Below are 72,089 nucleotides of genomic sequence, written 5' to 3' on the forward strand. Positions count from 1 at the left end.
AATATTGGCTGTTTTCCAGACAGTAAGGAAAGTTCCGTTTGGTAAAGAGTAGTTCAGTATGTGTGTCAGTATAGTTAGAACAGCACCCACAATGTTACAATATGTACAAAAAGATAGGAATATCACCTACACCTGTAGCCTTTGATTTAATCGAGTGCAAAGCCTTTCTGACATGATTATCTGTGACACTGTGAAATGTGACTGGTGGAATGGATGGAGAGGAAGGCGTTGGGTCGGTGCAGTTGATTGGGGTATGTTGAATATTTATTCTACTAAAGTAATCATTCAGTTCGTCAAGTGGAATGTCAGGAGCTGTCGGTCTCTGTTGAAGTTTTCCTATTCCTAGAATTCTAAGTTGGACCCATGCGCGATTAGAAATTTTGTCGTTAGCCAATTCCGGAAATATGTACATATTTTATTTCTGATGAACTGCTTTGTGCGATTTCTTGAGATGCGGAAAGATCCGAAGTCTGTGTCATCTAGGGTTTCTTTATAATGTTGAAATAACGAGTCACGGTGGGCCATCATTCTCTTGGTTTCATCATCTAGCCATGGACAAGCAGGGCGAGAAACCTATATTCGACGTGTGTGTATGTTTCTTTGCCGCATTCTTTGTATAAAATGTCACTACTGTATTTCTTATCACATGACCATTATTACCATATTTATTCTAAACCAGAATATTGCATCCTTACTCAAACTGTTTATTCTTGCATTGATTTCACTTGTTCTCGGAATCTATGAAATGCTGCAGTTATGTTGGTATTGGAGTAACAGTGGTTGGCGTTTCTGGGGTGGCAGTTGTCGTCCAAACGGTCCAGACACCCCAGGAGTTTTAACGGATGTTCTTGTATTAAACATTTTATATATAATATATATTACTATTAGCTTCCAGAGTCCGACTCATTGGCTGAATGATCAGTGTTGACGCCTTCGGTTCAGAGGGTCACGCGTTCGATTCCCGGCCGGGTCGGGGATTTAATCGCGTCTGATTAATTCTTCTGGCTAGTTGACTGGGTATTTGTCCCAACACTTTCCTCTTCACATTCAAGCAACATACTACACTACCAACCAGCAAGAAAACACACGACAGTGATTGCATCCGTCCATATAGGTTTAGCGTCGGGAAGGGCATCCGGCCTTAAAAAAGACCAAATACACATGTGCTACACAGTTCGCACCCGCGACGCCACAGATGTGGGAAAAACGAAGGAAGAAGTAGAAGATGATTACTATAACCTTCCGAAATTCGCACGAATTCACCACTCTTACTTTGATCCAAAGACACTGACTTCCTTTACATGTATTCTATAGCACACAAACTTTGTAAGTTTGGACACCTATCAAAATAAAATTATTTGAGGAAGGACTACCATAATGCCACCCCTCCCCCCAAACTTAAATACTGGCTACGCTACTGCTGGGAGCCATACGTGTAAGAATATTGTGTGTACGCTATTTGTAAGAACTGATTGGTTGAGGTAATGCTCAGAAGTGTGGGAAACTCCAAGTAATGAATATTGATAAAATTGTATTTTGATGTAGATTTTACATTCCATATATGACCCACTCAGTATATTATTTAATCGCTTCACGCAGTATGTCAAATTGAAAATATAAATAGCTTATGCGGATAACAATACTGAAATACAATCGGTACTTACCATATGCGATCATTTCGTTCCCTATCTTATTCCCAATATCATTTTTGAAACCACTGTCCTTGTACTTCGGTTGTGATTAATCATAAAGAACAGGACGATTGCGAACCAGTTCAATAAGTTGTTCGTCGTTCATTTTATATTCTCAAGCGCGTACAAACTTCACAGCAGAATACGTCGGTGAAACAGCAAAAATATATTTGGCGAATATACTCAATATCACGGAACGGATACTGCACTGATACTGCGCCGGACAAGTGTGGATACGACAGTGAGATTCAAAGGGAGGATATGAATCATCACTGACACTGATGCAATTTTACGGAAATGGCACGTCACTGCACTGACACGTCACGGATATGAGTGAACAGACCTTAAACATGTAATAGCCTGAGAAAGATTGCCCAAGGGGAAGGTTCCGAGCCTCAGTAATGTAACCTTGATTGCATCAATGTAAATTTTAAAGCTCAAGTGTAAATTTCAAGTATGTCTGAGGACTCTAGCCTAAACAGGGAACAAAGAGTGGGACCCTCTTCAACTTGGTGTTGAGGTGACTACAATTTTGTAACCGTTAATTCTATCTTGTAAATTCTGTAACTTTAATATTTTGCTCCTCCCTCTAGTCACCTCCGTAGGATGGGATTAGCGTCCGTATCTTCGGGCCTGAAGCCCGCATAGGGTTTTAATGATGTTCCAAAGGAGTGCAAGTGTTCGCCTCCTAACATTATTCTTTTTCGGCCAGTAACGATAACCTTTTTTTAAATAAAACCGCGTGGAATGGGCACTGGTTACCCCTGTTGAGGTCATTATCTTTGTTAATTTTGTGTCCAGGTAGAGCTCATTGTTGAGTGATTAAGATACTGAATACTGTTGATTTTGGTAAAATGTAGATTGTACCTTTCAGAGCCCTGGAACATGTAAATTTGGGGAATTGCCCCCTAGAGTGTAATTGTGTGGAGTAAAAACGCTTTTCCTTGTAATATAAAAGTAGAAAGCTGCCTTTGAAAGGCTGCAATTTTATAAAGTTTAGAGAGTAGTCGCCTAGATAATTTTGTGGATAAAGGTTCTCTTGTAAGCAGCATATTTTGGGAACTCTGTCTCCTAGAGGTATTATTGAATGGAGCAGTGGCCGCTCTTGTCACATTGGCAAATTAAGAACTTCACGCTCGTATTGTTAATTAATGTTGTCTAATTTTCTAGGAATTTCTAACATTATTTCTCGAGCTCACTTTTGTACCCGAGATTTTGTTATTCGCTTAACAAATTGTAAAATTTGAAGTTGAAAAGGAAAAAAGAGAAAAGTGCAAGAAAGGAAACAAATCTGACAATTTTAAAGTTTTAAATTAATCTTTCATCTTTTGTATATATACGCATTCATGCGTGCACCTTCTTTCAGCGCTGTATTCCACAAAATCCCCGTATCAAGTGGTAGCAGAGCGTGGTTGAATGGGTCTGGATAAAGCCCGTTTACGGCATCTCCTAGAAGTCTACGCCGAACTCTAAAAATGTTTTCGGTTGCTCGAATTTTTGAAATCTTGTCTCTTTTTCTACCACTTTGTCTGGCCCTCGAGAAGTCTTTGCACCTGTGTACTTGCTCAAGGAGAAACTAATTTATGAACTTCTAATTTGGAAAATCCAGTCTTGTGGCACGGTTGCGGCCGATATTGCTAAACTCAAAGAATCGTTAGAGTTTCCCATCCGTGTTTCCGTATTTGGGGAGAACGATATTGATGAGACTCTGTCCATTATCACGGATAATACAACTGAGCTAGCTAGATTGTGTCATATTTACAATAGGGCCAGGGACCTATTGTCTTTAAAAGTGAGGGACGATCATGCTAAGTAAGCTAGTAATCTATTGGAACATCTTTCTGACATGTCCAGTAGGGTTAATCAGTTAATCAATTGTTGTCCAGAACCGCTAGTGCTAAAAGCGACCAAATTTAAATGGTCAACTTAATAACGGAAGAGGACTCCAGTACGTCTGCTGAGAGTAGGAAGTCTGTGGTTACACAACAAACGTCTGCCCCATCGGAACAAGCAACTTATCATCTAAAACAACTCCCCCTCTCTTTACCAGCAATGCAGCTTTTGGACTCCCTCAAACTCCAATGCCATTCCCTATTATTTCGCCTGGTTTTAGCATCCTGTCCCTCCCCTTAGCCATGTTGCTTAAGGGAAAATCCCAATTTTCTCTGAATTCTACTAATGATGTGATTTCTTTCTCAATATTCCTATTTGAGTTTCAGGACCATGCTTTGTTATTTGCGCTGTCTCATTCTCAATTTCTACAAATTATTTACCCATACTCGGTAGGCGTCCTCTTGGATAAAACTGTGAAGGCAATAGCCGAAAGATCTTCTGTAGAATACTTTCATTCCCATCTCTTGGCTAGCTTCATTCCGGCTGGAGCTAGGTCATCTCAAATACAGTAGTGCCATCCAAGACATACAATTCTATACGAGGGTATTCGTTCTAAATTTTCCGAAAGAAAAAATCGTACATACCATTTTCGAAAGAATTTCTCCATTATACAGGTCGTACTTACGTTTTGCTTCTCGACCTCAAACCTTCTCTGAACTTGGGGCAATGACAGTGTCAGCCGGGAGAGTGAGGTACACTGACACCATAACAGTCGCTAGGGAGCCCCTCCGTCATCTAACAGTGCTCGGCCACTACCCCGCGGAATCTTCCCTCCATGCAAGTGTTATCCGTGCGGATCGGCAGAACATTTTCGCAACAAGTGTCCACTTGTAAACACTAGTGGAACTAGGAAGAGAGCTGGCCCGTCCCAGGGTTGTTTTAAGCACGGGTCGTTTTCCCACTTGGCCAGAAATTGTACTTCACCTAACAGCACACCTTCCTGTTCTACTTCTGGTGCTGCTTCCAATAACATAGGTGATGGGAAGGGACTAACGTCGTCGGATGAGTCACTATGTTCAGTGTCCCGAGTCTCAGCCCACGTTAAATCGAGCACCGAACCATTCAAGGGAGAAACCCTCTGTAATTTATCATTTGAAGGCCCAAGTGAATGCCTTAGGATTTCTTCGGAGACCCCAGGTTTCGTGCTTTTTCTCAAAATTGAGGTTCATAATGAACCCGTCACTGCGCTATTTGATTCAGGAAGCGTTAGCTCCATTATTTCTGAGGAATTGTACTCTAAGTTGAAAGCCTGCTGTAAATTTCCAGATTATTGTTTGTCTTCAATTAAATGCGTATCGGCAAACTCTTCATCCTTCGAAATTTTAGGCTTCATTCTTGCTAAAGTCCGCATTTCAAATTTCACCTGCAAAATTAAGTTGTTTGTGGCTAAACAGTTGTCTTGCTCTATAATATTGGGGGCCGAATTCATGTCGCATTTTGGTCTTGTGCTCAATTTTCAGAGCAGGTCGTGCACATTCGAATTAATAGTAAATTAAAAATTCCTCTTTTAAATTGAAATTTTGCTTCGTCTTCATCTATTTCGCATGCCCAGAGTGAGATGTCGTTAGATTTTAGGCATCTACCTGAGGATCAGGCCGAGAGTATTCGAAGGTTACGTCAGTCTTTTCTAGATGTATTTTCGGAAACTCTTGGTGATACCGACCTATTCGAATACAAGATTGAGGTGACTAATTCATTTCCAGTAAGATTTCCTCCATATAGGCTGTCTGCACCTAAAATGAAGGTTCTTAAGAAGATCATCGATCAAATGCTAAAAGATATCATAATTCGGCCTTTAAAGTCGGCGTATTCTTCGCCCATGTTTCTTGTACCGAAACCCCAAGATGTTTTCAGGCCTGAACTTCATTCTTGTTTCTGATGGTTTAGTAAGGCTAAATTCTAAATAATCAGATACGTCTGGCGGAAGAATCCAAACATCTGACTGCTTTCGCTACTGATTGGAATTTGTACGAATACAACCGCTTGGATTTCGGGCTACTTATGGGCACCGCTGTTCTTACTAGACTGCTGGATAGAATCTTCTCCGACATCAAAATTGAATATCTTTACCATTACATTGACGATGTCGTAGTGTTTCCTGAAACCTTTGAAGAACACTTATATCATCTGAAGGAAGTTCTAAATCGCCTTCGAAATGCTGGGTTGACAGTTAAATTATCCAAGGTAGCATTTGCCAAGCCCTCTATGCCTTTCTTGGGGCATATTGTGTCGCCCGATGGAGTTTCCATCGACCATCCTAGATCGTAGGCTCTTCGTGACTTCAAGGCTCCTAAGTACGTTAAAGGAATCGGTAGGTTCATAGGCATGGTGAATTTCTTCAGGAAATAACAGTGCGGCGCGCCTAAATATACTTCGTAAAGAAGGTGTCAAGTCCAAACGGGGCCATCGCAGCAAGCAGTGTTCGAGTATCTTAAGTTAGCTCTCTGTAACGCCCCAGTCTTTGTTATACCAGATTTCTCTAAGAAATTCGTAGTTCAAACAGATGTCTCTTCATTTGCTGTTGCTACTGTCTTTCAGGAATCTGAACTCGGGAGGAGGCCTATTGCCTATGTGTGTAGGACCTTATCGGCTCTAGCTAAGTATTCCATCCATGAATTAGAAGGACTCGCAGTCAAGTTTGCCTTGGAGAAGTTCAACCTGAATCTGGAACATGTCGAATTTGAGTTAGAACTGACAATCAGGTTTTAAGTTGGGTTTTAACTAGGCTCCGTCGCACTGGACGTATCGTCCGGTGGGCTATCCGTATATCAGCGTGCGACATATTAGGGGATCTGACAATGTGGTCGCAGATGGTTTAAGCCGCATGTTGTCTAATGATACTGAGTCCATTAAACAGGAGGAAAGTTTTTCTTCCATTTCCATACCTCCTTGTGTAGGTACTTTTTTTGACAGATGACACTATGTTACACCGAGATATCAAAAATTCAACGAGAAGATCCACTGCTGGCTCATATATTCTTCTGGGGAGCATGTTATCCCTTATGTGCTGAAGAATGGGGTGTTGTGTTGCCCTTCGAGGCATGATCAGAAGATGAAAGTTGTAGTTCCAGCTGTTCTTGTGCCCATGATCTTCAAATATTATTATGAGACCCCATTAGGGGGACATTGAGGCATCTTCAAAACCAGAGAGAAAATCAGAGAATGTTCATCTGGAAGAACACGGATGGCGAAATCAGGGACATTGTTAAAGCCTGTAAAACTTGCTTGCTTAGTAAGCACAACTTGTCTGCTCAGCTAGGACAATTGTCACCTCTCGCCTTATCGAGCGTTTATATATAGATTATGTCAAACACTTCCCTCAATCTCAGGGGAACGGGAAAAAATTCTTCCTTGTGTGTGTAAATGGTTTCACCAGATTTTCATGGTGATTTCCGACTAAGCTGGTTACCGCTCAGTCTACCATTTCTTGCCTTAACACTATCTTTGCTTCTTTTGGTCGTTGTCAACATATTGTCTCCGATAATGCTAAGGAATTCACATCTAATTTACTTTGAACATTTTGTTATGATTTACCCATATCTCAGGACACTACTGCTTATAATCCCCAACCACCTCAGGCTGAGTCGGTTAACCGTAATCTTCGATTAGCTTTGATCGCTTTTCACCATTAAGATAATTCTAAGTGGGATACTTCCCTGCTTTGTTTTTCTTTTGCTCTACTGTTCATTAGTCACACAAGTTTACTCCTGCTTCTCTCATGTTTAACTTTCTTCCCAATATACCATTGTCTAATCTATGTCCATCAATGAGATATTGCCAGAGAAAATACATACCGATAATAACAGGGGCCTGTGGAAGAAGGCTAAAATAACCTGAAGGCTTCTCATGAGAAGGTTAAAGAGAGATACGATCGTGGACGGTGACCCACCAATCTGAAGATCGGAGATCAGGCCATGGTTAACAATTTCGTACCTGCAGGAAAGAGTGCCCCCAGATTACATACGGCGTGCATTATTTTTGATTATTTAACACCTGTTACTCTTTTGGTGAGCAACCCAGCCACTGAAAGAATATTTAGGGTTCATTTGTCACAAGAAAAACCCGTATGAAATCCCTTGTTTTTCTGTATAGGCCACTAAGTTACGATAGTGAGAAAGTAGTTACATTTCTTTCCTCACCTGCTTTGAATCCTAAAGCTCATAATTTAGGTTGTAATTTTGTACGTGAGGCTTTCTGCCTAGTAATATACCTAAGAAATGTGTTGCTTACCTGGGCAATTATTGTGCAACCTTCCCCTCAGTAAGTTATTTTCTCTTTCCGTTTCTGTCTGTCATTACCTTACCCCTGCATTTCACACACCCATCCCCATTGCCACCCGCCTTATGTGCATCACCAGCACTTATATAAAGGAACTCTCTCCCTCCATTAAAGCAGTCATTGTCGCCCAGAAAATTATTGTTTCAGTGCCTTAATTGTCATCTGCGGCCGAGTAACAACAAATGGCGAGTGAATCTTGCGTGGGGTAAGGGCCTACCCCGCTCTGGTCCAGTCTCCTTCATGAAGACAAACCCGTGCAACATCATTTGTGACAAGGGCTGAGTGGCGATACTACAACCGCCTATTCCATCATGAGGTAGTACTTCAATATCTGCTTCGCGGCAACCATCACCACGGCTGATCCCTATCAAGGTAGCGGGAGAGATGTATCTGAGGGTGCTTGAGGGATCCTGGTGACCCCACCCTGTTATCGGCAGTCGTGGCTGCTTTTGCCGTCAAACTTGGACGATGTCTTCCAAACTACTACAACTTCATAAACGCTTCAGACTGATTTTCTGCGAAATAACTTACAAATTAACTCATCATCAGGAAATTTTCTGGCTTCGATGTTCAAATTCAATTTTTTTCAAAAAAGCAAAGTTTCAAAACTGTGTCCACTTTGGATGAGGGGTGGAGGTCTGTACCGGAGATACACAGGCCCCGTGAAATTAAAGTATGCACCTAGTAGAATGCCATGTAGCCTAAAGACTGCGAAACGCATTTTGGAAATTGTTTTAACATTAACCAACAGGTATCTCCACTACCAACTTAGGTACGCCACCTGGGGTTTCCTAAACTGAATTGTTTATTAATTGTTTTTGTTTTTTATATCGTCCGCCGACTTAAAACTGTAACAAATAGGAAATTTTGTACGTACATTAAATTATCTACCAATAAAAATTTTCTGATAGTGTGAAATTTTCTGAAAATGTGAGTGAAAAAGCGATGGCTGTTGGTAGAGCACTCAATGTCAGTATTGAAGAAACTGACATTGATGCTTGCCATAGGCTTCCTAACAGCAACAGTACGAACTCCCCCACCTTAATTGTTCGATTCTGCCGTAGGTATTGCAAGGAAGAACTTCTCCGTCAAAGAAGAATAAAAAGGAACTTTTCTACACTGGATATTGGCCACACATTCAGTAAACCTATCTATATAAACGAAAGTCTTTGTCCTACTCTTAGGAGACTGTTTTCGAAAGCTAGGGATGTCATGATTTCCACAAATATGAAATACCTCTGGATCAGAAACGGAAACATTTTTATGAGGAAAGAAAATGGCTCACAAATAATTAGAATTCAAGGCGAAAGTAATTTAAATATGTTTAAATGTTAACTTCACCCTATGATATTTATTATCAGAAAGTCAGAGGTCTCAGATCAAAGACAAACGTATTTTATAACAATGTGCTATGTAATTCTTACGATCTTATTGTATTAACTGAAACATGGCTCCATAATTCTATTTATGATTCCGAAGTGTTTGACGATAGGTATCATGTATATCGCCAGGACAGAAATATACAACTCACTAGTAAGAGCAGAGGTGGAGGGGTATTGATTGGTGTAAAGAATAGTGCCATCACTGAAAGAATAAATCTAGTTGAAGGAAATGCTGTTTCACTATGCATTTCATTCCTTTGTAACAATGTAAGGCACATTATTTGTGTAGCTTATTTTCCACCAAATTCATATCTGACACACTATAGTATCTTCTTTGAAAGTCTACTTCAAATCAAAGGTATATTTACATCGAATATTATTATAATGGGTGACTTTAATTTACCTGAAATAACAGGCAGCAATTATGATATGAGTCAAGGTAGCAACAAGGTTAAAGAAGTCCTAAAGTATTTACACTTGTTTAATTTAAAATCAATTAATCATGCACGGAATAAAAATGGAAGAATCCTTGACATTGTGCTTTCAAATATAGGTACAATTGATCTGAGCGAAGAATCAGAGATACTTATTCCCATTGATCAACACCATCCTCCTTTGTTAACCTCTATCAAATATACAGAAAATAAAACAAGTAAAATTCACGGATGTGAAAATAGATTTAATTTTAAACGAGCAGATTCTTTACACCTTTATGTTCTGCTTAGGGAAGGAAATTGGAATGATATTCTGAATTGTGATGATGTAAATCTAGCTGTAGATGTATTTTACGATAAGTTGTATTCAATTTTTAGTAAATGCGTTCCATAAACTAAGCACTATAAACGGAGGTATCCAGTCTGGTTCACTAAGGATTTGATACGTAAACTGAAGCTTAAAGAAAAATTAGGAAAATAAAAGGAAAACGTAATTTTAATTTGGTTATGTATAAAGAATTAAGAGCAAATATTAAGAAGGAAATGAATATTGCGTTCAAACAATGCATTGAAGGTATTGAGTTAGAAATACCAACGAACATACATTCATTCTGGAATTTTATAAAAAAAACAAAAGGAAAATCTTGAATAAAAGTACAGTGATGAAATTAGATGGTAAAGTATTCAATAGTAATGAAAGTATTGGGAATTGTTATGCAGAATATTTTTCTAAAGTGTACTCTGTAAATATTGCATCATGCAATCCGTTCTGTTCAAATGGTGACTCAAACGTACAGTTGGATTTGCTTCTCTTGGGTAGAATAACTGTCTATGAGATCGAGAAAGCAATTACGAAGCTCAAGCCAACGAAATCGTCAGGACCAGATGGTATTCCTCCGTTTATTTTCAAGGGATGCAAGGATCAATTACTGTATCCATTCGCAATACTGTTCAATATGATTGTTAGCTCTTCGAATTTTCCTGATGCTTGGAAATATTCGAAAATTACCCCCATTCCCAAAACTGGTGACCTTAGCTTAATCAGTAATGATAGATCAGTAACTATATTGTCAATTCCTGCAAAGCTATTTGAAAGTATTCTTTTTGAACGTATAATGAATCATGTAAAACCTATTCGTCAGTATGGTTTCATGCCAATGCGTTCTACCACCACAAATTTAATCCAATTTTCAGAGTATATTTCAGAGCATTTGGATGAGAGAGCCAAGTTGATGTTGTATTTACTGACTTTCAGAAAGCTTTTCACAAAGTAGATCATGATATACTTTTGAAGAAAATTGAATCTTTGAATTTCTCTCAGGGCTCTTACTCCTTGATAAGGTCTTACCTAGTTAAGAGAAAACAATATGTGTGTTATAAAGCATATTTATCTCACAATTTTATAGCCAATTCAGGTGTACCACAGAGCTCAAATCTTGGACCTTTACTGTTTCTAATTTATGTTCATGATGTTGCAGATGTCGTGTCTAAGTCTGAAATATTACCCTTTGCCGATGATCTGAAGGTATTTTCTGCAATTAAATCCACTGGCGACTGTAAGAATTTACAAAATGATCTAAATGCTATATCATTGTGGAGTAAAGAACATAAATTACCGTTCAATGTAAATAAATGTGTTAAAATGTCTTTTACAAGATGTCGCCTGCATATCGGGTATACTTATAACATCAACAGTTCCGTCTTGAAGGAAGTCAAACAAAAGATGGATTTAGGTATTCAGTTCAATATAGATTTGAAATTTGGAAGTCATATTGAATACATAGTTAATAAAGCCTATAGAAATTTGGGTTTCATATTTCGATATTACTTAAATTTTCAACGTACAACGCTATTTATTTTATAGAACTCATTAGTAAGACTGAAACTAGAATATGGTTCTATTATCTGGAGTCCTTCAGACACTAAGTACACCAAATTAATTGATAAAGTACAAAAGCAATTATTAAAGTACGTGTACTGGAAACAGTCACACGAGTACCCGACTTTCTGTCCTACTCCACAATGTTATCACACTTTGGTGTTAAAACTTTGGAACAAAGACGTAAAAAGTCTATGATGTTATTTTTATATAAAATATTGAATAGTAACATTGATGATGAAAAGTTACTTGGAAGGATACAATTTTACGTTCCTCGGAAGTCTGGCAGGTTCAAGAATTTGTTTTACATTAAGAAATGCCACACAGAAGCCCATAAGAATTCTCCTCTTAATAAAATTCTGAAACTTTATAATACATTAAATACATATTTTGGATATCTCTTTCATGAATCAAATCAACTTTGAATTGGCATGTGATACTTTCTTATAATGCACATACTGTTGAATATTATCTCTGTTTTCTGTATATGTTTTATTTCATTCTTCTAGTTGTTATTTTATTTCTCTTCTATTTGAATTCACAGTTTTCAAATGACCTATAAATTAAACACTTTATTTCTCTTTTTAGAATATTATTTTGGATAGTGTGTCTTGTGTCATGTTTTAAGACTAAGACTGTATAATTTAACTGTATAATCGAATGTGTTACTTTGTGTTAGGCACCACTGTAAAGTAATTATTAATGTACTAACTGTATATTTTTATTGTATTACCAACTTTGTATTGTTTGGATAGTTCATTGTATTCTTTGTATTGTCCTTTAATTGTCAGTTAATGTTTAGTAGTGTAACTATTAATTGTACTGTATATTGTGAATGAATTAATTAATTAACCAATAAGAATAGTGGGTCTGTCAGGGCTTTAGCGCAGAGTTATCCGGAACCTACCTCTTCATTATTAAAGCCGAAGGTGGGTGAGTCATGTTGTCTTTTTTGATCGCTTCAGTCTAAAGTGTGTTAGTACGGGGGAGTAGTATAATTGGATGGTTCTGCGGCCGCCTCCGACTCAGGGCTCCCAGGGGCCCCTCCGCCTCCGCCTCACGGGAGGCCCTCCCAGAGGCCTCCTCCGCCTCCCGAGGGGCCTTCCCAGAGGCCTCCTCCGCCTCCCGCGGGAAATTTGAATTGGTAAACAAAGCCACGTGCTTTTTGTCAGCTGTCATCGACAACAACGCATCACTAACCTCACTGCTGCCATCTTGACGGGCCTAAACCTCAGTGGTACCAACTTAACCTAACTAGCGCGAGATTTGAATAGGTAAACAAATCCACGTGTTTTTTGACAGCCACGTGCTTTTTGACAGACAACAACGTATCGCAAACCTCAGTGCAGCCATCTTGACGGACCTAAACCTCAGTGCTACCAACTTAACCTCACTAGCGCGAGATTTGAATTTGTAAACAAATCCACGTGCTTTTTGACAGCTGTCATCCACCATCTTTAAACTACAGAGCACCGTGCTGCCCTCTTTATCGCAGTAGCTGCAAATTCGTCACCTGTCATCGGCAGTGCTGCCATCTTGGCGGGCCTAAACCTTAGTGCTACCAACTTAACCTCACTAGCGCGAGATAAACAAATCCACGTGCTTTTTTGACAGCTGTCATCCGCCATCTTTAATCTATAGAGCACCGTGCTGCCCTCTTTAGCTACTTACCTTTGAAATGTGGTGGCGGCAAATTCCACGTGCTCTTGTTTGGAAACAAATTCCACGTGCTCTTGTTTGGAAACAAGCTCACGTGCTTTTTTCTGACAGCTATCATCCGCCATCTTGCATCACAAACCTCAGTGCAGCAGTCTTTAGCTAGATACCTGGAGCTATTGTCATCGCATCAAGCATCTCGCCCCATGGAACCTTTAAACATAGACTACGTCGGACCCTTCCCCCAATCAAAGGTAACGGGAATAAATTAATTCTTGTATGTGTAGACGGCTTCTCTTGATTTTCATGGATGTTTCCGACTAAGCTGCCCACCGCTCAGTCTACAATTTATGGTCTTAATACTATCTTTGCTTCTTTTGGTCCCTGTGAATATATAGTTTATGATAATGCAAAGGCTTTCACATCTAACTTATTCCGAAAATTCTGTTTCGATCTGTTCATATTGTGCCATTTCACTGTTACGTAAAGTTCCGTCCGTAGGAAGAACAAAGATGGAGTCCAAATCTCCGAGAATAGTTAACGTCAAAATGTCTGAAGATACCGCGAGCGAAAGCAGCAGTATTCATTTCAGGCGCTTGTGGAAAGAATTTAGATACAGAAGGCAGTGGAAAAGAAGGAATGTGAAGATTGTTACTGACGATTATTTAAAAAAATTGGAAGAGCTACTTTTAATCAGAGTCGAGTACGGAAAGCGACAGCGTCAGTATTAAAGGAAGGTATCAACAAGAAATCATTCCAGCAGAAACAAGGAGCAGATTTATTGGTAGCTGCATCGCAGATCAAGCAGAAGATTTTTTAATTTCGTTCCGCGAACTTTAGATACGTGGAAATTCAAGCATAAACCACGACAAGCTTACGTTACTGCAGCTTTTGCTGACGTGTTACTTGATATCAACCAAGTTAAAGAATTGAAGAAGTGGGATTCCTATATTAACTTTTGGAAGAGATAAATGAGCCAAATCTGTTCGTTTTTGAGTAGTAGAATTACATTACCCCAAGATTATTATTTGTCGAGTATATCAACTCTTTCAAGGAGAACAATCTTTCGCATTAAGCAGATTATATCACAGCTATTCCATGATGACGACGCTAATAGATTCTGTCTGTTATTTTAGTCCAACTAGTCCAGAAATGAGCAAGATATTCTAAGAAGATGATAGGCCAGACTTCCCAAATGGGTGCTGTCGGATGACGTTGCCTGCCGAGAGATGACTAAGCCCAGAGGAGAATTATGCGAGTATTCCCTGTTCGCATAGGGAAATAAAAGGAGGCGTGTCCCTACGTCCTGTCAGCTGGACATAAGCCGACGACTGGAGCTGATGAATTCAGATAAGTCTTGTTTTTAAATTAATGTAGTGATGCTTAATATTCATATTTGAATTTAATGCAATTTGCTAAGTTATTCCGTGCGAAATAATGAAACGACGAGAGTGGTATACAATGAATTAGATCAAAGGTGGTTAGGTAATCTTCGTATTCTGAATGACAAATCCATAGATAGGTGGTCAATCAGTGATGAAAGCCTACGTTCGAAAAGTGATCCAGGTAATGTGAAATGCCGAGTTCGTTAAGGTGACAGTAAACTGTGTACTATGTCAAAGATAGATTTAGGTACGTGTGTACGTTGGTTATGACCAAAGAATGTCAAGCTAGGGACCAGCAGTAGGATATGCTTGCCAAATAGATAGATGTGTTTACAATAATTTAAGGTTATGACGGAATTAAAGCCATAATGTCGTGAGATATGTCCATAAGCCGTGATTGAAATAATAAATGCTACAATTGAGAAAGAATGGACACGTATTTGGTAAATGAGACGTGGTATATGTTAGGAGTGAAATAATGATTATTTTAAGAGAAGTTGATATTAGATTGATAATTTAGAATGATGGTAGTTATTGATTCTTCGCGAATATGAGCATGGTGATGTAGTAGTGGACTTAATGGTTTCAAATTGAGTTTTACTAAATGGTAATGAATATGTCGTATCTCTATTTACTATTTCTCTTACGAGCAAGCATGAATAAGTTGATATATGATCGAAGTGACACCTGTTGACCAGCGAGCATACTTGAAAGTACCGATGAGGCCTCAATTAGGAGGATGAAATCGAGCATATTCACAATGTCACAGATGTTTTTCTAATTCTGATCTATTCTCAGGCGAAAGGAAATGTAGTATACTTCTTAGGTAACATCCTATCACTGATGGCTGACTGTAGGTGTATGAATTGTTATCTTATGGTCGAGTCTTCGCACAATGTAGACCACACTAGCTAGTATAGTTTAGATGAAACTAGTAGAGTAGTCGTTAGAGAATATATGAAATCGCACGTGTACTCAGTCAGAGTAGTGAGAAGATTCAGATTAAGAATAGTATGTTGAAACTTTCTGGTACTTGTTGAATCATTTATTAAAAATTACATTAATTTAGAAGAAGACTTATCAATATTCACGCAGTAAAGGAAGACGCATGAATATTCAGAATTGTAAATCAGTTGTTTGTGGAAATGTTAGGGAACTATCTTCCCAAGTCAATTTTTATAGGTATCTATCACTAGGGAGTGTGAAAGATAGGAATGACCATATGTCAGCAAACTACTATGAGCTCGGAGTAAGAGCAAGTAATTAATTCGAAGGCTTCAAAAGGTAGTAGAGGAGAATTCCGATTCCAATTCATGAGATGTAGTTCTAGGCCTAAAATGCGTCCTGAATATTTTTAAACCACCCTCAGTCTACCGTTTAGCTTATAATGTATTATATTGTAAATATTTTTCTTTGCTAGGGTGCACCCAAAGATATTTTAACTTAGTTACTCCAATCTAATAATTTCAACTTAATATTTGATCTAGTCGTTTCTTTTTGATCTAATATGGTGAATTCGATATTTATGACTTATAATTTTATTTTGGCAGTCACGTTTAGTTAAATAATCTGTTATACGTATTTTAGTGATTTGTCGCTGATTTCAATCCTTCCCTGATTATTTAGTCAGTTAAGACTCAAGCACTTGGTGCATTAAAAATTCAATATCCTCATTCAAAGATACTTAATTCAAATAGCATTTCTTATGTTAAGCATAGCTGATGCCGGACATGTCAAATACCGGCAGATTTAAAGTGAACATCACTTATATATGTTTTGCCCGATACTGCCATTTCCTCAATTTCCTCTCACGCCAGAAATGATGATATGTTAACCAAAGAATGTTGGAAGTGAAGGAGGCTAAGAGAAGAATTAAATGATTTATTATACATTCGGGTAGAAGATGTACATAGATTTAAGAAAATTAAAACAAATCTCGCCAAAGATGGATGGGATATTCAGGTGAAACATGCAGATTCCTCGATTAGAAATTCTTTTAGGGAGGATAGCATAGTGTTCAAGCCTTGGATTGGAACAAGTGTGTAATAAATGAGTTGTGTAAAACTTAAATCCTTCTTTTAATGTGTATTGTAGCGTAGCGACTTAGATTTAAGTGGGTGAGTGCTGCAACATCTTGATAGCGTAAGGAATTCTAATAAGTAACGTATAAGAGCTGTACTTAGGTGTAATTTAGGATTTCTTTGACTCAGTATGACATGCTTTTCTCATATTCGGAACTCATAGCCCAAATGTTGGATTATGTCAGCCAGGATGATCGAAGTTAAGCTAGCCTGGATCTCATGCGTCCTCTCATGGAGTCGGGGACGGCGCAATATACTGTATTATGTAACAACCTCCGCTTATTAACCCAACCATCTCTGGCTGAACGCATCAATCGTAATCTTCGATCTGCGTTGATCGCTTTTCGCCGTGAAGATCATTCCAGGTGGGATACTTCTCTGCATTGGTTATCTTTTGCTTTAAACTCAGCCGTTTATGAGTCCCACAGATTTACTCCTTCGTCCCTCATGTTCAAATTTGTTCCTAATACGCCGCTTTCCAATACTTGGTCCCTCAATGATATATTACCGGAGACAATAGATCCTGATAATATTAGAGACCTGTGGAAGAGGGCTAGAAGTAACCTTAAAGCTTCTCATGCAAAGGTTACGTAGAGATATGATCGCGGACGGACCAATTTAAAGGTTGGATATCAAGTTATGGTTAGGAATTTCGTACCTGCAGGAAAGCTTGCCCCCAGATGTAATGGGCCATGTATTGTTTTGGATTTTTTAACTCCTTTCACCCAGAGTACACATCTCACAGATCAATCCGGTTTAATTTTTTGCTTTGCAGTATGATCCACTAAGTTATGGCAGCAATGGACAAGTTATATTTATCTCGGGTGCAGTTCAGTAAACAAATTGTCTTTAAACAGGTTGTAAGGTAAATGCCCCGCCCAATATCCAATTTAAGAGCATAATTTTAATATGCACCAACCCTGTACAAACCTTCCCCTCCGGTAAGGTTTACCTTATTCCGTCCCCTGACCGCCATTATCTTATCCCTCGCCTACAACACCTAGCCTGCAATCACACACTTATGCTCTATGCAGCCCGCCTCATCTGTACCCGCCGCCTAGAAAAATACCCAACTCTCACTCTCCACGAAACAATCTCTGTCGCCAAGTAAATTACTGTTTCAGTGCCCTCTCTGACATCTGCTGCCGAATCGTAATATCTGGTGAGTGTTGAAGGCGTGGGGGTAAAGGACCACTCTACTCTGGCACAGTCTTTTTCATAACGGCGTGCTGGAGCACCATCTTATCCGACGAGGGCTGAGGTGCCGTAATTCAACCGCCAACCCACCTTGGAGCAGTATCTCTATATCTGGTCTGCGGCGTATCTAAGGGTACTTGGGGGTCCGAAGGACACCACCCTGGTACTGGCGGCGGCGGCTGATCTTGCCGTCAAACTTTAACTTTATATCCCCGACTCCTACGACTTCAGGAAGATATTGGTTTTGACTTAAAAATTCCTTCTAAAGGAACTTTTCAAAAAATCTCTATCTATAAAAAAATCAAAGCAAGTTTCAAACTTTCACTGTGAAGAGAGACTTCAAGGAGGGGAGGTCTGTACCGAGAGGTACACCAACCCCGTGCATTCAAATCAAATGCCTTGTAAATTTATATCTTACACTTACAACTTGAAGCTACTAGTGCAAGACGTTTAGACTTTGGTCAACAGATGTCGCTACTAAAGTGAAAAAGTAATTTTGTATTCCTTGGTTTCATAAACTGAGTCGGATGTGTTTTGTTTTGATTTTCAAGTGTTTACAAAAAATTGTGCAAAAATTTTGTCTATTCCCTACAAATGTCTCTACAAAGAACTGATGCCCTCTGGGGTGAAGAGGAATGATTATGACTACAAAATAATTCGGTTTCCTAAACCGAGTGGATTTGTATTTGATTTTTGGTGTATCACAGTTGTCAACACTTCGATCTCCTTTCGCCAACTTCAAAATCATCCAATAGGAAATTTTGTATGTGTATTTTTCCACCCATCGTAATTTTTCTTCTCCACGTTTGATCATCAAATAAAAATTGGGGGTGTGTCGGGCCTTAGCCCAGATCTTTCTAAAACCTTCCCCTCGAGTATAAAACCTGACAATTTTTCGAGCTCCCTTGTCTTCTTTATCGTCCAGTTTCTGAGCATGTGCTAATTATGGAGGCGGAGGCGTCTCGCCCTTCATCGAGTTTCCAGCAGGTTAAGGTAATGCAGCCATTTAATAACTATGTGATATACTCCTATAGCTATCCCGAGGGGAATGTTTCCGATCTTCATTCATGTAATTTGAAACAATCTTCTAAAATGTAAATTTCCATTTCTAATGTAAATTTCAAACCAGCCGAAAAAGCACTTAGCTAAACTTTTGGGAATAGGGAGTGAGACACCCTCTCGAGTTGTCTATCAACTTGTATTGGAGGTAACTATGCTTTTGTAACCGTTTCCCATCTGTAGCCTGTAACTTCGGGCCAGAAGCCAAACTATGGTTTTAATCTAGTGTGCAAATTTCAAGGAGTGCAAATGTCCGTCTCCGCATAATTGTGATTTTTCAACCAGTAACTTTAACCTGTGTTTTTTTTATTTCCACCAAGGCCCGGTAGGACGAGTATTCGATCCTCCTGTAGAATTCTTTATGTTAAGTGGTTAGGCTGTTGAGAGTTAAAGACAGAGTATTCTGTTTGTATTATTAAAGGTAATTGTGCCCCGAGAGGCCTGGAAAATGTAAATTTTTGTGAGCAAAGGTGCTCTGGTCGTTGAAGGTACCGTAAATAAGGCAGTAGTAGTATAAGGTTTGGAGCTCAATCTCCTGAGACAATTCACAGAGCATAAATGCTCTTTCTATTTTTGTAGAAGTGTTAGGTTAAATTTTGAATGGTGCCTTTGGAAGGCGGTAATGTTGTACTATTGGAAGATTGTTCGTTGTAAATGAAAATTGGGAGATCTGCCTCCTGGACTATTGAGTGGATGGAGCAATAGTGCTCAAGAAATGTTTGTAAAATTGGGAGCTTCAAGCTCGGAAAAATTAACTGACTTTTTTCTCTTACCTTGTATTCAAACTACTGTACGTGAAATCTTGTTCCGTCGCTGAGCGACTTGTTTTGTTAAAATCTAGCTTCTGAAGAAAAAAAAACCAAGAGAAATATAACTCTCATTTTAAAACTTATAAATAATATTTTGATTTGTAGTAGGTAGATCCATTCATGCCTGCACCTTCTTTCACCTCTGTCCACCAAGTAACCTTCGTAACATATACAACCAGGACAAACGTCCGATTAAAATATTTGTGGTCATTACGTTTCATTTTAAATAAAAGGCCTTTTATTTCTTTAACCACAAGTTAATGAATGTAAGATCGTCTTTTCATAAAATATCAAATGTTAGATAATTGCACACGAAGGTTAGGGTTACACCTTGTTGTAATGACATCCCATATTCATGTAATGTGAATACAACAAACTAAACGAAATGAAAATACAACATATACTCCTAGGACCAGGTAATACTGCATATGTTAATTTAAAAATCACTCCATTCAGTTGAGGTTAATGTTCAATCATCAGAGGTACACAGAAAATATTTATACAAATTGTAACATGATTATATATTCATAAAGTGCACAAAAGGAAAATGTCATTGATCATTATGCAAATTCGAGTCAGATATCTATTCATTTATAATAAATGTGCCAACCTAACAATTTATTGATGGGAATTAGATGCCTTACTACAAGCAGGTTCTATTTTCAAGCAAATTTATTTTATCTAAGGCATTCATTTTCATCCATAACTGGAACACGCATTCTTTGTCACACGTATGGAACTTCCAATCTTCTGTATTGATAATTTCACATTTAAATCACACAACTCACCGAGCAAGTTGGCCGTGCGGATAGGGGCGCGGAGCTGTGAGCTTGCATCCGGGAGATAGTGGGTTCGAACCACACTGTCGGCAGCCTTGAAGATGGTTTTCCGTGGTTTCCTATTTTCACAGCAGGCAAATGCTGTGGCTGTGCCTTAATTAAAGCCACGGCCACTTCCTTTCCAATCCTAGCCCTTTCCTATCCCATCGTCGCCATAAGACCTATCTGTGTCGGTGGGACGAAAGCAACTAGCAAAGAGAACCACACAATTCTACACAGAAGAGTGTACAGTCTTACCTTCTCCTGTGATGAATTTCAGTCATAAGAAGTTAACAGTTAACACAACGAAAGAAAGAAAAGACGAAAATCCTATGTAAATAATGATTGAAAGTAAATATCTGCATATTTCTACCGCGTTCTTTAAGCAGTTGTCTCCCTATTGCCGAGACATGATTTAATCCTTCCTTAAACAGTTATAATTTTATAGTTAGACAATGATTTCTGCAAGAGATCATGCAGAGGAGAATATATATATCGCTGTTTAATTATAGATAATTGCAGCCAAACAAAGAATTATAGCGAACCGTCAGTGGTTGCATCTGAGCCACGTAGTTAGTAAGAGAGTAGTAGGAACTACATAATAGAGTGGTCAACTGCTGCAGAGTAAATATCAAATAAATTCATCGATGGGACCTGAGGATCCAAGTTTTCCAGTTCTATTTTGATTATGCACAATAATAAAATGGAGTAATGTTTCAAAATTACAGCAATTTAAACCTATTCTATACAGGATGTAACTATCATTCCTTTTTACAACATATTTACATTAGAAACAAACAAGTAAAGTAATGATGCCTAGACGTTACATACAGATACTACCTAAACTAATGCACACTAATAATCTATTACTTTGAAATCTGTTTTAGCCTGCATCCAATATAGTCTATTGATAAAGTGTACAAAAACACAAGTTCATTGGGCATTATACACCTTTCAGTCTGATAGTTTAGAAGAACTGAGCCAACTTAGCTACAATTTAAAATAATGTAGTGCAGTAATCAGATAAAGTTGGGTTAAGTTAATTGGTTAGTTTTAAGCAGTTCGGTAATCAGGATAAGTGAATAAAGGAAACAAGAAATATGTAGACCTATATTAAAACTGACCTGTATACCCCCACCCGACACAGTCACATTCAATCAATCAATCAATCAATCAATCAATCAATCAATCAATCAATCAATCAATCAATCAATCAATCAATCAATCAATCAATCTACCCAAGTGGCAGATTCCCTATCTCTTGTTTACCTAGTTTTTTCTAAATCATTGTAAATAATTTGGTAGTTTATTGAATAATACCCTTGATAAATTTTTCCAATCCTTAACTCCCCTTCCTATAATCTAATATTTGCCCCAATTTATCATTTTGAATTCTAACTTCGTGAACATTCCTACTTTCAAAAACACCACTTAAACTTATTAATATACTAATGTCATTCCACGCCATCTCTCCACTGACAGCTCGGAACATACCGTTTAGTCGAGCAGCTCGTCTCCTTTCTCCCAAGTCCTCCCAGCCCACACTTTGTAACAAGATTGTAACACTACACTTTTGTCGGGAATCAGCCAGAAGTAATCGAGCTGCTTTTCATTGCATATTTTTCAGTTCTCGAATCAAGTAATCCTGGCGAGTGCCCATACACTGGAACCATACACTATTTTGGGTCTTTCCAGAGACTTATATGCCCTGTCCCTTACATCGTTACTACAACACCTAAATACTCTCACAACCATGTCCAGAGATCTGTACCGTTTACGGTATTTACAATCCTGTTTATGTGAATACTCCAAAGAAGATCTTTCCTTATATTAACACCCAGGTACCTACAATGATCCCCATAAGGAACTTTCACCCCATCAAAGCAGTAATTAAGACTGAGAAGAATTTTCCTATTAGTGAAACTTTATAACAGTCAGACTCTTCAGTTTGCTAAAAGTGACTTTGAGAAAATAAATTAATAAAATTTCTAAAAGAGAAAATATATGGTAACAGTATCACACCAGCAAAAGAAACAAAGAGCCTATAAATTAACTGAGTTGAAACTAAGATGGATTCTGATGTCACAAATTAGTGAAACTCATAACCTGACTTTTAACCCTGTTTATCATACCATTGCCTACTGTACGTCTCACAACAATCATCAGTGCGTCCCGACCATGTATGTGTTCCAGTTACGTGTTACTTACGCACAACAATAAAATGGAGTAATATTTCAAACGTATAGAAATGTAAACCTATTCAACTAGCTGAAATCAATCCTTATTTAAAGTCGTTTACACTAGATATGTACAAACAGTTGGATAACTATACTAGCACATTTTTCATGCATTAAACCATTTTTGTATATGGTATTGGTGTAGTATTATCTGCGCACTTTTTCTGGATAGATTTACACCCTAGTGCTGAATCGGTCGACCTCTGCAATCTTCGAGATTCGTACTGGCAACCTTTGAAACACAAACTATGAATCGCTTATGCATCACTGTGCGACATCTGGCGTACACTTTACGTACTAGTACTGTTGTTATTTACACAGCAAAGCTAAACTATAGAATTCACTCTAGGAATAAGATTCGCATTGAGAAATGTTATATAATGTTATATAATGTGTGTGACACAGTTGTTGGATTAAGATAACAAAAGTTTAGAATATTCATATCGATCGATCATATTATCCATTCAATTCAGATTTCATTTCCATTCAGTTGGCAGTACTAACGGAACCGGAAGTGCTCCCTCCTTGCTCCTCAAACCCGTACACAAATCTATCCAGAAAAGTGCGCAGATAATACAAATTTACACTATGTTAATATTTGTGTTCAAGGAAATAACATATCAGCAATTTTTGTTTGAGTCGGTTCCATCTTTCACTCATGATGAGTCCCACTTTAGAAAGTATTCTCTCCGCAGGAACTGATGTTGACGGAACACAAATATATTTTTGAGAACTACTTTACAACAGCTCCATATCCGATTTATGCTTCCTCCAAACGTCGGCTGGGTTTTCTCTCAATTTTTGAAAGGCTGGTCAAGATATTACCTTAAAACTATATTTGCATTATTTGTAGGTTTTTCTGCGTACTTGTAAAGAGCCATCGTTTCCTCTAAAACCACCAAATATAGGATGTAGGTGATCTGGTTCTGGTAGAAGGGAGAGTAACTTTCTTTTCAGCTATCGGTTTTTGGTACAGTTCTGCAAACTCAACAGTAAGGATTTTCTGAGCATTTTCTGCATTTTAAGCTCTCGCAAAACTAGCTTTCTTGAACCGTTGGTCCGGAATTGTGGCTGATGCAGGAATGCCCATTTTCTCCACCTGGCCAAATCTTTTGTCTATTTCTTGGATAAGGTTAGCTCTCAGACAGGACAGTCTTTAGAACCTTGTTCCGGAGTGTGATATGAACTCCTCTACTGAGAGGAAATTGTTGGATACAACTCGGCAGAAGCTGTAGTGGTTTCCACACTGCCGCACTATCCACTGACCGGCAGTGAGTGGTGACGGACTGCTGCTGCAGTAACCTCTCCAATTCCACCGCGTTACCACATCATTCTTCAGTTTATATTGAACGGTATTTAGCTGTGCCTGGAAACTGCGCAACTTGTCATCTGAAACAACGCTGGACTTTTAGTATGTTACCTCAGTTTTGCAGATAAGGAGTATTTCATCAATATTTTTGGCATCACTTAACCCACTTTGCACGACTAAGTTCAGCATGTGGGCCAAGCAAGGCCCAGAAATGGTCCAAACAACAGTTTTAATGTCGGCTCCACCACAAGTTATAACAGCTACAGCCTTTTCCTTGATGTGCCATTCTTCTAGGGTTCTTCTTAGGACATCTGACAGGTAAGCAGCAGTGTAGTTTGAATGCAACCCAAGGGTATTAAGGACATTAGATTTTAGTGCAAATTCACTGTTGAAAAAGTGTGCAGTTACCGTAATAAATGAGGTTGTGTTAGAATTAGAATACATATCTGTTGTAATATCTGAGTAGGCGACGGCTAGGCAATGTACGTACACCTTGGTTCTAGCTCCTTTATGAGGTTTGTAAATCGTCTATTGTCGACGAACGATGGAGTCTGTAGGTCGTCTGCCAGCATTTCAGCTAAATCTACAAATTCAAAATTATTTTCCATGTGCATTGTAAACAATGTAATAATTTCAAACTAATATAATATAGTTTCATTAATCAATATATTGATTTCAGTTTCAAGTTTCCTTCTTTTTGCTTGAGGGAGATGACCAAAAGCTGAAGTTTATTTCTAGTAACAAATACTTCATATGGACATTTATTTATTTTGTGTTTTCCCTTTTGTCCACCATTGTATAAGTGGATCTGATGCAAGTCTCCGATATGTTGGCATTATTGCCAAAACTACATCATACAGAATACCATATCTGGTACTCAATTCTTAGATTACATTTGAAATGCAAATGAGAGAGACGCAAAAAAGGGATGATTTCGTAGCAGCAGCTGGAGTGGCATGTCCAGTAGAGCATAGAAGAGTTAAATGTTAGCGCAGCGCTATTTAAAGGAGGCGCTGTGGGCTTTAAAAATGGTCGCATATATAAAACTAAAGCATTTTTCGAAAGAACACACATCAGGGTATTTTTTTAGAGTTCTAAACCCAATTTTGACATTTTCCTCGAAATTCTTGAAATTTTACTATAATCTCCCCTAGAACAAATTTATTTTTCATTCATGTAGTTTTATTGAATATATGTCTACAAACAGGAATCTCTTGAAGAACTAGATATTTATGAAGTACGGTATATTTGTTTACAATACATTTGATCTTCGTCATAAGACCTATCTGTGTCGATGTAATGTAAAGCAACTAGCAAGAAAACCAATACCTTTAAGGAACCATGAAAATTTATTCTTTCCTTTACTGTCACTGCATCATTTGTTCATCACATTCTTATCATATGAAATACCATCTGCAGCTACTGCCTCCTGATATTCTCTGTAATTTTGTACGTTTGTACCAACAGTGGCACACAGAAAAAGGCATGTTTGTAGATTATAAACTAAATCTACAAATTCAAAATTATTTTCCATGTGCATTGTAAACAATGTAATAATTTCAAACTAATATAATATAGTTTCATTAATCAATATATTGATGGCTCAGTTCAACAGTGTTACAACTCAAATAAAGTCATGTTTTGAATTATTTATTTGTTTAGATTCATTTTTTATGATCTTTCCAGTACTATTTTGTGTTAAGTTAAATTTCTCAATTTGTGAATGCCAAAGCAGGTAATGAGTTGCAGAAATGAAATGTTCAGTTCAGTAGTGCTACATCCTAGATATCATTGTTTTCAAATAAAAGTTCCACATTGTTGTAAGCACATAAAGATATCATGGTATTGAATTTATGCTTGTTCCAGTGTTGTCGTCACACTTGCTGATTGTCGCCATTTCCCACTTTTCATTTTAGTGTTCATTGTCAGTCAAGTGCTTGTACTTTGTTGTTTGCAAGCACATTTACACAGTTATTATAAACTAATAAAATGGCAGCTACAAGAGAAGTTTTAAATTTGCGTTGCGTAAAAAACTTTCCAGAATTCTTCAAGTAAGTGAATTTATTATCCCGTAGGAGTAGGTAAATAATGATGTAATGATAGAATATTATTCCAAACCTGTTATTTTTGACATTAACATAACAGAGTCATGCAAGTGTGTATCTTGTTTTCAAACTTTTAATGCAGTAGTGTTTTTGAACTGTAGGTGTGCCAATGAACTACTTGCTAATTAATTTTTTTGCTGTCACACCTTTGTTTGTTACTGTGTGGAACGATCTTTGATAATCCCTGGGAAACGATTGTATAAGGTCAGATTTGTGCTCTTAGCCGCACTCTTATATCGGCAGGTTCTGGAATGGCTAGTCATAGCCTAAGGTTTGACTTCAAACCAGATTATTGATGGAAGCTACGAATTCTGAAAGTTTTATTTGATTTTGTTAGTGGTTAGAGCCTTCTCATCTGTTATGTTGTGCTTTGAATGCTTCCTACTGTACACTCACAACTGGTGACAATAAATATTCATTTAGGTCCTCAGAACTGCCCAGTATCAGCTTACACTCTCTCATTATACAGAGAAGAACCATGCACACAACTGAAGAACGCCCGAATACGTCATCTCTTCTAGGTTCAAATTCTGCTGTTTCTTTATAATTATTGTGTTACAGGACACAATAGGCTATATTTGAGAACAATCTTGTAATATGACCACCAATAAAAATGTTGCTTATGAATACTTTTCACGCACAAAATGAATATTACTACTTTTGAATGTAGGTTAATTTAGCTTTGTTCTCCCTAAACATACCTTATGCAGAGGCACTCTCCAACCAGCAAAGTGACACGCCTTTTTTGTATTATTTTCTATCTCACCTCTGGCGCTGTGTATTGTGACTCTCATTTCACCAGTCTACAAATATCATGCAGCAACTTAAATGACTTCTTTCAAAACGTCTAAGAGTTTTGCCCTGTGAATTTGGTAAAGAATTACATAAGAACAGGTTTTAAGATTCATAAAATTTCCTAAATGCTGACTCGTGGAAAGAGACGTATTCCTAAGCTTACCAATTAGTGACGAGGTTACCTTCCACTTGTGGAGAGACACATCACCCGGAGCTAAACAATTAGTATTTAGGTTAATTTGTGCAGAGACACATGGCCCTGAGCTGACCACTTTGTGCCACTCCTCCAGGGTCTTCATATTTATAGACTTGATCAGGGTGAAAATAAATTGATTGATGTGATCGTCTGCTATCTATGACGGATGTAAGCAGAAATATGAATTGCGAAATTCCATTCAGCCTAGAATACACTGATGGACTTCCTACTTGTTGGTACCTATAGAATTTCACTGGATATACAAACTGTCACTCCCGGTTATTACAGATAATCCTGAAAATTTTCTTATGTTGAGTTATGTATTTTCTATAAAATACATTTAATGCAGTCACCTAAACACGAAATCCAGAAGCGTTCTGTCATTCAAACATTATTTTGTGAAAATAAGTCATTTATAGATATTGGACATAGGCTTTAGGGGAGAGAATTGGAACGTATTAAATTGAATGCTAGGATGCGTAGCATATATATTGTATCCCATTTTTTACACTAGAATATCCATCAATCTGCTTCTTGTTATTCTGCTTCATTAGTGTTAGTCCTGCCTCGGTCCGTTGTAGTGATACGCTATCTCCAGATAGATCGGTCTTGGACCATGTCTGTATGTAGTTTCGGAGCATTCGGGTCGCTGTGCACTGTATCTGTCCTTCACTATCTTGATCGTCCCTTGCGCCTCTTTCCACTTACTTTCTGTGTATATGCAGACTTTTACAATATATTATCGTCTGCGCGCAACAATTGCCCAATCCAGCGCAAACGTCTACCCTCAATTTTCTTCTGCATCGTGCAATGCCAAGACATTTCATAATTACATCATTTGAAATGTGATCCACTCTAGTTATGCCTACCTTCGACCTAAGCATCTTCGTATCCTGACGCTTAGTTGGCGTTCTACCTCCTTTGAAGCTGGTCTAATGTAACGGTGTCCATCACAAGAATGAACAGCAGTGGTAATACGTCAGGGCCTCGGTGGACTCCTACAGTTATGCGGAAGTCCTCAGATGCTCCTACGGCAGCTTGAACATAACTCCTTGGTTCTACGCAGAGCAAGTTTACCCTCTACACAAGGTGCACTGGAATGCCACTTTCTTGTAGCGCTGACCAGATAAAGTCACGAAGTACTCAATGGAGGGCTTTCTCAAGGTCCAGAAAGTCGACATGAAGTGTCTACCTCAAATGCGAATGCCAAGTTGGACATACTCAGTCTGGCTTTAGGAATGGACTGGGTACTCGCGAGGCTCTTTTTTCCTTGAATGTGTTGACCCAGAGATGCCTACATATGAATGTAGATGTGCACGCTTGCTCCATCGCCTACAGAGAAGCTTTCGATTGTGTATCTCATGCAAAACTTGTTGAGATTTCAAAATCTACTGGTATAGATGATAGTGATCTTCGTATCATTACCCATTTGTACTGGAATCAAACGGCAGAGGTCAAAATAGAAGGAACTACTATTGAGGATGGTACGGCAGGTACGGGCTAGGAAAAGCGGCGGCCCGAAGGGGCTGGATAAAGGTCGTATTAAGCGAAAAATACCAACTTCAATTAACGAGATCTCGCCAAGCTTCTTTAATTACAAGTTCGAAAACTTTAACTCCTTTAAGAACATCAAATAACAATAATTTACAATTAAGAAGATAATACCCGTATATACATTCAAAATTATTACAATATACTAACGAGGGAGCCAGCCCTCTCTATCAGGTACAAGTCCACATGCATACGTGGAGGGTTTCGCTTTGCAACTTCCCGAACATAATATGAAAGACCTTCAAATATTAAGATAAGATTGAGAATAAATTAAACATGGCCTTCCAGTATCTTAACCCAAACAACGCCCGAAGGCACATAGAAAATCTGTAGTGGATTACAATAACGTAGAAAAACAACACCTACTTAACCCCACTATGGAATGTTTCGGCCATGAAAATACTTTCTTTAAATTGAATCAAACACATCAACTAGAAATCTTAAATAAAGATCGAATCCAAAGCACAAAGTTCCTATCATTACACAGTGACAAGCCTCCTTTTTACCTCAGGCACCTTAAATTTCGACATCTTAAGGGGACAGTACAATAGCAAGATCCCTCTATCTCTCTTACCTCCGCGCTAGCGTGCCGGGTTTGAGGGGCTAGAAGGCAAGCCCAGGAGATAACAGACTGCTCAGAGTCCCAACAGCAGAATGACCCGGCCGGCCGAGGAGAACGACCGCGAGCCGAGCAGCGGTCACGTGGACCGAAACTCCCCTCTAGAAGAGAAGGGAGTTGCAGAGGGGCGCGAAGCAAGAGAGATAGAGAGAGCTCGGAAGGGAGGGAAGACTCTTCAGGGCGAGAATGCTTCTACATTTCCCTGAAGACATGCGGAACGGGCAAAAATACGTTTATTCCATAAGAGGGGCAAGGATAGGAAATAAAATACATGTAAATACATCAAATTACACAATACATAGTACAGCTTGCAAGCACATACACTGTAAAAACACTGAAGAAAGATAGTCTGGGAGGGGGATCACAGTTTACACGGTTCAGATCCTCCCCGCCTAAAAGCCGACGCCGGAGAAGATGAGAGTAGACCTTAAAAATAAAATATAAATGCAGTTATTCTAAAAAGAGTTCCATGCGGTTGGAAAATACTCCTAGTTCAAGGAGAACACATTCCCAAAATCACTTCAAAACTTCAAATTCAAATTTGAATAGAAATGCACATAAGGAGGTTCTGTGCCTTTAATAATCTCCTGTTACTAGGAGCAGACTTTTGTAGAATGACAAGTGGACTCGGAAGAAGGAATTTGAGCCACACAGAAAGTTCATAAGCGGCACAGGAACTTGGCGAATAAGTGACAGCGACGAATTTCCCACTCGGTCCTTCACATAGCTAGGTCGCAGCAGGTGAGCAACCAGAAAGAGTTGTGCGCCATAAGAACAGATAGGCACGAAGATGGGGGCTCCGAAGGCGTAACATGGTCCATGAGGAGCCGAAAAACAGGTCACAGACAGGGCAAGACGTACCAACAGCTCCACCGAGGGGCCCTCTCAGAGAGCTCGGCAACAGGATGCACCAAATGACTGGAAAAATAACAGAGCCAACAGAAGTCTGTCCTTTTGCACTTTTCAAGGAAGAACCGGGGGTAGGTCGACAACGCCAGGCCGCATAAGGACCCGGCAGCAGCGCGGAGGTAAGGCGGGAAATCAAGAAGGGAGGGAGAGAAAGGCCGGAAGGGGCGTGAGGTAAAAGGAAATACAAGAACAATTAATCAAAAGATACCGTTTAACAATGATAAACATTTTAAAATACAACAAGGTATCATCCTTAACTAAGGAAACCCTCCACAAGTGATTCGAAGAGAGGCGAACTTGGTGCAAATGGCACCAACAATTTAGGCAGGTTGACTTGAGAGAGGTGGACTCTAAACACCCTCTCCGCCACGGGGTCCTTCAGGAGCAATGTGACGGGAGTCAAAAATTTAATAACAGTACAAGGCCCCCAAAAGCGGGGGGAGAGCTTACTCGAAGGTACAAAATTCTTCACAAAAACCTTATCACCGACGGCCAGGCTGACAGGTTTTCGCCCCTGATTGTAACGTTGCTGCTTCCTTAAATTAAAGACCTTAAGGTTAGCCGTAGCACGTTTCCACGTAGCCCTAACATTAGGAGGATCGATATTCTCCGGCAACAGATCATTTATATTCCACAAATTTGACAAGGGTGAGTTAGGTATGAAACCAAACATGAGAGAAAACGGGGAGGACTTATGCGCCTCATGAACAGCAGTCGTATCCCACCTCCAAATATCTTCATGATGGAAGGCGATAAGCGCAGAGCGCAAATTACGGTTTACCCTCTCCGCGTACGACGGCTGAGGATAGTAAGGAGAGGTGGTAACGTGAGAGATAGAAAGGCCGAAACAGAATTTTTTAAAGCAATTGGACGTAAAAGCCCTCGCATTATCGGAAACTAAAACTTGACAAGGCCCAAACGTAGAAAAAATGCTTTTCAAACACCTTACCGTGGTGTCAGCAGTAGCAAGCTTGGTAGGAAACATCCAGGTAAAGCGAGTGAAAGCATCAACACAAACAAGAATGAACCTATTACCATCCCCTTTCGATTTGGGGAGGGGCCCAACGTAGTCTATAAACATACGCTGCATAGGGCGAGTAGCTTGAGAAGAAGATAGAAACCCGACCTTAGTATTCAGCGGTGGCTTGCTAATTTTACAAAGCTTGCAAGCTCTAACCAATTCGCGCACTTCACCATCCAACCCCTTCCAAATGAAATTCTCACGGATTTTCTCTCTTGTTTTAAAGACCCCGAGATGGCCCGCAAGGGGAGTCTCATGAAAATGTTTAAAAATCATGGGCACGAGAACGGCAGGTACCACCACCTTCATCCTTTTATCATGGCGAGCCGTACAACACAGAACTCCGTTCCGTAACTCGTAGGGAGCAACCGGTTTACCTAGCTCTAAATCTTGGATGATGGGTCCCAAGTAAGGGTCTTCTCTTTGAATTTTTCCAATGTCATGATACAATATGGGGGTATTTGATAGAAACGCCGCAGAAATCGGCAGGGCAAGGGACTCAACAGCAAAGGGTTGATCATCTTGAACCACCTCGGGAGAGTACATACGGCTTAAAGAATCAGCCAAAATATTATCCGACCCCCGGATGTGGCGCACTTCGAACTGAAAGGCAGAGATCCTGATCGCCCACCGGGCCAAACGGCCAGTTCTTCGAGGACGACCCAGAACCCAGCTCAACGCCTGGTTGTCGGTTTCAAGTTGGAATTTAACGTGCTCTAAATACATCCGGAACTTCTCGAGGGCAAACAACACGGCTAAACCTTCAAGCTCGTACACCGAGTATTTAGATTCCTGGGCGGACAAGGTCCTGGATGCATAGGCAATCGGGCGTCTGCCAAATTCTGACTCCTGCAACAACACCGCGGCGACAGCGGATGCAGAAGCATCGGTTTGGACTATAAACGGTTTAGAAAAATCGGGCATGGCAAGAATAGGCGCGTTGGAGATGGCCAACTTAAGATCTTCAAAGGCGGCCTGCTGAGAGGGTCCCCAATCAAATTTAACCCCTTTCCGACGCAAGGAGTTAAGCGGGCTGGCGCGCTTAGCGAAGTCAGGAATGAACTTGCGAAAAAAATTTATCATGCCGACAAACCGTGCTACGCCTTTCACATCCTTAGGGGGGGGGGGGAAATTCACGAATGGACTGGGTACGAGAGAGGTCCACGGAAACACCGTCAGGCGAAACGACATGCCCAAGAAAAGACATCTGGGGCCTCGCAAAGGAGACCTTAGAAAGCTTGACGGTAAGGCCCGCCTCCCGAAGGCGCATCAACACTTCCTTAAGGTGCAACAGGTGCTCCTCGAAAGTTTCAGAATAGACCACAAGGTCATCCAGATAGTGATATAGGTAGTTAAATTTAATGTCCGAAAACAGCTTATCCAAAAGCCTAGTAAGAACGGCGGCGCCCGTCGATATGCCAAAAGGGACGCGCAAAAATTCGTATAAATTCCAGTCTGTGGCAAATGCCGTCACATGCCGCGACTCAGGAGCCAAGGGGATCTGGTAGTAGGCTTGATTTAAATCCAAGATAGTAAAATATCGAGCCTTCCTAAACCAGGAGAAACAGGAGTGTAAATCGGGGAGCGGCACGGACTGCAACACAATTTTCTTATTGAGGACCCTATAATCCAGGACAGGCCTGAACCCGCCCTGAGGTTTAGGGACTAGGAAGATGGGCGAGGAATAAGCGGACGTAGACGGTTGAATAATCCCCTGGTCAAGCATCTTATCGATGGTCTCCTTCAGCGCCTTCATCTTAGGCGGAGACAAACGGTAAGGGGGAATCCTTACTGGAGTTGAATCGGAGAGTTCGATTTTATACTCCAAAAGATTGGTCACGCCCAATTCCTCAGAAAATACGTCCGAAAAAGTGTCGCACAACTCCCTCACACTCCGCGCCTGATCCTCAGGGAGATGGCTAAGATCACACACCATCTCCTCTTGAGGGGGCGTAACCGACCGGAAAGACACAGAATTAAATGAGCCAAGGGGAATCTTTACCGATTGGGAGAATCTGAACCAACAAACCCCCTTTTGTAGGTCCAGAACCAATCCGGAGTAAGAAAAGAAATTTGTCCCAAGGATTACGGGACATGACAAATCCTTGGCTACATAAAAGGAGAACTTCCAAGAAAAGTTAGACACTCTAATTTTACTAGTGAAACTACCTATAATATCGACCATAGAAGAATTGGCTGATACACAGGAAACAGAGACAGGAAGCAAGTCCGAAAACTTACATATAGCTTTATGTGCGATATACCATTTCTCGCTGACCAAGGAAACTACACTCCCCGAGTCCAGCAAGGCCGATACAGGCTCGTTCCCCATTTCAACCTTAATGAAGGGAGCACTACCTTTCAAATCCGCAGAAATCCGTAAACACTCGGGCGGAAACGTATCACATAAAGGCTGAACAGAAGCACAACGAGGGCTGTCATCAACTGGGGGACCGTGAGGGACGGAAGCCCCCTTACCTAGTCAGCTTGACGCTGAAGTTCCAGCACAGTTCTTCGCAAAATGCCCCGGACGCCCACACTTAAAACAAGCCAAATTGCTACTCCTATTAGGAACACTGGCATTAGCCGACGTGCCCACCGGGCGACGACCAGGAGTCCTAGTGGGACAACGGTTCCGCAAATGATCGCGTGATCCACACTCATAACACCTTCTCAGGTCTGCAGGCTTTCTGGAAGCGGGAGCGCCGGATACATAGGGCGATGAAAGACTACTTCCCGTACGCAAGGTGTCCGCATGACGAACTCCTTCCGCGGCGACGACCATTGCCTCCAACTCCGAAAAATTGCGGGAATGGGCCGCGAAACACAAACAAGAACGATACAAGGGGTTTATGCCCTCAACAATAGTCGAGACGATTTGCTCTTCTGAAAAATGGAGCACGAAGACCCTGGCGTAATGTTTAATATCCAAAATGAAATCAGCCAACGACTCATCATTACGCTGGACTCTGAAGTAAAATTTCTGCACAAACGAATTTAACGCCCTAGCTGGAATAAAATGCGTCAATAAGTGCGCGTGGAATTGCTGAATAGTTTCCTGTTCCTTAATGGCCTTAACAATCCTATACGACAACTCACCACTCGCGAAGGGATAGATAATCTGCAATATATGACTATGAGAAATTCCAAAAACCAGGGCATGGTCCAGGAATTCGACCAAGAAACGAAGGAAGGCTACAGTGTCGCTCGCCGAATTGACAGAGTAGAATGGGGCCCCCTTCAACATTAGCGTTAATGGATGAGGAATATTGGAGAATATAGACACATTTGACGGTGGGATAGATTGCAAAGGTTGCTGTTCTTGCTGTTCTCCAACCTCTCTATTCCCTATAGGTTTATCCGAATCATCTCCACCTACCACGGAGACCAAAACAGGTTTGGTTTTGCCTGCCAATTTCGTCAACCATAAGTCAGTTTTCTCCAACGAGCTAAGCGCTCTACCTTCCAAGTCCTTGATTTGGGTCCTCAATTCATCCTTTAACTCCAATGACAAAAGGTCCCCAATACGCTGAACATAATGCGTGAGGCGACCTTGAACTCTCCTCAACTGATGACTAGACACTACGTCGCTTTCCAAAAATTCCATAATTGAATTCAGTTAAATTAGTATCAATCAAGGACGCGGCACTGCCCACCTCGCCATCGGTATAACAGGGTACAACGACTGGCTTATCTAAGTTGGTTCGTAATAATGCTTCATCGTTCTTGACCGTACCTCGAGATTCAAGATTCCGAATGGTCAACTCATACAGTAATTCTTCCTTTCGGAGTGAGCCCGGATAAGCTACATCTCGAGTAGACATTTTGATAACTTAAGGGACAAAATGGGGCACGACGTGGCGGAGGGACACCGAGAGACCCCCTCCCAAGCGATCAAGTACATTTACTAATACGACACCAGCCCCATACAACCACGCTCTGCTACCAGCTGGTACGGCAGGTACGGGCTAGGAAAAGCGGCGGCCCGAAGGGGCTGGATAAAGGTCGTATTAAGCGAAAAATACCAACTTCAATTAACGAGATCTCGCCAAGCTTCTTTAATTACAAGTTCGAAAACTTTAACTCCTTTAAGAACATCAAATAACAATAATTTACAATTAAGAAGATAATACCCGTATATACATTCAAAATTATTACAATATACTAACGAGGGAGCCAGCCCTCTCTATCAGGTACAAGTCCACATGCATACGTGGAGGGTTTCGCTTTGCAACTTCCCGAACATAATATGAAAGACCTTCAAATATTACGATAAGATTGAGAATAAATTAAACATGGCCTTCCAGTATCTTAACCCAAACAACGCCCGAAGGCACATAGAAAATCTGTAGTGGATTACAATAACGTAGAAAAACAACACCTACTTAACCCCACTATGGAATGTTTCGGCCATGAAAATACTTTCTTTAAATTGAATCAAACACATCAACTAGAAATCTTAAATAAAGATCGAATCCAAAGCACAAAGTTCCTATCATTACACAGTGACAAGCCTCCTTTTTACCTCAGGCACCTTAAATTTCGACATCTTAAGGGGACAGTACAATAGCAAGATCCCTCTATCTCTCTTACCTCCGCGCTAGCGTGCCGGGTTCGAGGGGCTAGAAGGCAAGCCCAGGAGATAACAGACTGCTCAGAGTCCCAACAGCAGAATGACCCGGCCGGCCGAGGAGAACGACCGCGAGCCGAGCAGCGGTCACGTGGACCGAAACTCCCCTCTAGAAGAGAAGGGAGTTGCAGAGGGGCGCGAAGCAAGAGAGATAGAGAGAGCTCGGAAGGGAGGGAAGACTCTTCAGGGCGAGAATGCTTCTACATTTCCCTGAAGACATGCGGAACGGGCAAAAATACGTTTATTCCATAAGAGGGGCAAGGATAGGAAATAAAATACATGTAAATACATCAAATTACACAATACATAGTACAGCTTGCAAGCACATACACTGTAAAAACACTGAAGAAAGATAGTCTGGGAGGGGGATCACAGTTTACACGGTTCAGAGGACATAGCTATACGAAGAGGCGTCCACCAGGGATGTGTCTTGTCCCCACTCCTTTTCAACTTCTACTCTGAAGCTGTGCTCAGAGGGGCTATGGATGATGTTAATCTAGGTATCAAGATCAATGGCTATGTCATTAACAACATTTGCTGATGACACGATTGTGTTAGCCGGCAACCCTAGTGATCTTCAAAACATTATAAACAACATCGTGAGGGCCAATGAAACCTACGGTTTATCCTTGAATATTAACAAGACCAAGCTCATTGTATTCTCGAAAACACCAAAACAGGCCTCCCTTTACATCAACAACAACATCGTCCAACAAGTATCTTCCATCAAATATCTTGCAACTCTAGTGAACCAGCATTGTGATTCAAAATGTGAAATCTTATCCAGGATTGGACAAGCAAAAAATATGTTCCATACCATAGGGACCTTCTTCACCGGCCGAGAACTCAACATCAAGCCTATAGTTCGAATGCTACGTTGTTATGTCTTTCCTCTCCTGTATGATTTCGAAGGGTGGACGCTCAGCCCTTTATTGGAGAAGCGGACTGAATCTTTTTAAATGTACTTAAACGGAAGAATACTTCGAATATCTTGGGTAGAAAAGAAGACAAATGAGGAAGTCCTCACCATGTTGAACAAGAAGAACGAGCTTCTCATAACCATCAAGGAGCGTAAGCTCAAGCTACAGATTTTATTATTTCTAAAAGTATTAATTTATTTGCCAAGATATTGAGTTACTCCATTTCTTCATTTAATTAGTTTGATTTTATGTTTTTCTGTAATTGTGAATACGTTTATTAAAGCCTTTTAAGTTTAATGGTTTGGCGCATTTCATATTACAAGGCACGGAGGGCTAAAGCTTTAAGTGAGTACTACACTGACTTAGCAAATGTCATGGGATAGTCACCTAATAGCGTGTGGGGCCTCCTCTGGCCCTGCGAACTGCAGTGAGACGCCGTGGAAGTGAGTCGACAAGTCCCTGGTAGTCCTCTGGACGCAGCTGATACCAAATCATTTGGAGAGCGGCTGCCAATGCTGGTCTGTTGTGGGTGCAGGATCAACGGCACGGAGCCTGCATTTCAGGACATCCCAGATATGCTCGATGGGGTTCATATCGGGGCTCCTGGGTGGCCATAGCAGTCGTTGGACCTCCGCTGCATGTTCCTGGAACCATTCCCGGGTGACGTGGGAGCGATGTGGCGGCGCGTTATCATCTTGAAACAGCGCGGAACCGTCTGGGCGCTGGAAGGCAAAAATTGGGTTGAGATGGTCTCCGAGCAGCTCAACATACCGCGTACCATTCAAAGTCTCTTCCAGAACAACTAGGGGCCCATTGCATACCAGGAAATGCACTCCAGACCATAACAGAGACACCAGCGCCCTGGACCACACCTTCGAGGCAGGCGGAATCCATCGCTTCATGTGGTCTGCGCCATACACGGTGCCTCCCATCGGCATGGTGCAGTTGAAATCGTGATTTGTCCGACCATATCACGTTACACCATTGTTCCAGTGTCCATCCCTGGTGACTGGCGACAAATGCGCGTCGTTGTGCCCGATGACGTTGGGTTAACAGTGGCACCCGTGTGCTGCGCCGGTTCCTATACCCCATAGAACCCATGTTCCTACGGATTGTCCACTGGGAGACGTGTCTAGCACGGCCTGTGTTGAATTGAGCCGTGATTTGTTGCACGGTTGCCCGTCTGTCACTACTGACAATCCATCTCACATGTCGCCGATCACGGTCATCGAGGGTGGCTGGACGGCCAGTCGTTCGTCTGTTGTGGACGGTGACACCCGCATTCAACCATTCACGATACACCCTGGACATGGTTGATCGTGTGAAGCCGAATTCCCGTACCACTTCCGAAATCGCACTTCACATTCGACGGGCACCGACCACCGTACCCCGTTCGAACGGTGTCAGCTCACGACGACGTTCCGTGTTACACCTGTCACATATACAGCCATTGCTCACAAGGTCTCCTATACAACTGCCGCTGGCACAGGGGGCGTGTGGTGCGCATCAGTGCTCCGCTATCCCATGACATTTGCTCAGTCAGTGTACTTCCCAGCCTTTTGAAGGATCTACTCTTGGAGTGGGATTCTCACTTCCATGATAATTATTGTCATCTGTAAGTATTTCGTTCTGTGACACAAACCGTGTCAAGTTTTTATCTGCTGATAACATTGCAGAAGCACATACCACATCAAATCCAGTTCTTCCGTTTTCTACACATCAACTGTCTACACGTACCAGCAAAACTGTGTTACCCTACGCAGATATAAGACACTGTAAAGACGTTAACTTACTCGTGGAACGATTACAACCCCTAAGAGCTTATAAAGAAGTTGGATACACAGTGTATGTACGAGAGATACAAGAAATAGAAGACGAATTACTCCGTAAGCGTATTATTGTGTAACATAATACCTTCCTGACACTATTTTTAAAATGTAACAGCTGTTAAGATATCAGCTTCCTCCTCCAACTACTCCTCCTCCGACCGGACATAGCTGTGTTCCTTCTCCTTCGCCTCGCAGGTCAGCTACGTCCGTCATTCTCCTTCCGCTCCTCCTTCTCCTTCTCCTCGCAGTTAGTGAGGTTAGCTCAATCCCTCCTCCTACGGAATAGTCCTTTACCATCAACATCGACAACGTACGCTATGGAACAGAAAGAAGGAAAAGTCTACACGGTTAGAGACGATCGTCTTAATAGCAAACAAAACTGTCAATGAGCACGCTGCTCGCATGCTAATACGCAACATCTTAATTATTTCATAAATGTCGGTAAGGCTATTAGGATGTTCTATAAACATGGAATTTTATCCCAGATGCCGAAACATCTGCTTCAAAGTTTACCAGCAGGAATTTTATCAAAAATAATTTTCGGGATATCCTTCCTCTCCATAGTGAGATCTCAATCGATGTAGGTTAATGCAGAACATGTCAACGTCATTACAACCATCGAGGACTAAAATTATGATTATGGTGATGATGATGATTGGGACGGATCAAATCGGAGGTTTGAACACTGTCCACAGTGTATGGATAAACTTTTACATTCATTTCAGTACATGATCAAGATAACTCAGAAAAGGAACAAACAACATGAATAACAACAAGGATAGAACTGCATTATCTTCTTTGTGAAGCTTGACATAGTGTAATATAATTCATAAGCTCTTTTTTGTTTAATTTCAATGTTAAGGGAGGCATTACAATTTTGGAAGCATGCTACCTCTTCGCAGAAAAATGTTAAAGAGCATGGCAACCTTGTCGGCAACAAAACCAAGACTGTTGTATAAGATTGTTTTAATTTTGTAAACCATTATACAATAAATATTTCATTGCATTCAAAATGTTCTACTTATTGCATTCCTTTGCCTCCTTACACCCAATCATTCCATCTATAAAGGCTTGAGTAAGTGACCTTGATAACAAACAAGTCTAAACATTCATAACCATGATAACGTCATCACTGCAAGTTAAAAACAGAATAACAGCACGAGGGCTTAAATGTAAACAATGTATTCCTTATTTCACGTTCCGCATGAGCTACATGTTTATAACCCATGCCAACAGACTCAAATAGTATATTTCCGAACAGAAATATCAAGTTACATGTTTATCTGATAATTTGTTCGAATGCTAGGGGCTTAAATGTAAGCAATGTATTTCTTATAGCACTGGGCGTTCTGTTTGCTTTCACTTTCCGCATGAGCTACGTGTTTATAACCCATGCCAACAGATTTGAATAGTATATTTCCGAATTGAAATTTCAAGTTACATGCTTATCCGATAATTTGTTCGACTGCTAGGAGCTTAAATGTAACCAATGTATTTCTCATAGCACAAGGCGTTCTGTTTAGTTTCGCTCCTGCATGAGCTACAAGCTTATAACCTATGCCAACAGACTGAAATAAAATGTTTCTGAACCGATATTTCAAGTTACATGTTTATGCGGTAATTTGTTCGACTGCTAGGGGATTAAATGTAACCAATATATTTCTTATGGCGCTAGGCGTTCTGTTTAATTTCACTTTCCATATGAGCTACATGCTTATAACTGATGCCAACAGATTCAAATAGTATATTTCCGAACCGAAATTTTAAGTTACATGTTTATCCGAAAATATGTTCGACTGCTAGGGGCTTAAATGTAACCAATGTATTTCTTATGGCACTAGGCGTTCTCATTAGGGACTATGTATAGACGCCATCTCGTGTAATCGTCCATAGCCGTCATCATTCTCTGTATGAGCCTGTGTATAGCCGCCATTTTGCGCAATCGCTCATGTCCGTCAACTTTCTCCATAAGAGTCTATGTATAGCCGTCATCTTGTGCCATCGCCCATGGCCGGCATCTTTCTCCATAAGAGCCTACGTATAGCCACCATCTTGCACAAGCATCCCTTAACCCGTCTCATAAGAGCATTCGCCCTCTTGCGCAAGCGCCCATGGCCGTCATCTTTCTCCATAAGAGCCTACGTATAGCCGCCATCTTGTTCAATCGCTCATGGCCGGCATCTTACTTCATAAGAAACCATAGGCGCCATCTTGCGCAAGCGCCCCTACCCGTCTCATAAAAGCAGCCGCCATGTTGCGCAAGCGCCCATGGCCGGCATCTTTTTCAATATGACTCCATGTATAGCCGCTATCTCGCGCGAGCAGCCCTTAAGTCGTCTCATAAGAGCAGCCGCCATCCTGCGCAAACAAGCGCTCTTAGGCCGCCTCATAAGTGCCAATTTATAGCCGCCATTTTGGGAAAACACCCCTAGGCCGTCTCATAAGAAGTTGTGTATAGCCGCCATCTTGCTCAAGCTCCCATATCCCGTCTCATAAGAAGCTGTGTATAGCTGCCATCTTGCTCAAGCTTCCCTAGCCCGTCTCATAAGTAGCTGTGTATAGCCGCCATCTTGCTCAAGCTCCCCTAGCCCGTCTCATTAAAAGCTGTGTATAGCCGCCGTCTAGCTAAAGCGCTCCTAGGCTGTCTCATAAGGAGCTGTGTATAGCTGTCATCTTGTGCAATTGCCGTCGGGAAAGGCATCTTGCCGTAAAACTAAGGACAGTTACTTCAAGATGGCAGATGTGAGTTTAGGCTCGCACTCTTAGGCGTCGTGAAGGGCAACTAGCCGTTACAGTGGGTTTAGGCCCCTCAAGATAGCGACTTTGAGCTTAGGCTCGCTCTCTTATGGAAATTCCGCAAATCGTCATTACCCTCCTACTATACCAGGGGTCAATGACCTCGGGTTAATGACCGCGGAGTTGGAACCGTCTAAGGTACACTACTAGGGGTCAATGACCTCGCGTAGAATTCAAATTTCGCGCCCTGCTGACTCAGCAGTCAAGTGAGCCGATACGCTGCCTATGATTGGCCCGCTGTGGGAACCCTTTTGCCCTACTACTGCCTTCTCCTTCATTCCTATCAAGCGTAACGGACCTTCAGTCTTTATCTCGGGATTGTTCAACATTACCTGCCGTGGCCACATTCTATTAAGAACCGTGTTGTGTCCAGCGTTCAATTTTGGATTATTGGGACGAGCAAATGACAGTACTGTACAATATTACTATGGGTGTTATTACTGTAAAACATGTCATGTTTGTAATGTACTACTGTGAGTTAGTGTTAGTGCTGATGAACAAGTATATACAGCGTACAAGACCGTACACGAGGTGTTTGTATTCTGCGCTATGACCAAACTTATGTCGCGGCCGCCATGCTTTTGAGCGTGTATGCAATCTTATCTATCTATATATAAAAGCAAGACGGTTTGGAGCGATCTATAAATATATACATATATATCTACCTCTTACCCTCGGCTTAGCTCGCGTGGATTTCTTAATTTCATAAATGTTATCGTTATTGCGATAAACTGCGTGAGGTTATGACAAATTAGCACCCCTAGGGGTAGATGTTGCAGAGGGTGAGATATAAAAATAATCGAAAATAGGGTCACATCGAAAGTTTTAGGGGTCGCTGAAATGAAGAGTGACACTCCGGTTGTCGATTTCAAACAAACTTAGTCACTTATGACTTATTTATCAGGAGAAAAACTGCGTGGAGGTATGACAACCCTAGCACACCTACGAGGGGGTGATATGTAGAAATAATCGAAAATAGTGTCGAATCCATTCTTTTCTGGGTGCTGAGATGAATAGTATCGCTCCGAGTTGTTTAGATGTCCAAGTTCTGCCTCCTTTCGCATAGCGGTGAGAAGATGTGAAAATTAATAATTCCAAAATGACCGAGATTATGAACGTACAGTATATGAGTATATTCTAGCGTAACTCTCAACCAAAATTGGACCTATTGTCTGGTAAAAATACCTTTGGGGTAAGAGACCCCTAGCCTCTTAAGTAGAGGTGAAATGTAAACATTAACCGAAAACGACCGACATCTGTGTCTAATCCATAGTTTTTGGTATCGCTGAGATGAACTGTGACACTTTGGATGCCCTTTAAGGTAAAGTTCAGTCCTAAGTTACTTTACGTCGCACCGACACAGACATGTCTTATGGCGACGATATGAGAAAATTAACCGAAAACGACCGATATTTCGGTCTAATCCATAGTTATTGGTATCGCTGTGATGAACTGTGACACTCTGGATGCCGTTTAAGGTAAAGTTCAGTCCTAATCGGCAGGCGGGTGAGAACTGGTAAAGAAAAGAAAATGTCCAAAGGGACAGAGTTTAAAGACGTATGTGTGTATGTTCTAACATACCTCTCAACCAAACTTGGTATACACATGACTTACTATATAGAAAACATTACTGTTGGGGTGAGATACACCTAGCGCCCCTAGGGGCGAGGTGAATTATAAAAAACACAGAAAGACGGGTGACACATAAAAATAATAGATAACGACAAATATTCATGCACACTCCATAGTTTTTGAGGTCGCTGAGGTTAATAATGACACTCCGGATGTCGGTGTTCAGCCCCTATCGGCATGGATATTAGAGGGGTGGAAAGGAAAACGTTCAAAATGACCGAAATTACGGATGGATGTGTTTTTCATCCAGCATAGCCCTCACATAAAATTGGTACACGTATGACTTACTATCTGAAAAAAATACTGTTGCGGTAAAACACCCCTAGCACACCTAGGGGATACGGTGAAATATAAAAACAAACGAATTTGACTGATATTAATGTCTAATACATTATTTACGAGGTCACAGAGTTGAACTGTGACACTCTGGATGGTTAAGTCATACTTCAGCCGCAATTAGTATGGAGGTTGAGAGAGGGTGAAAATGAATGTAAACATAACGGATATTATGGATGTAATGTATGTGGGTATGTTCCAGAATTGCTCTCAACGAAACATGGTACACATATAACTTACCATCTTTTCTTTTTTTGCAAGTTACTTTACGTCGCACCGACACAGACATGTCTTATGGCGACGATATGAGAAAATTAACCGAAAGCGACCGATATTTCGGTCTAATCCATAGGTTCTGGGGTCGCTGAGATGAATTGTGATACTCTGACTGCCGTTTAAGATAATGCTCAGTTCCAAACGGCAGGGGTGGGGGGTGAGAACGGGTGAAAAAATATCCAAAGTGGCCGAGGTTAAGGGCGTATTTGTATATGTTCTATCATACTTCTCAGACAAACTTGGTACGCACATGATTTTCTGTATAGAAAGAGTCTTTGCTGAGCTGAGCTAGTGAGCAGACGTGCGTCGTAATGGTCCGGAAGTGCAGGGAAAGCAGTATGGGCGTAACAGTGCAGCAGTATAGGAGTGTGATAGGGCGTTGGCACAACCGGGTCAAGTGGATCAAGACGGAGTGCAAATTAGGACTTAATAAAGGAATAGGACTGACAGAACTGTTGATCGCGGCAGCTATAGTGGTTACTCTATTAGTCATCGGAGGTGTCGAGATGAACCCAGGTCCATTGACATGGAAGGACCTGGAGAAAATCAAGGAAGTTTTCCGCGATGCTTATCAGGCTGACCAGACCAAAGAAATATTCGAGGCGCAATATCAACAAATCAACGATATGAAGGACAACATAACCAATGTTCTATCAGAAATAAAGGCGAAGATAAGAGAAGACAAGGAAGAAAGAGCTATACTAAATCAGAGAATAAAGGCGCTAGAAGAACAAGTTCAGTTACTTCAATGGCGAGATAGCAGAAGAACGGAGGAGGAGAAGAGAAGAAATATTATTATTTACGGACTGGAGTAAACTGAAGGAGAATCTACGATGGAATTGATGTACTCAGCCTTTAAGCTAATGAGAGATAAATTAGGCACTGATTGTACTGAAAGGGAGATAGATGATTTGTATAGGATGGGAAAGAATATGGGAAGCATACCTGTTAGAATTGAGTTTATTTCCTTATTAATGGCAAGCCGAATTTTGAATAGTGCGAGGAACTTGCAAGGCAGCAGAGTTTGGATAAAAAGGGATATGGATAGAAAAAGCCTCCAAGACCAAAGAGTTCTAGAATTCCATTTATGACAAGCAAGAAAATCGAATCTACGGGCATTTATAAGAGGAAACCGTTTGCATGTGGTAGGAGATACCTGGGCGAGAACGTGGACGGTCAGTGATCTGGGTGATATGTTTGAAGAACGAAGTAAGCAGTTTGGGTCATCAGCGGAAGTGCATGGTGTAGAAGGGATTCCAGAGTATACGTGCGGTGCTGGTGTTGATAACCCTGGACAGGTGATTCAACGGTCTACGTCACATCTTCCAGTGGAGTTAAATATCAGTGGGAGGAACGACGAGGCGAGCCAGATGTCAATAGCGGCGCCACGTGGAGGAGCTGAGGATACTTCCAGGCGTAGGTCAGTGAGTCTAAAAGACATTTTTTCAGAAGAAGGGGATGGGTTCAGGTAGTAGAGTAAAAATCGCAGAAGAACTACCTGACAAGGACGTTATTTGCTCTCCGGAGGGGAGTATAATGGAAGTGGAAATATCTAGAATTACTAGCAGTCAGGGAGTTTATAGCATAGAAGTAAAAAATAACAAGAGTTAAAAGTATAATGTGTTAATATTGAAGGAATATGGAACAAAATAGGTAAAGAAGACTTTAAAGAGCTACTGGAAGAAATAGACATCCTTGGGCTTGTAGAAATTTGGGATGATTACAAGAAAGACTTAAAGACAGAAGCGTGTATCGTATGGAGTCAATATGGATCAAGGAGATCCAATAGAGGAAGGATATCGGGCGGAATTTCGGTGGTAGTCAAAATCAAATTAAAACATAGGATACATCTCTTAGAATCTAAGTCTAAGGAATTAATCTGGATAATAATATTAGATAGGGTCAATTGGAGGAATGAAATATGTATAGCTTTTATATATAATCCACCTTTGAGCTCCCCATTTGCCCAGAATGAATTTTTTGAGAATTTAGCGACAGAAATTAGACGAATGAGAAATACGCATGGTCAGGCAAGCATTCTAAATATGGATGATCTTAACGCGAGGATAGGGGAGAAGAAGCCAGTTTACAGTCAACATGGGGACGGGGTATTAGTAGTTAATATAAATAGTCAGTATAAAGAATGTAACAGAAATAGAGAAAAACTACTAGAATTATGCGCGGTAGAGTAGCTTTATATATTGAATGAAAGGTGGTTCGGAGATGAGAGTGGAAAACTAACCTATATAGTAGAAAATGGGGGCGGTACAATTGACCTAGTTGTATGCTGTAGGGATAGTTTGCAAATTATCAAAGAGATACGCATTAGGGTTTGGGCGGAGGCAAACCATATGGCAGTACCTATAAAATTAATGATTCAAGATAAAAGAGTACAGGAGATCGTTTACGATAGCGTAAAGGAGAGGACCTATGTATCGTTGGAGAGAAGAATTAGCGAATTAATTCAGAGAGTACTTCAATGGAGAAAATTTTATTTGAAATTGATAGAAGAGAATAGAGTTGATGAAGCCCTAACCATGATAGAAAATTTAATAGGAATGACAGGAAAATGTATGATGCAAAATCTAGGTAAACCGCAGATAAAATATGGATGGTATAATACAAAGAAAAAGTCACTAGTTATGAAGGCACTTAGGAGATACAGGATGGATGGTGGTCAAGTAGCTAGAAACGAATTTTGTAAAAAAAAAAAGGAAAGAATACAGAGAATTTTAAGAAAGACGAAGTCGGAATGGCAACAAAAGATGACTGCAGACATAAGTAAAAAGTGTAAGGACTATGACAGTAGGAAGGTATGGGATAAAATAAACCAAATAACCTAGAAGAAGTCGCGTTCCGGGTGGGACCAATGTAAGTCATAGTACATGGGTCCAGTATTTCGAGACATTATTGAATAAAGAAGACAAATGGAGAGCTCGTCATGAGGGGATTATTGTTTCGGGGGTTTGAGTGTCATTCTGCCTGAATTAAATAACGCTACTTCGACTCAGGAAATAAGGAATCTGTTACAAGGAGCCAAAAGGCAAAATCAGGAGCTATTTCGGGTATCACATATGAATTTTGGAAAGAGGTGAGAGAACGAAACGTCATGGTGGAAATTTTGACAAGGATATTCAATAAAATCTTCGAGAAAGGGGTGTTTCCGAAAGCTTGGAAAGAGGGGATAATATTCCCTATATACAAAAATACAGGGGATAGATTAAATACAGGAAACTATAGGGGAATTACTTTATTAGATACATTGGGGAAAGTATATACTGTCATACTAGGAAATAGACTAAGGAATTTCCTGTCGAAATTTCAAAGTGGCTCCAGAAGAGGGAGACGAACACCAGATAATGTTTTTATTTTGAGAACTCCTATTGACAAATATGTAAAGAAAAAGGAGGTAAGCTCTATATTACATCAATAGATTTAGCAAAAGCATTTTATACTGTGAACAGGGGGGCAGTCGTTACTAGATTTAGACAAGTTGGAGTGTCATGTAAAATGATAAGGGCTATAGAAAAGATGTATGCTGAAGTAAGGTGTACTGTGAGAGTGAAAGAAGGAGTAGTAGTAGGAGAGATTATCTCTAAAATGGGTCTGAGACAGCGGTGTAAATTGTCACCGATTTTATTTCTATTGTTCATTAACGATATACTAGAATTTGAAGTTGAGGAATGATTTGCACTGCCATGTTTAGGAAATCAGGATATTCCTGATCTTGTCATTGCTGACGACATACTCCTGTTCACACTAACGCCAGTTGCAATTCAAAAAATTATTGATGGTGTCGAGAAGTACTGTAAAGAATGGAATATGAAAATTAATGCGCAGAAAAGTAGAGTAATGGTGTGCAAAAACGGGAACAAATTGACAAAAAAGGAAAAGTGGTATCTTGAAGGAGTAAATCTGGAAGTAGTTAACAAGTTATAATATTTAGGAATTATCATATTAGGAAATGGAGATTGGTCTGAACACGTCAAGAGGGCAAAAATGATTGGTGCAGCAGCTCTAGCTGGTATAAGAATATTAGATAACAGGATGCCTAATATTGATTTTAGAGTACAAAGAAATGTATTCAATGCTGTGATTAAATAAAAAATGTTATACGGTGCAGAAGTATGGGGCACAGAAAAGGATATAGTAATGCTCGATTCAGTCACTAGTAGATTTAGTAGATAAGTACAGGCTTACCAATATGTTCAAGGAATAGTGGAGCAAGATTACTGTGTACAGACATTAATGTAAAGGTGGATATAATTAAGAGACTAATAAAATATTGGTTTAGGTTAAAAAGGGGTGGAGGGAGAGAAATTTTAGATACAGCTTACCGACACCAAATGAGGTACCAGGATGGGTACTGGGCGGGCAACTTAAAGAAAGTACTAGAGGGAATTGGGATGGGGAACTATTGGGACCGCGATTTAGAAGAAAGAAAAGTCTGTAGGAAAGTGACACAGACGGTAGCAGATATAGAAATACAAATACTAAGAGCCGAGGGTAATAATAGGAGAACTCTGGAGGAATTAATGAACATATATCCAGGTATGAAAATAATACATGATAAATTAATACAGGGGAATGATATGATGGCTGATGGGAATTTATAAAAATAAGGCATTTACAGAAGTTGCAAATACATATTTATTGTGTGAGAAGGAGTTAGGAAGTGCACATTTCTTGAGACAGTGTGAAAGTACAAGGGCATTACGGGTTAAATACTTGGAAACGGAAGAGATAAATAAAATGGAAAGAGAATCTCAATTTTATACTCTTGTCAAATTAATGAACAGGGAATGGAGAAGGCCAGGGAAACTATCGAAATTATTGACAATTGTAAAAAAGCTTGTGGGAGAAAGAAAGGAAAGTGCTCAATGAGGGAAGGGTACACGCTGATGAAGGTGTGGGAAAAAAATGAAATAGTAAAAGAGGGAATGGTACATGCTATTGAAGACACAGCGAAATCAGCACGAGTGCACATGGTTAAAAGGATATTATGGGACATTTAAACTACACATACAGGAAGAGGGAGACTCCAAATTGATCAGTTAAATAAGCAGTTTAAATTGATTATAGTGAGTAGAAGAAAACGTACGGAAATTATTAATCTCTGAAGTATCATCTCTGTATGGGCTAATAATATCAAAGGTTTGTAACCATGCATGTACATGACACAAATTAGACACAGAGATATGGAGCATTATAGAGTTCAAGTCAGCAATAAGTAAGGGCAACAATAATTATAATTTTAGGATTATGTTCCGTTTTTGTATGTGTTCAGATTTGTTCCTTTGTCCCTTACGTATTTTATATTTTCTAATTAGTAGTATTCAGCTCATTGATATATAAGCCGTACGGTATTCCTCCTAATGAGATGGTTTGCTGTTTGTCTGCCTGTGTTTTTTTTTTTTTGCTGCTGACGTAGAGCTGGAAGAGGGTGAGATAGGCCTGACCTATCTTAAGCTAAAGTGTTGATTCAGTACGTCTGCACGTGTAGAGTAGAGTAAGTGTTAGGTTAGAGGAAGTAAGTTGTCAATGGGACAGCGAAAGATGAGTCGAGTTATGGAATCCATCTCGACAGAAGAATACAGGCGTGTCAGCCTACATGTAGAGCTGGGCAATCCGCACACATGTGGGCTGTTACATGAAGGAGTAGTGAGGAAATAACATTGACAGGTTAAGGGGTCTATGAGGTATCGGTTTCCGAGCCTCATGAGTCATGTCTGGTCGTGACATCCCAAGGAAGGTGGTAGCAGTTTCTCACCAGGGGCGATGTCGCGCCGGACAGAATTAGGATAGAATTAGTATAGATTTAATGTAGTTAAGTAGTTTAGTTAGATGTAGAGGTTGCGTGTTGCATGTGGAGCTGGCTATCCGCCCATGTGCTGGATGCTACAAAGTAGATTTAGAAGTAGTTAGTTAGTGCTTATCTAATAAAGAGTCTGTAAGTGTTTATTTCTGAATTGCATATTTGGGGGTGCCCTAACATGTGGACTGGTCATCCTTGCGTGTAAGGGGCCGCTTGGGAATTTAATTGGTGTATACTTTGTTCAGTTTCATGGGGATTAATGGTTCTCTGTTTTATGTAATGGTATTGTGAACATGCATCTGGGCTAAATGCCCGCAATGTTCAATAAATAAATTACTTACTTACTATACCATGGGGCCGGGATGAATTATTAAAAACACAGAGAGACCGGTGAAAAATAAAGATAATAGACAACGACAAATATTAATATACAGTCCATAGTTTTGGGGGTCGCTGATGTGCATAATGACTCTCCTGATGTCGTTATTCAGCCCCCATCGGCATGGAGATGAGAAGGGTTGGAAAATAAAATGTTCAAATTGACCGAAATTACGGATGTATGTGTGTTTCACAGTCCTCATACAAACTTGGTACACATATGACTTAAAAAATAAAAATGCTGTGGGAGTAAAACAACCCTAGCACTACTCGGGGAGGTGGTGCAATATAAAAATAAACGAAAATGACTGATGTTAATGTCGAATACATTGCTTACGAGGTCGCTGAGTTGAACAGTCACACTCTGGGTGGTTAAGTCACGAACACATTGTTTACGAGTTCGCTGAATTCACACACTGGGTGGTTAAGTCACGAACACATTGTTTACGAGTTCGCTGTGTTCACACTCTGCGTAGTTAAGTCACGAATACATTGTTCACGAGGTCGCTGAGTTGAACTGGCACACTCTGGGTGGTTAAGTCACGAACACATTGTTTACGAGGTCGCTGAGTTCACACTCTGAGTGCTTAAGTCACGAATACATTGTTTACGAGGTCGCTGAGTTCACACTCTGCGTGGTTAATTCACGAATATATTGTTTACGAGGTCGCTGAGTTCACACTCTACGTGGTTAATTCACGAATGCATTGCTTACGAGGTCGCTGAGTTCACACTCTACGTGGTTAATTCACGAATGCATTGTTTACGAGGTCGCTGAGTTCACACTCTGCGTGGTTAATTCACGAATGCATTGCTTACGAGGTCGCTGAGTTGAACTGTCACACTCTGCGTAGTTAAGTCACGAATGCATTGTTTACGAAGTCGCTGAGTTCACACTCTGCGTGGTTAATTCACGAATGCATTGCTTACGAGGTCGCTGAGTTCACACTCTGCGTGGTTAATTCACGAATGCATTGTTTACGAGGTCGCTGAGTTGAACTGTCACACTCTGCGTAGTTAAGTCACGAATGCATTGTTTACGAGGTCGCTGAGTTCACACTCTTCGTGGTTAAGTCACGAATACGTTGTTTACGATTTCGCTGAGTTGAACTGGCACACTCTGCGTTGTTAATTCACGAATGCATGGTTTACGAGGTCGCTGAGTTCACACTCTGCGTGTTTGAGTCATGAAGACATTGTTTACGAGGTCGCTGAGTTCACACTCTGTGTGGTTAATTCACGAATGCATTGTTCACGAGGTCGCTGAGTTGAACTGGCACACTCTGGGTGGTTAAGTAACGAACACATTGTTTACGAGGTCGCTGAGTTCACACTCTGAGTGCTTAAGTCACGAATACATTGTTTACGAGGTCGCTGAGTTCACACTCTGCGTGTTTGAGTCACGAATACATTGCTTACAAGGTCTCTGAGTTCACACTCTGCGTGGTTAATTCACGAATGCATTGTTCACGAGGTCGCTGAGTTGAACTGGCACACTCTGGGTGGTTAAGTAACGAACACATTGTTTACGAGGTCGCTGAGTTCACACTCTGAGTGCTTAAGTCACGAATACATTGTTTACGAGGTCGCTGAGTTCACACTCTGCGTGTTTGAGTCACGAATACATTGTTCACGAGGTCGCTGAGTTCACACTCTGCGTGTTTAATTCACGAATACATTGTTCACGAGGTCGATGAGTTCACACTCTGCGTGGTTAATTCACGAATGCATTGTTACGAGGTCGCTGAATTCACACTCTGCGTGGTTAATTCACGAATACATTGTTTACGAGGTCGCTGAGTTCACACTCTTCGTGGTTAAGTCACGAATACGTGGTTTACGATTTCGCTGAGTTGAACTGGCACACTCTGTGTTGTTAATTCACGAATGCATGGTTTACGAGGTCGCTGAGTTCACACTCTGCGTGGTTAAGTCACGAATACATTGTTTACGAGGTCGCTGAGTTCACACTCTGCGTGGTTAATTCACGAATACATTGTTTACGAGGTCGCTGAGTTGAACTATCACTCTCTGCGTGGTTAAGTCACGAATGCATTGTTTACGAGGTCGCTGAGTTCACACTCTGTGTGGTTAATTCACGAATACATTGCTTACAAGGTCTCTGAGTTCACACTCTGCGTGGTTAAGTCACGAATACATTGTTTACGAGGTCGCTGAGTTCACACTCTGCGTGGTTAAGTCACGAATACATTGTTTACGAGGTCGATGAGTTCACACTCTGCGTGGTTAAGTCACGAATACATTGTTTACGAGGTCGATGAGTTCACACTCTGCGTGGTTAAGTCACGAATACATTGTTTACGAGGTCGCTGAGTTCACACTCTGCGTGGTTAATTCACGAATACATTGTTTACGAGGTCGCTGAGTTCACATTCTGCGTGGTTAAGTCACGAATACATTGTTTACGAAGTCGCTGAGTTCACACTCTGCGTGGTTAAGTCACGAATGCATTGTTTACGAAGTCGCTGAGTTCACACTCTGCGTTGTTAAGTCACGAATACATTGTTTACGAGGTCGCTGAGTTCACACTCTTCGTGGTTAAGTCACGAATACGTTGTTTACGATTTCGCTGAGTTGAACTGGCACACTCTGCGTTGTTAATTCACGAATGCATGGTTTACGAGGTCGCTGAGTTCACACTCTGCGTGTTTGAGTCATGAAGACATTGTTTACGAGGTCGCTGAGTTCACACTCTGTGTGGTTAATTCACGAATACATTGCTTACAAGGTCTCTGAGTTCACACTCTGCGTGGTTAAGTCACGAATACGTTGTTTACGAGGTCGCTGATTTGAACTGTCGCACTCTGCGTAGTTAGGTCACGAATGCGTTATTTACGAGGTCGCTGAGTTCACACTCTGCGTAGTTAAGTCACGAATACATTGTTTACGAGGTCGATGAGTTCACACTCTGCGTGGTTAAGTCACGAATACATTGTTTACGAGGTCACTGATTTGAATTGTCACACTCTGCGTAGTTAGGTCACGAATACATTGTTTACGAGGTCGCTGAGTTCACACTCTGCGTGTTTGAGTCATGAAGACATTGTTTACGATTTCGCTGAGTTGAACTGGCACACTCTGCGTTGTTAATTCACGAATACATTGTTCACGAGGTCGATGAGTTCACACTCTGCGTGGTTAATTCACGAATGCATCGTTCACGAGGTCGCTGAGTTCACACTCTGCGTGGTTAAGTCACGTATACATTGTTCACGAGGTCGCTGAGTTCACACTCTGCGTGTTTAATTCACGAATACATTGTTCACGAGGTCGATGAGTTCACACTCTGCGTGGTTAATTCACGAATGCATCGTTTACGAGGTCGCTGAGTTCACACTCTGCGTGGTTAATTCATGAATACATTGTTTACGAGGTCGCTGAGTTGAACTATCACACACTGCGTGGTTAATTCACGAATGCATTGTTTACGAGGTCGCTGAGTTCACACTCTGCGTGGTTAATTCACGAATACATTGTTTACGAGGTCGCTGAGTTCACACTCTGCGTGGTTAATTCACGAATACATTGTTTACGAGGTCGCTGAGTTGAACTATCACTCTCTGCGTGGTTAAGTCACGAATACATTGTTTACGAGGTCGCTGAGTTCACACTCTGTGTGGTTAATTCACGAATACATTGCTTACAAGGTCTCTGAGTTCACACTCTGCGTGGTTAAGTCACGAATACATTGTTTACGAGGTCGCTGAGTTGAACTATCACACTCTGCGTGGTTAATTCACGAATGCATTGTTTACGAGGTCGCTGAGTTCACACTCTGCGTGGTTAATTCACGAATACATTGTTTACGAGGTCGCTGAGTTCACACTCTGCGTGGTTAAGTCACGAATACATTGTTTACGAGGTCGCTGAGTTCACACTCTGCGTGGTTAAGTCACGAATACATTGTTTACGAGGTCGCTGAGTTCACACTCTGCGTGGTTAATTCACGAATACATTGTTTACGAGGTCGCTGAGTTCACATTCTGCGTGGTTAAGTCACGAATACATTGTTTACGAGGTCGCTGAGTTCACACTCTGTGTGGTTAATTCACGAATACATTGCTTACAAGGTCTCTGAGTTCACACTCTGCGTGGTTAAGTCACGAATACATTGTTTACGAGGTCGCTGAGTTGAACTGTCACACTCTGCGTGGTTAAGTCACGAATACATTGTTTACGAGGTCGCTGAGTTCACACTCTGCGTGGTTAATTCACGAATACATTGCTTACAAGGTCTCTGAGTTCACACTCTGCGTGGTTAAGTCACGAATACATTGTTTACGAGGTCGCTGAGTTGAACTATCACACTCTGCGTGGTTAATTCACGAATGCATTGTTTACGAGGTCGCTGAGTTCACACTCTGCGTGGTTAATTCACGAATACATTGTTTACGAGGTCGCTGAGTTCACACTCTGCGTGGTTAAGTCACGAATACATTGTTTACGAGGTCGCTGAGTTCACACTCTGCGTGGTTAAGTCACGAATACATTGTTTACGAGGTCGCTGAGTTCACACTCTGCGTGGTTAATTCACGAATACATTGTTTACGAGGTCGCTGAGTTCACATTCTGCGTGGTTAAGTCACGAATACATTGTCTACGAGGTCGCTGAGTTCACACTCTGTGTGGTTAATTCACGAATACATTGCTTACAAGGTCTCTGAGTTCACACTCTGCGTGGTTAAGTCACGAATACATTGTTTACGAGGTCGCTGAGTTGAACTGTCACACTCTGCGTGGTTAAGTCACGAATACATTGTTTACGAGGTCGCTGAGTTCACACTCTGCGTGGTTAATTCACGAATACATTGTTTACGAGGTCGCTGAGTTCACATTCTGCGTGGTTAAGTCACGAATTCATTGTTTACGAGGTCGCTGAGTTCACACTCTGCGTGGTTAATTCACGAATACATTGTTTACGAGGTCACTGAGTTGAACTATCACACTCTGCGTGGTTAAGTCACGAATGCATTGTTTACGAGGTCGTTGAGTTCACACTCTGTGTGGTTAATTCACGAATACATTGTTTACAAGGTCTCTGAGTTCACACTCTGCGTGGTTAAGTCACGAATACATTGTTTACGAGGTCGCTGAGTTCACACTCTGCGTGGTTAATTCACGAATACATTGTTTACGAGGTCGCTGAGTTCACACTCTGCGTGGTTAATTCACGAATACATTGTTTACGAGGTCGCTGAGTTCACACTCTGCGTGTTTGAGTCACGAATACATTGTTCACGAGGTCGCTGAGTTCACACTCTGCGTGGTTAATTCACGAATACATTGTTTACGAGGTCGCTGAGTTCACACTCTACGTGGTTAATTCACGAATGCATTGCTTACGAGGTCGCTGAGTTCACACTCTACGTGGTTAATTCACGAATGCATTGTTTACAAGGTCGCTGAGTTGAACTGGCACACTCTGCGTTGTTAAGTCACGAATACATTGTTTACGAGGTCGCTGAGTTCACACTCTGCGTGTTTATGTCACGAATGCATTGTTTACGAGGTCGCTGAGTTCACACTCTGCGTGTTTGAGTCACGAATACATTGTTTACGAGGTCGCTGAGTTTAACTGTCACACTCTGCGTGGTTAAGTCACGAATACATTGTTTACGAGTTCACTGATTTCACACTCTTCGTGGTTAAGTCACGAATACGTTGTTTACGAGGTCGCTGAGTTGAACTGTCGCACTCTGCGTAGTTAAGTCACGAATACATTGTTTACGAGGTCGCTGAGTTCACACTCTACGTGGTTAATTCACGAATGCATTGCTTACGAGGTCGCTGAGTTCACACTCTACGTGGTTAATTCACGAATGCATTGTTTACAAGGTCACTGAGTTGAACTATCACACTCTGCGTGTTTATGTCACGAATGCATTGTTTACGAGGTCGCTGAGTTCACACTCTGTGTGTTTGAGTCACGAATACATTGTTTACGAGGTCGCTGAGTTGAACTGTCACACTCTGCATGGTAGTCATACTTAAGCCTCAATCGGTATGGAGGTTGAAAAGGGGTGAAAATGAATGTAAAATTAACCAAGATTATGGATGAATGTGGGTATGTTCCAGAATAGCCTTCAGCGATGTTTTGTTGGCCTACACATAATGGCTTACCATCTGAAAAATAAAACTATGGGGATGAAACATCACAGCCCCCGCTGGGGGTGGGAAATGGAAGGGTGTGACGTGCAAAAATAATGGGAAGTTACCGATAAATACGTCGAATCCATTGTTTTCGTGTCGTTGATAAGAATTTTGACGCTCTGGACACCGTTTAGGTCCACGTTCAGCCTCCATTGAGACGGGGCATTGACAGGGGATTGAAATTAAACAATCTAAAATGACAAAGATTAGTGTTTAATCCACGGCTTTTGGGGTCGCAAGGCTGATTGGTGACAGTCGAAATCGTGTACGTGATATCTGTAGCGCGACGGGTAAATGCATATAGTTATCACTATTTTCTTTTTGAAAGGATCAAATACTTCCCAGTCAATTGGAGCTTCCACAAGGACAAAGTTTTACTCAAAAATGAAATAATCTAACATATAAAACTCTAGAAGTACATAGTAGATCGTAAAATATCAATCAACATTTCAAAGGAATGCCATAAAAATTCACTTTCCATATAAATAACTGGTAACACAAGTCTAAGGTAAACATCCGAGCAACGCCGGGTACTGCAAGCTAGTCATTGAAATAAAAGGAGCAACGTCGTAATGCAAAATTACATGTTATGTTTTGATAGTGATATTTATTAACTAGAAATTTTATTAAAGAATATCACAATATCACGTCCTTATTTTGACATCATAAAAAGTACAATTTTTATAGTTCATCGATTTACAAATGTGGTTGTGGAATGGGCAAGTTGGGAGCATTCTATCCTCTTTGGTATTGAAAGACCTGGTAGGAACAGCTCTGCAGTATATTGTTTTCCCGTCTGCTTTGAGCGATCCCCTCTTAACCCTAGAATGGTAGACATAATCACCCACCTATTATTAGTAGACATACGTAAAAATGACGTGTCAAAGGAATTTTTGGTAAATGAGCGAGTAAATCCACGTGCAAGTTATCTATATTTACAAAAACAAATAATTTCACTTGTCACAATACAGAATGAAGCTAGTTTAACAGAACGGTGCACAAAACCTACAGAAACTGTTAAATGTTCCGTTGAAAAAGAATAACACATAAGAAATGAATCACAAGGTTCTGATTTTGCCTCAACAATGGGGTAGCATGAACACACTTAAGACGTTCAATATTCCAAACGATAGGGCACGGCCTTAAGAATATCAGATACTTAGGTTGTCATCAAGTGGAACATTCAGGACATTTCTTCTTTTGATGTTCGCCACATATGGGCCTGTTGCAGGAGCAGTATGTAGTCGTCATTCTTTTGATGCTTGACGGGCAGAAAGCACAGTACTTCCTCTGTCCCTTGTAATCTGAAGCTGACGTTGGATTTGGCCCATCATCTTGTCCGAGTGAGTTCTTTATGAACGTCTTCACCTTCGTTTGCATGGTGGGGATGGATAGCCTTTGCGATTGCCATGGAGCTGCTAGTTGCTTGTGGAGTTCTATCATATAGTCCAGCCTTGAAAGTGCCTTTTTTTTCTCCACGATGGAGGCTGCATAAATTGTGGGAGTATATAATGAATGAATTTATGCAAGCTATATTTATCATATTAAAGAAAAAGCACAGTGGCCACCGTTTAGTTTTTCGTCCACAGTCCATGTTTGAACACATCTGATCAAATACATCAACTCCACATTTGCTTTGGTTATAACAAGGGATCATTTCTGGCTTGTTGTCATTCACACTGATTGATGCATCATCGTGCATTGTTGAGATGACTGTCACAAGTTTGTTTTTCTTCGGCATGTAGGACACTGCTGTCACATTTTCGTGAAAAATGAACAAACTTGATCCAACTTACCTTTGCATAAACTTGGGGTCCTTGAACTCAGAAGGTAGTTCTGGTTTGTCCTTTCGAATAGTTCCAAGAGCAGTAATACCTTGTGCCAACAGGGATTCAATTAGGGGTACACTTGTGAACCATCTGTCCATTGTAATATTCCGGTTAGTTCCTTGTATGTTAGCAGATAGTTTTTCCACAAAATACTGAGCTGCTGGCACGTTTGCAGGTGTGGTGCCTTTTCCAAGGTAAGGGATGGCATCCTGCATGTAATATGTTCCTGCATCACACATCATGATTATTTTTAGCCCATATTTGTTAGGTTTTGCGGGCATGTACACACGAAATATGCATTTTCCACGAAAGCCAACCAACCTCTCATCAATTGTCATGTAAGAACCTGGAGTGTAATTTCCTCGGCAATTCTTCAATAACATTTCCCAAATGTCAGAAATAGGAGCAAGTCTATTCGCATTTCTCCTCTCCTCACGGGTACTTTCGTCGTCAAATCTCAGGCAATTTGTGATGAAGTTGAATCTTCTTTCTGACATAGTAGCCCGATAACGTTCACCACATAAAGTAGCATCAAACAATTTAGATGCCGCCAGATGGTTATTCTTCAGAGCTGCAGCTAGTATAACCAAAGAAAGATAACCGAGAAGTTCGTCCATAGTTATACTACTTATAGTAGGGTCCTTCCTTTGTTTTTCGTTATAGTTGCTTCTTTGGCGATCCATTTCCTCATTCGTATATTTGATAACTGTTTCGAGTATATCCATAGTAAATAAGGAACGGAAGCAAGCGCTAGGTTCAGAATAGCTGGAAACATTCGGGTTTACCCGTTGACGAATATGTACAACATTCCTTTGTGGAGTTTTCCCTTCATTTTTCCTTTTCTTTGTTGTCCACTGAAATCCATTTCGTCCAGTCATTATGAATTTATCACTCTGAACTAGAGGATTAGGAACACTTCCACTGGGAGCTCCACGCTGAGTAGATATTCTGGAGGTCTCCTTTTGCCGTTTCTTGCTGCTATTTCCTATATTCTGTAATATTTTCTTCCTTTTACCTCCACTTGAGACGGGATCCTTCTTTCCGGAGTTGCTATGTTCTTCCACCTCTACGTCACGTATTACTTCACTCAGTTCTTCATATATAATATCATCTTCAATTGGCACAGTCTTCATCAATGTCAGAATTATATTCATCAGAATCAGAGCACACTTCCACATTGTCTTCTTCACCTTCCGACTCATCTGACAGCTCTCCTAAAAGCGCTGCTGTCGCCTCGTCATTATCCAGATACTTCGCCATTCTGCAATTAGAAATTATTATTATTAATTAAATACTTATTGTACATAAATGTGTGTGTGTACTTTTATATTATATGTGTTTATTATATATATCATATACGTAGTGTAGGTGAATAGAAGAGCCATTATTGGTAGACATACGTCAAACAGACGTTCAAAAAATTTGCGTGCATTGGTAGAGTACGTCATACTTACGTGTAGAGTTTCAATGGACGAGAGCTATAGACAAACTGGCGGTAGCACGGGTGCCATTCGTGGCCACTTCTGTTTCACAACTGATTAGCGGATGCACTTCCGGCCGGACAAGCGATAACGTTGAGTGGGGGAAAGGAGGGATGCGCCTGTTCATGATAGACACGTCATTTTTACGTAGTCTACCATTCTAGGGTTAAATACTACAGTTGAGTCAAGAGGGTGCCACCTGCCACGTTCTCATTTCGGTCGTAATGCAAGTGTGACTAATGCTGCCAGTCTGTGTTCGAAAGAAAAATCGCTATGAAGTTATGTCTTGGCGGTCTGAGTCTTGGCTGTTGTTTCTACAATCTGTCGGAAAAGTTGGACATACATGAGCAGAAGGCAGAATTCCTGCTTTCTGGTAAAACGCTTAGAAATTCTCGCTGATCTGCGATCGCACAGCCCAGCACAGCCACCCTGCGTGGAGCACACGACTACTTACCTGGTTGTGAGGAGAGTTGAAGACTTTCCTATTCTTTGGCTGACGTCTTTGTCAATGCACTGTATTTCTTTGCAGATAATATTTTTTAAGTAATTTACGGGGTCATCCGTTTGAGATGTGAGAAAAGTATAATGTTATAGCTATTATGTTACTGCATATATATCAATGCAATTTTCTGTAATTTACGTGACAATGACGGGAGTTAACAATGACTCCCTTTGCAACAATGACTTCCGCGAGACTACGCAGCAGTGTAGTTCATAGTGCAATCATAAGATGTCAGGTACAGAGGCGGTACAAGTTAGTGCACGCGCTCAGTGCTCAGTGTTGATACAGAGTTGAGTGAAGATGGTCGTTACACCACAACAACGCGCTCAGTGTGTCGTATGATATGCCAAATTATCGAGTGTAGTGGAGACCCAGCGAGCTTTCAGACGTCAGTACAACGTTAGGCATGTTCCATCACATCGGGGCATTGTTAAATGGTACAACATGTTTTTGGAAAATGGATTGCAGATGCCTCACACAGGTGATTGCAACAAGGAGGAAGATATTCGACAAGCCATGACGCACAGTCCACGAAAGTCACTTTGCCGCTTATCGGCCACTTATCGCTGGTGCGGCCGTGCTCGACCTATCCCATGGCCTCCTAATAGCCCTGACCTAACCCCTCCAGATTCTTTGTATGGGGCTACGTCAAGTCGACAGTGTAGACAGAATCTGGCTGATCTACGGAGGGAGATTACAGCGGCCTTTCAGCAAATCACTCCAGAAATGCTGTGTGCCACGTGGCGCAACATGGAGTAGAGGTATCGTTTGTGCAACACACGCGATGGTGGACAAGTTGAGTGCTGATGTGCTGGGACACAAACTCCAGACTCTCCTTAACATGTATGTACCGTTAACAAGCAATAAATGTGCATACTTTCTTGTGTATAGCGTTTTACTTTTCTGACATCCCAAACGGATGACCCTGTATTTTTGAAATAGACAATGTGCTGCAGCTCTTCAGCACATACGGCACGGCTGCCCCTGGGTGCTACTGAGTTTTGTTTTAAGAGGAAGTACAACTGGGCAACCCTCCCCTACTAACACTAATTAGGAGGGAAAATGGAAGGGTTCCGACCCTTCGTAAAATGAATGTATCGGCCAAACGAAGACAAAGGCCACGAAGGGCGTAAAAATGAAAACTCTCTAGGCCTCGAGTGCTCTAATTCTGTAGGTAAGAAGGGAATGCTTCGAAAATAGTAGGTACTGCATTCACCTTCAAAACAAATTTAGTCATGGACCGATCAAACAATTCCGGTTTGAAACTTGCTGAACATATTCTTGTGTAAGGAGAAAGTACCCAATTTTCCCTTCTAATGGCCTTTATCCACTCTGTTCTCTCTTCGTGAACAGGAAACCACAGGAAAAATTGACGATAAACAACAAGTCTAACCTAAAAATTCTTACCAAAAGTAGATGGTGCTTCTGAGACTCCGAAATACTAGCACAATAACAATGGAGGTACGGTAATATAATATACTGAACTAGATATTACAGGCCATAGGTACTTAGAATCTTACCCGTGAAATGTTATTCGAGGAATATTTTTGGATTTCCGATTCGTGCCAGCGTATGCACAACACGATATTGTAAGAACTACAACAACATCAACTAAATATTAGTATCTTTTCTATGTTTTAGAGGGTCGTACAGTGTTTGCACCTGAAAATTCCCGCAATAACAATTTTCGTTCACCGCATTCACTTCAATGAGCTGTGACAGATTTAACTATCAAAAAATAGCACGCGTTCTCGCGCCTATTTGCGACCACGCCCCCTATGTAGATCACTGTCAATGGGCTTCACTCCCAAAGCTCCAAGACATCTCCCTGTATTATTTACTCCCTGGTTAAGGTGTGGTATGAAGGATCAGGAAAAACCACATAGGCAGAGGTGCCTTCTCTCTTATAAATCCTCTTTGGGCCAGACATAGCGGCACATTACACGGAGTGCTCTTTTCAATAAGTGTCGTATACGCAGTCTCGTTTACTCCGTTGGGTAGTGAGGTGGTGTGGTGCGTGCGGTTGTGTAGTACCGTGTCTGTTCTCGACTTTTCTACTTCGTTCTTGACGATTTGAAGTGTGAAACGGTGTGTGACAGCATGAATAGTGAAAGTGGAGGAGATGAGGAGCCTGATCCTGCATCTAATGACAATGTAGAACGTGAAAAATCGTGATTATGGATTTAAACTTGTCAAATAGCCTCAAGAATAACTCTGTGTCAAATAATAGCACCCCTAGTAACGCTAATGCTTCACCTTCTAAAACCACTAACACTAGGTGTGACTCCTATAAATACCCAGTTAAGCACCTAGGTCCATACACTGTATTTGTCTCAGCCAAAAGCCCTAATAACACTTGTAACTTGCACCCAATGGCCCTCGGTAGACTTATGTATGAAAGTAACTTTCATGTCCAGAATTCAGCCCACTTTTCAATCTGGTATGCATGCCAATACATTTTTGCAGAGCACTTTTCTTGCCTCACACAAACTCCAGTCATTCATACCGCGTTCCAACATCTTTCGTATTGGTATAATTATAGGTGTTGATAAAGATCTTACTGAAACTGACCTACTAACCCTAATCAAAAGTGACATAAAGGTACATTCTGTACAACGACTAACTCGCAAGACTCTACAAGATGGCAAAGTAGTATATGTGTCTACCGGATCAGTGAAAATTGTTTTCTGTGCAAAGCACCTCCCAAAATATGTCTCTATTTTTCAAGTGATATTAGAGCTTAGCCCCTTCATTTTTTATCCAATTATTTGTGCGCAATGCCAAAGATATGGACACACTCTACGAAATTGTCAGTCCTTCACATTTAGATGCCGGAATTGTACATTGAACCACGCTACAGCCGACTGTATGTCTAATGTACTACAATGTTTGCATTGCAATCAACAGCATGTGACGGGGTCTGCCGAGTGCGAAGTACATAAACGACAAGTAGACATAAAGAAATTAATGTGTCTCGAGTATATATCTCCTTTTCTGAGGCTGCTACTCGTCTATATCCCCCGCAAATTGCTCCTAATGGTACTTTTCACAATTTTCCCCCACTCCCTACAAATGCATTTCCAACTATTGTTGAAGCTCCGCGTAAGCGGAAGTTTACTCAAGTTATTGTTAAAGATTTGCCCCCTAAACCCACTCCAGGTTATGAGAGAATGGGATATATGCAACTTCTTCAACACTATCATCTACCTCAGCAAGTACAGATTCCGTCTCAGCAAAACCCCCATTCCTCTACTCAGCCTATCCCATCTACGCCTAGACAACTCATACCACAGCAATCGGCACAACAAGCCGTTTTGCCAGTTCCAAACAATACACAAAAGGAACAGTTACTACATTTTCTCCATACACTCATGTTGCTACTACCACCCTTACTTAAGGATCAACTGAATATGTTAGCTATGACTGGACAATTCCGTGACAGCCTCCTGCTCTTTTTCGCTCAAGACAATGAAAATTCTTCAATGGAATGCTAGTAGTATAAGGAATAAATATCATGAATTGCGAATCTTAATAAAAGAAACAACACCGTCCATAGGAGTACTACAAGAAACTTGGCTTGCACCCGATAATGCACTTTCTATGCCTTCTTTCCATATTGAACGGAAAGACGGCATTGCAGTTCAACAATAATAAAGGTGTTTTAATTTGTTCCACCTATTCAATGCTTATATTTTCACTTATAGTGGTTACATAAATAGATTCTTAGTTACATGGGACATGTTTCGCCCTCAATTAAGGGCATCTTCAGCCTAAATACAATCATCAAAAATACAACTAAATTAAAAGTGGAAGTTAAAAGTTTAGTCAGTTATTAAAATTAGGAACATAAAAATGTGAAAAGTGATACAATATATAAAGATGCTAATGGAAAACTGTCTTATGATTAAACCATAATCTTGTCGGAGACTAAAACTTCTTCTATTAAAATTCTAATTAAAAACCGTTCATAAAAATATTAGTGGAAAATCAAAGTGGTAATAATATAAAGGCAACGACATGAGGGCGTGAACACAAGCATAAACTTGATTGTCATTAATACAATCTTTCTAAGGCCGCTGATGAAATTCGTCAGCAAGTGAGACAGAAGCATCTGTTGAAAAATTGTAAGTGGCCCTTAGCACCGGTAGGTAATAAAAATGGCTGAAACCTTGCCAGAAAATGTCAGTAGATGCAGAAATAATGTTTTATGTAAATGGAAGTTGTTATTTGTTATCTACTGTTGTGTTGGTTGCTGCCCGTCTGTTGGCTCTGAGTCTGGTGTTGTAACTGTGCTTTTTTTTGTCAGTAGATGCAGAAATAATGTTTTCTGTAAGAGAAGGAAAAGAATAAATAAGAAATTGAACGTAAAGAGAGAATTCGGTTTACATAAAATTGAAACAGATGAGGACTTACATGTAAGTGGAAGTTGTTATTTGTTATCTACTGTTGTGTTGGTTGCTGCCCGTCTGTTGGCTCTGAGTCTGGTGTTGTAACTGTGCTGCAGAGGCGGCAGTGAACTCGGAGGGGAAGGACTAGGGGAGTGCGGAAGGGAGGAGAGGATGGGTGGAGTCAATTGTGACGTGGCTGACAAAGGGGCGGAGTCAACCGTATTGCTGGAAGTAGGCCTAATATCTGTAGGTATGGAAGGAGTATTAGAGTTTGAAGAATTAAGTATATTAGGTATCCTAAATTTATTCGAACTAACTGACTTTAATAATTTCGGCATTAATTCATGAACATACTTTTATTGTCCGTGGTTTCATTAAGATTCTGTTGCTTATTGTACGTCTGTTCTAAATAGATGTATAATCTTTCTAATTCATTCAGCATTTTCCCTCTTTGTATGTTTCTAATTATCGCTAAGTCTTTCTCTATGGATTCAAATCTGTGACCAGTCTCCCTCAGTTACAACACCAGACTCAGAGCCAACAGACGGGCAGCAACCAACACAACAGTAGATAACAAATAACACCTTCCATTTACATAAAACATTATTTCTGCATCTACTGACATTTTCTGGCAAGGTTTCAGCCATTTTTATTACCTACCGGTGCTAAGGGCCACTTACAATTTTTCAACAGGTGCTTCTGTCTCACTTGCTGACGAATTTCATCAGCGGCCTTGGAAAGATTGTATTAATGACAATCAAGTTTATGCTTGTGTTCACGCCCTCATGTCGTTGGCTTTATATTATTACCACTTTGATTTTCCACTAATATTTTTTATGAACTGTTTTTAATTAGAATTTTAATAGAAGAAGTTTTAGTCTCCGACAAGATTATAGTTTAATCATAAGACAGTTTTCCATTAGCATCCTTATATATAGTATCACTTTTCACATTTTTATGTTCCGAATTTTAATAACTGACTAAACTTTTAACTTCCACTTTTAATTTAGTTGTATTTTTGATGATTGTATTTAGGCTGAAGATGCCCTTAATTGAGGGCGAAACATGTCCCATGTAACTAAGAATCTATTTATGTAACCACTATAGGTGAAAATATAAGTATTGAATAGGTGGAACAAATTAAAACACCTTTATTATTGTTGAACTGTAAAAAAAAATTCAATACGGACCTAAAATGAGGTATATAACATGTAATAAGACGGCATTGGGTATGATGGAGTAGCCTTCCTCATACATAAATCGTTATCATATCAGCTATTTCATCCCCAATACCAAATACCACAGACGTACGTCCTTGGTATCATATCCCACCATATCTATGTCATAAATATGTATTGCCCACCAGAACACTAGATCCCATATATGCAATGGCAACAATTTTTTCAACATTTTCCCGATAATAGTCAGAGATTTATTCTAGGAGACATGAATATTTACCATGCCCGATGGGGTTCCCGGGTTCATACACCTAGGGGAACTCACTTCCTGAATGCCCTTCAGCAAAGTAACATAGTCATTCTCAATGATGGCTTCCCGACTAGACTCACCCGACCTGGCGCACCCCCAGGTGCAGTTGATATCTCACTCTGCAGTTATAATATCGCCTCCACAACTACCTGGCGTACTTTAAGTGACACCCATAACAGTGATCATTTTCCAATATTCATCACATATGGTTCTAGTTCAATATTACAACCCCCCTGTCCAATAAAGTAACGAGTATCACACGCTCCTTACATAAGTTTGATCCTGTGGTATTCAAGACATTTATGCTCAAACAATTCGACATACATCCTGCCGACGAGATTAATTTTAATACTATACATCACATGATGTATCAGTACCTGGGATATTATTACCCATTTAAAACAACGTCTAACACTGTCTCACTATATCGGTGGCCTCAGATGGTGGGATGATGAATGTCACCAAAGAAAACTTAAAAGGAAGAGACTTTTTAAAATCTATAGAAAAACATTAACCCTTGCGAATCATATTCGTCTGAAACATAATATCGCTACACTCCGTCGCATTTTCACCAAAAAACGCCGTCAAGCTTGGCAAACGTTCCTTAATTCATTTAATAAACATCTATCCGTATCACGTTTGTGGAACGCGGTCAGAGTTCTGATGCGCGTCTCCACACAAATCCCTCGTCCTTTAATTCAGCCCGATATATTAAAAAATTCCTTAGCCCATTAACTCCGAATACGGTGGTTCCACCCTTTATACCAGAATGCAACTCTTCTGCCCGCTCATCTACGGTATTCACACGGCCCATCACCCAGCGTGAACTCACTGCTACCTTACAAAACTGTAAGACATCAACACCAGGACCAGACTACATTAATTACAACATGCTAAAAGGCCTACCAAATGTGGCCTCACAAGAAGTTGTTAACCCTTACAATCATGTCCTACAAACTTCCACCCCTCCAGACGAATGGAATATACTTTTCTTAGTACCTGTTCCCAAATCACGTTTACCGTTCAACGATGCCAAAAATATTCGAGGTATTGTATTAGCCACTTGTATAAAAAAAAAACATTTTTTTAAATGATGCTTCAACGTTTTGTATGGTGCTTAGAATATTATGCATTAGTCCCCAACCACCAATATTCATATTTTAAAGGTCGCAGTTAGCATGATGCCATTAATATCCTCATAACCGACATATTACTTGCGAAAACTCAAAAATGCCATAGTGTTGCCATTTTCCTTGATATACGTGGAGCGTCTGATTCAGTCCCGTTACATATGTTATGGGCCTCCTTATCATACAAAGGCATTCCTACTTCTTTCATCAAGCTACTAAGAAACCACCTTACATATAGAAATCTCGTAATAAAACACCCCAGTTCTCCACTTCTTTCACGTCACGCTACTGATGGGCTCCCACAGGGCGACATTTTTAGTGGAATACTATTTGTGTTATATCTCTCTGATCTAGAACAACTAGTAGTACAACATGCCCGTATCCTTCTCTATGCTTATGATATGGTCATTTACCCACCAGAGAGCGATATTGATAGTGCCGTAATTCTATTACTAAAATAATGCATGAAGTACAGTATTGGCTTAGCGCCCATGGTTTATCCCTATCTCCATCTAAGTGTTCAGCACTCATTTTTACTCATAAACGTATCTACAACGCAGAACCGCTAACATTTGCTTCATATGAAATACGGTACCGATAAATACACATCATAAATATCTAGGTATCATCCTAGATAACAAATTAAATTTATCTAGACATGTCAATTATCTCAGAAATACGGCTGCTAATTATATAAAACTGCTCAAAGCTATTACTCGACGATCATGGGGGGCCGATCCTACAACGGCCAAGTCAGTGTACTGCTCTACAATACGTGCACGCCTCGATTATTGCGCACATATCATTGATATTGCCAATCCCTCAGCACTTAACAAACTGAACACTATCCAACACCAGGCTCTTCGTACTTGTTTTGGTGCATTACCATCTACACCGACGAATGCTTTGCAAGTTGAAACGGGGAACCCCCCCCCCATATTCGCCGACAATACCTTGCTTCCAAGTGCCTACTGCGACGTCTTATAAATGTAGTTAATTCTATTTTCCCGAAACTGCAACTACTGTATGAACGATACACTTCTTCTAATATGCGAGATAAACGAACCCCTGCTCTAATAGGTGCATTTCAACACGTATCAGCACTAAAAGCAAAGTCCAATACTCACCAACATCTATAAAAGCCACCGCTACTAGTTTTGTCATCAACCTCTAAACAATTTCGTATATCACATTCCAATATTGGCCATAATTTCCATACCGATGGCTCTAAGAATGCCTGTGGAGTAGGTGCTGCGTTTTATTATGAACGAACTCAGCGCATTGAACTATATAATCTTAACTCACAGCAGAACTCATTGCCATTAGACAAACACTGCTGTATCTAAAAACCGAATCACTTCCAAATGCAAATATCTTCACAGATTCACTATCAGCGTTACAATCCATCAAGTCCTCTAAATTTACGCTCAACTGGTATGTTTATAATGTTAAGTAGCTACTATATGACTTAAATACATCTGGCGTACATATTACACTTATATGGATCGAGGCTCATAAAAACATTCCAGGTGACGAAAAAGCGGATAAAGCCGCCAAAGGAGCTTCACTGCTCACTGCCCTTCCCATGACATTTACAGTTCCAGTAACTGATCTAAATCCAATACTCAAGAGAAATCAAACATCATCATGGCAACAGTTCTGGAATGAAACCGCTTGTATAAAAGGGAAATCATATCACGTACTCCAACACTTTCTGCCTACTACACATTGGTATCAACAAACAACAATACACACGGCGTCATATAATCAATAAATATCATTCGTCTATTTCAAACATGCCCTTACACCACTTTATAAATACCGCTTCAACATTGTTAACCAGCCTATATGCCAATGTGGTTCAACTGATGGGGACTCAAATCATCTAATTTTACAATGTCCGTTATATAATCCTGCTCGAACACAGTTGTTTACAAGCCTAATACATTTACAACTCCCTCTTCCAACAAGTGATGACTGTATTGTTTGTAACCCTACCCCGTAGATACTACACATATTAAACAGATTTCTGAATGAAGCTAAAATTGTGCTATAAGTAATTCCAACATGTTATCTTACTCATTACTAGTCGTGTCCTTAAAAACTTATCACTTCTCAATTGTACAGCTACTGCGACCCTCGTTGCACTGCTATCGTCCTTTGCCATTCCTATCACACGTGTTTCGGTGCGTCATTCTTTTGTTCGCCTGAACAAAATTCATTCGTTACAGGTTTAGAGTATCACGTCGATGGTAATAACACACTTTTCAGGTATTTTTCACGTATTCCTTAATCACTACCTACAATCTACCCTCCGATTCGTGGTCCCCTCCCCAAAATTATCTCCTTTAAAGTTGATGATTAATCTCCTATTGTTAATCCCAATTGTATATCCGGTCATGTTCGTGTGGTATCAGGACGCCAAGATGGGTCCCTTCGGCGTGAAGAATTAGAACCTTGTGTCCACATGCTTTCTCCTATGTTTATTTACCCTTATGCCTATGTTGATTCTCACTCGTGCTAGAGATTATCGGGTCAGTGTACTTTTTGCATAGTTGCATTAATCCCACATACTAATGTGTACCCCTATACAGTATTTACCAAGACGTTTACAGTTTTTGGTCAGCTATGGAAATTTTGGTACAAAATTTTTATTAACCATCATAAATTTTGGTTAATAGTGTTATGAAGTGTTTAATTCTTAAAAGTATTGGAACTGGGTGTCAAAAAATACCAAGCCCATTCAAATAAGTTATTAAGAAGAAGAAGTATCGTATACTTACGAGTTTTTAGTGGTAATAAATCATTTTCTAAATTTAGCATGTGCTACGGAATGATAGAAATCATATTTGTTCTTCAAGCGTTTGTGTTAAGTGATTAAACTACATTAAAATATCCGGTTCTGTTTTGAAGTGGCAGGTATGTTGTTATATAAGGCGCGTTTTAGCCAGTTGTACAGCTCAACCGTTTATTGTGTTAAAGATTTTCTTCATTGAGGAATTGTGATGTCTATCATTTATAGTGTGTTCACAACCTCTAACATATTGTCGGTAATGTTCAAGTTTCAATAATTTACTTTTGCCAAACTTAGAGATCTCAATTGGGAACCGTACTAAGTTAACACTAAGATTTCTCAATTTCAGCATTCTAGCCTACATATTTCTTATATTTAATATGTTTAATTTTCTTACATTTTTATTTTAGATGGTAGCTTCAGAAAGATGATACAAAATGTAGTGTACCGTATAATTTTAAATATTGTGTTAATATGTTATTTACATCTGTGTGCGAATTGAAAGTGACGCTGTGAATGTTGAGTGTTTCTTTGCACTGCAAGCTGCAAAAATATGATTCGAAATCTTGAGAGTTGTTCCGTTTAGGATATCTGTAATATTATTTGAATATATGGAATTCATGGTATATAAGTGTTGTTAAGGAGATTCTTCTGTATCACATCATTATCCCACAACAGCTATATCCAGTATTTAGTCCTTATGTTTTACTTAACAGTATTCTGCCTCCCTTTTGTAACATATTTCCTGATAATTATTGGCGCGTAAAAGATTTTTCTCAGGAGCGAGTGGCGGTGAGTTGGCATGGGTTCGAATTTCACGATCGGGAGCTCTGCAAATCGTTACCGTGGTTTCCCCATGTTCTCATTAATTAACCTTGATCTTCCTAATTCTAGCCCTTTCCCTTCGATGTTTTAGTGCGATATTAAATTATTAGCAAGAAAGGAAGAAAAATATTCTGGACTAAATTCTGGCTCTGGAAACTGTTAAATGCATTTACTTGAAAGTAAAACCAATAATATATTTATAGAATAATCAGTGATGGCAGGAACAAGTAAACATGGCACACATAAGTAGTGTTAAAATGTTAAAATATACAAAATACAATTAACCATAGTTTCCATATAAATATATTTTTACATAGAAATCTGTTTCCTGGTAATGAGTAAGAATCGAAGCAATTGGCCAGAGTAACAAAGCTCGAATTACATGTGTAAGAAATTGTAGTATTCACTGTTAGTGCAGTAAGTTTACTTTTACAGTAGAATATCACAAAGTGAGTGACAAACACTACCCTTGGCTGAAATGAATTCAGTGAGGCACCACTCACAGTATTCAACGCAAGTTTTGTACCACCTGGGGAACAATAAAGACTGCTAAACATTTAAACCAATTTTTTAACATGGTACTCCATTCAAGGTGCGCTCTGGTAACCAACCCTTGGTTGTGCCATTAGTCATGACATGCACAGACAAATAAGGATAGCACACTTAAATAAAGGTTGGTGGCATTGTTCAATTAAATGAGCTGATGACAGTGTTGTATAAATTTTAGTCTCCAGTTCAACAGATTTTTCTTCTTCATTTTCCATTTCCAGTCTTCTGGGTAGAGTTGTGAATCAAGGACCTCCTCATTTTTCTATCTTTCCACCACTCCCTTCCTTCCTCCAATATATTTTCTACATTTACACCTATCTTCTTTCTACTTTTGTACAACATATCCATCCACCTCATCCTGGCCATTACCCGATATCTTTCTCTTATCATTTTCTCTGTAAATATTCACTTTGGAACTCTATCCTCTTCCATTCTAATCATGTGTCCATACCATTTCAGCTTACTGGTCTCTATACTGTCTTGTCCTTTAGGGAATCCAATTCTCTCCCTGATTTCTATGTTTCTGATTTTATCCCTTCATATCTTCCCTATTATTCCTCTAAGGAATTTCATCTTTCCTCTTGGATTCTGCTTTCATAATGTTTTGTTGTTGTCCTTGTGCCCACTGCATATGTCATAATTGGTGTGTAATTCATTGAGTGCAATATTTTCTTGTAATCTTGTGGGATGTCCCAGTTCCAGACTATATTTCTCACATATTGGTAAAATCCATTGGCTTGTTCTATTTTCTTTCCACTTTCCTAGTTTATTTTCCCATCTTCTGCAATTCTCCCCAAATACTGAAGCTTTGCACAACTTCAAATTTTCTTCCATTTACTTCAATATTCCCTCTTCATTTTCTATTACCTCTCATTACTGCTGTAACCTAGGTTACACTGTTGTTCCTTTCATAAACATTTTTAGATATGGCATTCCGCTGTGGAAATTTGTGTTCCTGGGAATGCACATATGCATGCCTGTATCTTGCGGGAGTGATTTACGTATCATGGTACGGC

This window comes from Anabrus simplex, chromosome 14 (assembly GCF_040414725.1).
Source record: "Anabrus simplex isolate iqAnaSimp1 chromosome 14, ASM4041472v1, whole genome shotgun sequence".
NCBI lineage: Eukaryota > Metazoa > Arthropoda > Insecta > Orthoptera > Tettigoniidae > Anabrus > Anabrus simplex.